Source organism: Trematomus bernacchii, unplaced genomic scaffold (assembly GCF_902827165.1).
Source record: "Trematomus bernacchii unplaced genomic scaffold, fTreBer1.1, whole genome shotgun sequence".
Lineage (NCBI taxonomy): Eukaryota > Metazoa > Chordata > Actinopteri > Perciformes > Nototheniidae > Trematomus > Trematomus bernacchii.
The window spans coordinates 31,074,689-31,137,188 of record NW_022987739.1 but is presented as its reverse complement, the minus strand read 5'-3'; the positions used below and the strand labels follow the sequence as shown (position 1 = coordinate 31,137,188).

At 40.7% G+C, this 62,500-nt stretch overlaps 2 protein-coding genes across 6 annotated transcripts in view; both read left to right on the top strand.

The window, feature by feature from the left end:
• Positions 1–7,782, top strand: part of dgkh (diacylglycerol kinase, eta) — an 86,556-nt gene extending 78,774 nt beyond the window's left edge. The window contains exons 28-29 of one of the 5 annotated variants that reach the window (XM_034147742.1): positions 2,787–2,917; positions 6,879–7,782. In XM_034147742.1, coding sequence (XP_034003633.1) covers positions 2,787–2,917; positions 6,879–6,965 — 218 coding nt within the window. In that variant the 3' untranslated portion in view covers positions 6,966–7,782. The remainder of the gene's footprint in view (positions 1–2,786; positions 2,918–6,878) is intronic. The other 4 variants (XM_034147736.1, XM_034147737.1, XM_034147739.1 and 1 more) reach the window with 4 other exon arrangements.
• Positions 7,783–17,721: 9,939 nt separating this feature from the next.
• akap11 (A kinase (PRKA) anchor protein 11) lies at positions 17,722–55,911 on the top strand. The gene is made up of 12 exons (XM_034146600.1): positions 17,722–17,805; positions 26,011–26,101; positions 26,873–26,983; positions 27,066–27,119; positions 28,462–28,593; positions 31,659–31,923; positions 32,217–36,591; positions 37,828–37,968; positions 43,913–43,999; positions 47,063–47,109; positions 48,881–49,083; positions 53,140–55,911. Exons 2-12 carry the CDS (start codon positions 26,039–26,041, stop codon positions 53,317–53,319), a joined length of 5,658 nt encoding a protein of 1,885 aa, XP_034002491.1. The 5' UTR covers positions 17,722–17,805; positions 26,011–26,038; the 3' UTR covers positions 53,320–55,911.
• Positions 55,912–62,500: the final 6,589 nt, after the last annotated feature.

The following is a 62,500-nucleotide window of genomic DNA, read 5'->3' as shown; positions in this document are numbered from 1 at the left end:
GTTACTTAATGTTACTTCATGTTAAGGCTAATACAAATGACAAGGCTGTAATGCTAACTAACGTGCTAGCTACTAGCTAGCTTGATCAAGCCACTCCTGGTCCTTTCATCAGACGGGAAACGAAAGAACGAGCAAGACCCATTGCTGGTATGATAACAACTTGGTACTAAGCACACAGGCATCTTGTTAAAGTTATCTTATAGATAGATTCTATCTATATGGCGCTGATCTTAGCTATCTCTTAGTGGAGGAAAACAATTGTGACATCACTTACGCGACTCTGGGATTTGTAGTCTTTCTAGTTGCGTATTTTTCATAGTCTTATATTTCAACAGTTTTACGACAAACTGTGACTTTTTTGACATGGAAATTATTTTTTAAGATTGACAAACATCATATGTGTAATTCATGGCACAATTCAAACGGGATCGAAAGATAAGTTTTCTCTCTCCATTGACTTCAATACATTATTTTTCCGAAATAAGGTCCCATGGACCGGAAGTAGATGGGCGGGACTTCGGCTCTCTATAGTAACTGAAGGAGAGAGTAATGTCAAATGACAGTACAATTGACCAATCATATCTTCCCTCTAAATAGGTGGGTTTTATTATCGGGCGGACTTTATGACAAGTTCTGCCCGCTGTGAAGCTTTTCTTGTTTCCATAGCGACAACAACTTCCTGTCAACAGCGTAAACTCACGTTCAAAATAAAAGCATGCCAAATTACGCTTAAGACATACAACTGCAACGAAAGTAACAAACACAATGCAATATCATTTCCAATGTCAAAGAACACAAATTGGGTTCACAGGTGTTGTTTTGTGTGGTAGAGGGTCGCTGTCATTGATGCGTTTTGCACCCTGGGCCGTTGTTTTGATATTCCGCTGAAGTATACGCTGTGACGTAGTAACTCTTTTTTTTTTTAGGGGGGGGGGGGGGGGGTCAGAGGGCCTAGGTATAAAAGTCACAGCTCGCCACTTTACTTGAGTACTTCTACTTTTTTAGAAGTATTTTTAAACACGAGTATCTGTACTTCTACTTGAGTGAAGGATGTGTTTACTTTTGCCCTCTCTGGACAGACTCTGCTCCATCTGCCGTCTCCGATTGTAACTCCCTGAACTTTTCTAAAATGGTTTCCCTCTCGCTCCAGAGGAGGAACATGACGTTTTTTTGTGTTGTTTATCTGTTTCCATGTAAGGGTTGTTTCAGTTGCATAGTTGGCAGGTCACAGTGACACAGCTAGAGCTGCTCAATTCATCTAAAATGTATTCAAATCGCAATATATTTTTCTTCCAAATCCTGCAGCCCTAGGCCTTAACATTGAATTCAAAATGATTTTATGTCACACAAATGTTAACCCCTTTATATTTTACTTAAAAGGAAGGTGTTCAATCAGAATCCACTGAGTGACAACGGGGAGGCTCAAATAACTTTCTAAGGAGGCAAAGCAAAATTGTATTTATCTTTGATTAGGTTTCATAGTATTGGCGTTGTTTTGGGCCCCGTAGCTGAGCAGCTACAACAATCATGTTAAACTTGTAATCACACTCAATATTTCAGTAACTAAATCCTGCTTTACATATTAAGGCATCACATGATTGCAATGCGATATTCTGAAGAGGCTGTTTCAGTACAGATATTGATTCTGATACTTTTGATCGCAGGACTTTCACTTCTAACAGAGTATGTTTACACTTTAGCATTAGCCCTTTTACCCGAGCACCTCGTCCACCACCTGTGGAAACTAGGACGATTATCTGGAAGTGCTACCATCCTCTGTTCAGTTATTGATACTAAAAACCTCTACCTACTTCATGAGGACACACACACGCACACACACACACACACACACACACACACACACACACACACACACACACACACACACACACACACACACACACACACACACACACACACACACACACACACACACACACACACACACACACACACACACACACACACACAAAGCTTTACTCCAACAGGTTCCCTCCCATCATGCCCCGCTCCATCATCAACACACACTCCATGCATCAAGTTATTATTTATTTCATCCACTGGTAGAAACACAAAGATGGGGTGTGTTTCAGGTGTTACTGTATATCACACAGTGTGACCCTCACCATCACCTCCCTCCATTCATGTTCTCATCTTCATGGCTTCAACAGGCGTAAAGTCAGAGCAGAACAAGGCTGCAGGGGTCAAAGGATATGTTGAAATATGTCTATGTCGATTAATTTGAACACAAACCAGCCGGAGATCAACACTTTTTGGTTGCATTTTAATATTTAAAGAGTAAAAAAAGTCAATACCATACATCCAGATGACCAAACACTAACTTGATGTTGCTGCACACTTACTGGGTAAATGTTTTCATACATAGAAAGGTTCAAAGGTCAGTGCAGGTCCTTTCAGCGCGGGCTGGTTATTTGGCTGTTTTTCTTGCAGTATTTTTGCACAGGCTGCCTTTTCCTCCTACTATTTCCTGTGTGTTCTCATTGGTCGGTGATGTGCATGCCTTGTTCTGCTCAACCTTTGACCTTTTGTCAAACTCCTCCCAGCTGCCGCCCTTTTCCCTTCCTCTCTGGCGCTTTTCCCTCCATCTTTCGATGACCCACCACACATTGTGTCCATCTGTGTGTGTGTGTTGACATATCCACATAAAGTGCTGTACGAGAGAATGGATGAAGTGTGGGAGTGTGTGGATACCAACGAGGCGCCCTGAGCCTCTCTCTGCTCTGCCCCGTGTGTGTGTGTGTATGTGTGTGTGTGTGTGTGTGTAGTGGAGAGGTGGGGTCCAGAGGAGGTGGGGGTCTGGTTGGAGCAGCTGAGTCTCGGGGAGTACAGAGACACCTTCATCCGACACGACATCCGCGGCTCGGAGCTGCTGCACCTGGAGAGGAGGGACCTGAAGGTACACACACACACACACACACACACACACACACACACACACACACACACACACACACACACACACACACACACACACACACACACACACACACACACACACACACACACACACACACACACACACACACACACACACCTTCCTCCCTGTCCTCTGTTCTTCTGACGCTCTTCTAGATGTCTCCCTGTTCTGCCTCCTCGCTGCATTGCTCTTGCTTGGCTGCTACTGTCTGACGTTGCTTGGTGAAAAAGTCGCTGTAACCCACTAACACTAACTGGGATGGGATGGGTGTGTGTGTGTGTGGGGGGGGGGGGGGGGGGTCCAAACTGGGGCTGGTTTCACAGGACAGGAAGTGCAAAGTCAGGCAGGAAGTGTAGCTGAGATATGCATAGAAGCTAATACATGTCATTTAGCTGATGCTTTTATCCAAAGAGACGTTCAAAGAGTGCAATAAACCATACAGATACCAAACTCAGAGTAAGAGGAATGCAGATATATTTGATTCAAATTCCTTAAAAGTGCTGGTGAATACGTGCATTAGGTCTCTGTCTTTTTTGTGTGTTAACCTTGTTGTCCTTGGCTCAAATTCGTCTCGTTTTTAAATGTTTTTGTATGTCTGATAAAGGGTTATGTCATCTAATTGGCCCAAAAATAATATGGACAGTTCTGTACATTCGCAAGAAGAATGTATGATTGTATTTACATTGAATTATGGATGTTTTATTCAAAAGTAAAGCATCTCTGGTCTTCAAAAGGTACATTTTCAATGAATATCTGACTTATACCAGTCTATGATTGTTGTTTTTATCCTCTGATCTCAACTTTAGTAACAAATATTCAACTTTTTTGCCTTTTTTTAACTCGAACATAAGATTTAATTTTGTGTAAAGTAGGTATATTGATTAAAAATTCCAAGTGTTCTGATCATAACTTTGCAATTAAGTTTTTTCTTAAAAGGTGATGATTTATACTATGTTTTATGAACATTCAAACCAGATTTGGTCAAGAAAAGATGCACCTTGATGTCAAGACAATACAAAGGTTAATGGCCAAGCGATACAACAAGGTACGGTGTGTTCAGTCTTCAATGGAAGATATGTAGACTTCTCGCCTTCTTGACATCAATAGGAAGTTTCTTGTTCCACCATTATGGGGCCAGGATAGCAAACAGGTGTGTTTTAGTTAAGGTGGTACCTGGGTCCACCTCTCAGTGAAGGAGCAGTGTGCCGATTGGCCGATACAGATTCAAGTACACATGCTGGAGTGTTTGGTTTGACCGTGTCCTGGATGTAGAAAGAACTGGATCAGCATCTCTCATGGAGATTGAAATGACTGTCATTTGTCTTTACACTGAAAAACAAGCATGCACACATTCACTTATTGTATTTCTGGTCTGTGGGACATTTGTTTGCTCCCTTCCTCCTCAAAATGTAAGTGTTAACCACCATCAGCTCTCCTGCTGTAACAAAGGAAGTAATGTTTTGTTGATAATTAATTCAACAGTAATCAAACAGGGATGTCGCTTTGTTTTGTTTGAACGTCACTCACCTATCACATCCATTTCCCCGAAGACACAAACTCAGCTAATCACTGAAAATGTTTTCTAATTTGCTGGTAAATACAATTTGAATTATAAGCAAGTCAAAAGTGATTAGAAATGTAAAAAGGAATAACAATAACAAAAAACAAAAGAAATATTATCATAGATACTATCACAGATTTTCTGTCTCCCAAACACCCGTCCTGCAGCTGTCACGTTTTCAGAGATCCCCCAAAAATGAACTGTTAGCTCGATCAAAATGTATTTATTTTGGGTTGCACGTTTTTCTGAGTGTTTTCAACCGATAACAAAAAGAAAGCGTTGTGCGTTGATATTGTGTTTGCTCAAAATAAAATAACAAACCTTTAACACATTCAACAAAGGCCTTACAATAGTCAAACAAATCAAACAAAAGAGGCAAAACTCAAATAAAATAATAAACAACTTAGGTAGACTTTCTTTCTTTTTTTAGGCTTGTATAACTTTAAAGGTGGGGTAGGTAAGTTTGAGAAACCGGCTCGAGATCGCTAGAATTTGAAAAAATACACAGCCGGAAGAAATCTGCTACTTCCTTCCAGAGCCCCTCCTCCAACACACACGAACGCGCACATGACCAATGAGGGCACGAGATAAGTTTGTGCACAGATGGAAGGCTGACAGGCAGGTAGGCCATCCAGTTATTTTAGCCGGGCCGGCTCAGATGATTGGTCGTGCTTTTTACAGTACTACGGCTTCCACAGATGATATTTCTTTATGGATTTTTTGTCAAAGCACTTCAGATATTCATTGCTATCGGGATGTTAAGAGCATTCCATGTAATATAACAACAAGTGTATCTCGAGCCGGTTTCTCAGACCCTACCTTTAATCTTATCTTAACGGTTAAAAACTGTGCCTCGACGGCGTCTTTCCGACAGGTTGCCCATAGAGAGGCGAAGTCCCGCCCCTTCTACTTCCGCCCCATGGGACCTTATTTCTGAAAAATTATGGATTGAAGTCAATGTTTGAATTGTGCCACGAATTACACACATGATGTTTGTCAATCTTAAAAAATAATTTCCATGTCAAAAAAGTCACAACTGTTGTTGAAATATAAGACTATGAAAAATACGCAACTAGAAATACTACAAATCCCAGAGTCGCGTAAGTGATGTCATTAACGTGACACATTACACTCGTGTTACTCACCGAAACCTTGTGAAGCCGGTCCCGCATGCTGGCTCTTACGGAACCGACTAACTCCCCTTGTGTGTATGCACAGCTCTCAACATGCCCAGACTTGGAGTGATTTTCACCTCTTTTAATACTTTTCGCCTCATTCTGAAAGAAAGAAGTGAAATGTGCCAACGTGACGGCCATCTTGGTGACGTGTGCGAGACCAGAGAAGTAGTTCATTGAGCGGTTTCACACAAACAAATGTGTTACTTCACAGTTTTACGACACTTTTTTATTTGTTTGACTTGCAAAATTATCTTTTAAATTGACAAACATCATATGTGTAATTCGTGGCACAATTCAAACGGGATCGAAAGATAATCTTTCTCTCTCCATTGACTTCAATACATACTTTTTCCGAAATAAGGTCCCATGGAGGTCCACCGGAAGGGGAGGGACTTCGCTTCTCTATCTCTGGGTGTTTCTCAATCGAGAGTACGCTTGCTTGGTAGCACATGTCTGCCAAGCATCTTGCTTCAGAAGCGAGGCAAGAATACTTCCTGCCATTCGGAAAACGAAGAGTGGAACAGGCGAGCAAGTGTGCAGGTGTGCGTCATATGAGAGGCCCCGCCTTACATCTTCCGCCACAGATTTGGGGAAATTGGTCCGTGCGCAAAGCATTGTGGGGATTTTAAGACCGCGGAGTCTACTCATGTGCAGCCTCGATATTTCTCCAAACGGAGTACGCCGGGCTCGGTAGATTTCCAAGTATGCTGGAGATTGGAACAGTCCTTCGGCGGCACTCGATGACGTAGTATGCTTGAAATAGTGGCTCTGAAGCAGCTTTACTCGCGATTGAGAAACACCCTTTGTCTCTTTAGAGGAGGCCTATTGGGAATTGTAGTCTTTTATACTGTGTTGACTACAGACGTCACGGTTAGGTGTTAGGTATTATGCTCACTGCTTGTAGCACTTCGGGATTTGAAATCAAATATGAAGTGCTTTATAAATGGAACCCATTATTATTATTATTATTAGGTGGCCTTTTGTATAAAAAAACAAATACTGGCTCTAACCGGTTGCCTGATTATAAAAATAGCAACAGAGCTCTGTATCTCTGGAAACCTCCAACACCTCCAGTAGTTGTTGAGATATTTCCACCTGAAGTAAATAAAGTCGCCCTTTATGCCGGTGTTTGGTCACCTGACTCAAGATAGACTTGTCTCTTTGTGTTTCTAATCTGTGTGTCTCCTTTCTTTCTCCTCAGGATCTGGGGATATCGAAAGTGGGTCATATGAAGAGAATTCTCCAGGGAACTAAGGACCTGGCCAAGGCCTCCATGGTTGACCTTTAACCCGGAAGCAGACGCTACCGAAGAGAAGGGGCGGGGCTTAATGATTCCCCTCACAGTGGAAGAGTTTGGCAGCAGCACCGTGGGCAGGGAAGGAGAAGAAAGGCCTTAAAGAGAGCTGTGTTGTCATCCAGAAACCGTTTGGTGCCAAATGGAGAGAGGGGATGGAAACAAGAAAAGGACGTCATGGATCTTCACAACAAAAAAAGAAGCCATTTCTAAGTTAATAACCATTCATAGCACACAATCAGGTATGCAAGTATCCATACTGACAGCTGAGTTGTAATTACAAATAGTAGCAGAACCAGGACTTCCATGAGTGTGGCTTTAGTTTCAGTTTGTAGACGTGGAGTTTGGGTTTCATTAGCACGACAGAACCGTGGGAACATCACAGTCTCTGGATTAAAACAGTGGGAAACTGTCGCATGCGATGCTTGCTCAACCTTAGATATGTTTAACTGCATGATTAGTGTCTTGATTATTTTGTGTGCAGAATAACACTTGAACAAGTTTTACATGACTTAAGTATTACGATGCCATTTGTTACTACTGAAAGCATCCTTAGTTCGGTCCTCAATCTTTCTTTTCTAGCTTTAATTTATTTCGTTTGCATGATGATGATGATGTGTCAAAGACTTGTGCCATACTTTCAGTCATTTAGTGTAAAACGTGCTTTATTGGTAGAAGTCATAATAGGTTTGTTTTTTTTAAAGCTGTTGGGGTATATCAACCCAGTCTCACGGCATTTCGTGTTATAGTCACGACATGTAATCTATTGATTCGTGTTCACCAACACGATTTCCCCATTTTTTTCGTGTCACACAGAACGATTTGAAAAGCAATGTATTTCTATTGGTAGTGTGTTTCGTGCCTGCACCACGTCTTTTGGTCCGGTCGGGTCCAGGTCGGGTCTTGGAAGACTGGAAGCTGTGTGGTTCATAAAAACATGTTCTTTTGGCGCGTTTCCACTACAGCGCGGAGCACGGTTTAAGAGGGCTGTGACGTCAGCGGCCCGTCTTTGGTTGCGTTTCCACTTGGCCTAGTACCGGCCGGCGGGTCCTAATTCACAGTTTTTCTGGCCTCATAAAATCGCGGGTCTAGGGCCAGAGACAACGAGGCTGAGTCGGGCTGAGTATGCTAAACTAGAGAGAGCATCGCTGGCAAGGGGACAACAACTACAACAAGATGGACATATTTGACCGTGATTTAATTGTAATACACGTTTCAAAATGATGCCGAAGTAACAACATACTGATACCGGTTAGTAAAAACCATGAATTAATGCTTTGACAAGTCTGCAGACAGACGGCAGAGGAAAAACCTTTTAAAATGCGTGTTTTCTAAATGGAGATTGGCTAAGCTAACGCAGTATATGCTCCGACCGTCCACACTCACAACAACGGCCTATACAGACATAAATAAAGCAGCGACTGTATTCACCATGACACAGGCAGTCTGTGGTTTGTACTTGTTTAACTTTTGTCTAGTTTCTGAACATATATGAGGAGCTGTGAGCTTGAGTGCTAACAGCTAACGGCTGTGTTGTTTTTCTGGGGTTCTCATTGAAGATGACGTCACGGCTCCGCCTACACTGCGTTACTATAGATACTACCCCAGTTCCTAAACTGTAATGGAAATGCGCCATAAAGTGAGCCAGTCCTAACGAGGCCCAGCCATACCGAGCGGGGCCGAGCGAGGCCGTGTAGTGGAAACGCGCCATTACTCAATATCAAGCCACAATTATTGTTTTTTATTTTAAATCGTATAATGTCGGACTTTGCCGTCAGTGAGGAAAATAAATGTTGTGACTATAACACGAAATGCCGTGAGACTGGGTTGGGTATATGGAGTTTAATATTTGTACGGTGACACGTTCTTAGTGGATATCAGTACCAAAGTGAATGTGGAAGAAGAAAACATCTGATCACTTAGTTTGCAGCTCTTAATTTAATAAGCAATTAGTTTGAATTCCATTTAAGGTGAGATGAAAATGCTCATTAGTCAGGAGAGGAAATTCATCGTATTAGCTGTAGGGTTATTTTTAAAGGAACTCTTAAAAAGGCACTTTTAACGTCTTGCTTTGTGCAAGTGCAAACACTCATATCATTACATAGCGTTAACGGTTCACCTCAACTTTGTAACTTTTGCCGATTAACACAGTATTTAACACTAACGAGGATAGCTTTTAAATAGAGCAGTTGATCTGCAGCCTGCATAGCGTTGTTCAAGTGCAGCTTTTTTTTTCTTCTTCTATTTACAAGTTGTTAGAAAACACTTATTTTAGTTTCTTCTAAGACTGGTGGCATTACAGGGTATATTTCTATATGTGATGCTAAGTTTTGTATATACATATATGCACTGTATATACAGTATGCCAGTGTATGCAAACAATGTTTGTAAGTGTTGTAGTCTAATAATGCATTTGTAGATTTTGCTGACATGGCATGCATTGTCAACAGCTTACACATTTGATTGTGTATATTACACCATAACAATTGTGTACGTTGTTCTGATCTCTTGATGATGCTGTTGTATTCTTATGATGGTGCAATATTTTATCTCTTGTTTTGATACTGTCTCTGCAGCTTTCCAACATGATGTTTCTCAGTGCGAAAAAAAAAAGTTTTTTGTACATCCTCGAGGTTTGGGGATTTAGATTTTAAAAAGTTAAAGCCCGCAGACAGACTGCTTTTTCTTATGGACTCCACACACAAAAATATTCTTCCAGCGGTTCACTAGTTTGTAGTTTTGCTCCTCTGTGCTTCCAGGGTGATACACTGAAGTAGGACTGTGTCAGTGAATGGCAGACATGACTGTTGTGTTCACATGTAATATGTACCACAATGCATCTGTGTGTGTTTGGGCTACTACAACAGTGGATAACTTATCAGCAATTGTATATTTACCATTGCCAACTTACTATATCATTTCAACTCTAGTTCCCCCTTTGGAGAATAATTAGTTGCCTTTATGTCCTCTAAGAGTTATATATATATGTTTGCTGTTAAGGATTTATTTAAAACCTTACTTTTTTAACTTAATATCGAGTGCCACATTTTCATCGTTCATCAAAGTATCCTTCAAAATAATAGAAATGACAGTGAAACTACCGTAATATCCCACCAGAGGGCGACTCTAAACAGAATATTTACTGTTTATCTGCCGACAATCAATTTAGTCAGGCTATTTATTTGCTATTTTCTGCAATATTGCTCATTGGCATGCAGGAATCAGTTCAATTCCAATCTAATATACGAGTTTTCATGCAAATCCTGCCTAAAAGAAGATATTTGTAGCTAAAGATGGACAGATTAACACATATTCTTCCGTATTTTATCGCACCGCAGCCTGACTGAAGATCATTTGTGGACAAAACTCTGCCTTTAATTCATTAGAATATCAAAATCATTGATACCTTTTATGACCTTTTGCTATAGAAACTCTATTTAAGTTTCAGTATGTGCTTTATATGGAGCAGTATCTGCTAAACGCTGCCTTGTTCCTGCAGTGCTCGTTAAGTCTGGCCTCAAATCCACATTTAATCTTCATCACTGATCCACTCTCACTGTTGCAGCTCCTCACCTGTTCTGTCTCTGTTCGTCCAAAGTGTCTGCTGGGTTTCTCTCAATCTCAAGTGTTTTGGCCCCAGACTTGAAGTAGCCACCTCTTAATCTCCCTCGCTGTGTTTTCCAGTAGTTTGTAAATAATGCTGCAAAACTGCCTGGTTTTCCCGAAAAACCAAACGAAACCCATGCAAGGATCTAAAAAAAAAAAAAGACGGGATGAACATATGGTTTTTGACGTGGTTCCTATGGGAGAAAAGTGAGTTTCATTTGTTTACATTATGTTTACAATGGCACAGTTTTAATTTTTAAGAATATATATGTAGGTATAAACAATATTTGCATATTTATTGCCTAAGGTTAACTGACATGATGTGTATTGTGTTTTCACATTTGGAATATAATGTTACAGTTGTCACCTGTATTACTATCTGGATGATTTTTGGTAAAGTAGTTGATCATTTGTATGACTACTAAGTGACTGTTTTCTGTGCCTTTTTATGGTTAGAATGCATGGTTAACTATTTATTACGATTTGGAGTCACTGAGATGTGTATTTTTGTATTCTGAATAAATAAATGGTTGAGCTTTTGTTGTACATTTGTAAGGTGCCTTAAAACAGGCTACCTATTCATATCTCTCTTCTTCAATAAAACCAAATACATATGCAGTTTCTGCCTCACTTTGTGTTGACTTCCCTTCAAGGAAATGAATCAGTGCTATATCTCAAGGGAATACAATGAGTTTAAGTTGAGTGTGCAAAGATTTAAAGCTATTTAGTGGCTTTTCAAATGAGAAAACCTTCTGTTTAAAGTTTCTCCATAGGACAAATTGATAGTTACGGCTGTAACTACGGTTCTATGAGTCCCTACTGACCGCCAGAGGCGGTGCTTTAGCACTGGATATATCCATCGCACGCATGCGCAGTTCGAGTACCAATAACAACAAAGTCACCTGTGACCCACGTGACACCGGCTACATAGGCCGGCGTCATCAGAGGATCTGTTCCCAGAATCTTCTCGCGAGCACACAATAATTCTGAGTGACAGGATACTCTGGCGGTCATCCGGGACTCATAGAACCGTAGTTACAGCCGTAACTATCGTTCTATTTCATCCCTACTGACCGCCAGAGGCGGTGCTTTAGCACTGGATGACTTATACCAACCATGTCATGAAGAATCCAAGCCCTTGCTCACTACTGGAAGCAGCGGAGCTCGCCCGCGACGCCGCAGCGCAGATGGTCTCCAGGGGCACCACTCTCAGGGCAGCCCAAGATGTTGAGATGCTCCTTGTAGAGTGGCATCTCAGCCCTGATGGCAGGGGGCGGCCACTGGCCCCGTAGGCATGTGAGATGGTATTGACAACCCAGTGGGGCAGCCGCTGGTTAGAGGGCACAACCTCCTTTAGTGCCGCCCTGGCAAACAAAGAGCTGCTCCGACTGCCGTATACAGGCAGTAGCCTCGATATACGCCCTTTGGGCACCCACAGGGCACCCACAGGGCACCCACAGGGCACCCACAGGGCACAGCAACTTCGACGTGCCGTTCTCCTGAATGTCAAAGCGTGCCAGCTGGGCAGGCTGATTAAAGTGGGTTTGTGGAAGCACCCTGGGCAGGAATGCCAAGGGCAACACCTGAGAGTCCCACCTCGGGCATGTATCGCTTACGGAGACGACATGCAACTCCCCAACTCGCTTCCCTGAGGCTATGGCAAAAAACGGGCAAAATATGGCACCCTGGGCTTTCCATACAAAGCTGCACGCGGCCAGCTGCATGCAGAGAAATCCCTCAGATCAAACGTTCAAACCTGAATGCTGTAGGCTACAAGAATGTAGCCGCGGTACTCTCGCACAGCGAGAAGATGAGAAGGAACAGATCCTCTGATGACGCCGGCCTATGTAGCCGGTGTCACGTAGGTCACAGGTGACTTTGTTGTTATTGGTACTCGAACTGCGCATGCGTGCGATGGATATATCCAGTGCTAAAGCACCGCCTCTGGCGGTCAGTAGGGACGAAATAGAACACTTATTAGTCTGTTTGCCAGCTCATAGAGTCCTGTTGTGAACCAAGAAATGTTGAGTACCCAAAGTTTATGTTAGAAATGTATAGTATGGGTCCCCAGCATATTGAAACTGCAGGATGCTAACTTGCATTTGTTGGCCAATTTGCTTTATTAGCATACATTTACTTAATTAGCATACGCAGACAATAGCAACAAAAGTTGCTTGGCTGATTTGGACCATTTTGGAGTGATTTGGGGGGTTTTGAGGAGGCAACATTACACACCATAACATGCATTTATTAACCTTTTGCTAATGTGAATAGGTCTGTTGAATGCAACATCCAGTCTGATGTATGACAGTCATTTTCAGCTAAATGTGTTCATGCAACCGATTGAAGGAGCAGAAATATAACACATTTAGCTGAAAATGACATTTCCAGATTCAAAATTCAAGGTTTTTATTGTCGTTTGTACATCGCTACAGTGTAGTTATGACAATGAACATCTCAGGCTCCTCCAACAGTGCAACACAATAAAACAGATAACAGTGCAAGTAAATAAAAATAAAATATAATATAATACCAAAATTGCTGATTTGGACCATTTTGGAGTGATTTGGGTTTTTTTGAGGATGCTGAGTACAGTTTCAGTATCAACAATGGCAGTATTAACCAGCAAATGCCAATATTTGTTTCGTTTGTACCTCTGTGTGCTGATTTTGATGAATATTTGATCGATTTTGAAGATTTAGGGGACTGGATCATTTGGATTTGACAGATTGCTCATTTATTTGAGAAAGACAAATATGACCACTTTATGGTTAAAACTGTCTTTTTTGTTCCTGAAAAGGTCAGATATGGATTCAGCTTCCTCAATAACCCCCAAAACCACTCCAAAATGGTCTAAATCGACCAAGAAATGTTAAAACTATTATCCACATGCCCATTCATTTTAGTTAACACAACTTATGCTAAGTTATACAAGTTAGCATCCCTGCAGTTTTCATGTGCTGGGGACCCGTACTATACATTTCTATTTGTAATTTGGGGGTACTCAACATTCCAGGGTCTTCACTATGCTGGCAAGTAGACTATTGGATAAATCAGTTGTGGAAAACTCATGTTTTTTCTCTTCATCTCTGGCGATCTCTGCCCATTCCTTTCCAGCTCGGTTTCACCACTTGTCAACAAGGAGTTACCTCAACTTGTGAAACATGGGGAGTTTGTCCAACTTCCATATGTTGTTGTTTCTCGTGATGTGACCGCAGTAAACTCAAGTTTCCAGGAGGTTTGGCTTGCATTTTCTCTGAGATGCATTGACAATCTACATGGAAATACAATAACATGTGGAGGAAATGGAAACATGTCGGGGAACTATTTCAACATTCAGTCATCAGGTTTGAGTTATTCAAGGACTGACTGATTATTTCTCAGTTCATTTATGCGTTAACAACAACAAGCAACACTTGGCACACATTCTTTTGATTATTGAGTTTTACCCTTGAGATGTTTTCCTTTAAGCAACCAGAGAAGGTGTGGTTTTAAAATCTGAAGTGATATCAAATTACTAGAAAATGAGGTCACACAGGTGCAGTTCAGTTCAGTCTCTTGGATGGATTTACAGTCAGGTGCACAAGCAGACACACAAATGGTTGAAAAAACAAATTATGGTCAATCTACAAATTGCTGCTTGGAAATAATTTACATTTTTTATGATATTCTTTATTTTAGAAACGCCCACTTTCGTTAAAATGGGCATATATAATATTTTGAATGTTACATCGTTTATTTGAAGGAGTGAACAGTGTGCAATGTAACTAATTAACAATGTATTGACTACGTGGAATAAATAAACACCAATACATGTCAATAGAGCATAGCATCAGCTGCACATTTAGTGATACAGCTGTATCCCTTACGCAAAGAAAATATATTTCCCCATAGATTAACTGTCAATATATTACATTATTTAGTGTTCTGATTTACTGGTTAATTGAAAAGATTTAATAAAGTAAATCTTGCTGTTGGCTGCACCAACTGATACGGATTAATAATCAACAGGAACAAAATATATATTCATATCAACAAAATATATTGAAGATATATAGAATAATATATTGTGTTAATATATTACAATATATGGGATAATATATCAGTAATTGCCGCTTTTCATATATTGAGTAATATATGTAAATGTATATAATATATTGGTTGTGTATGTGAACATACATTTACTATATATTCAGATTTATATGGGGACATGTATATCAGGGATGGGCAAATGGCGGCCCGGGGGTCGCATGCGGCCCGCACCTCCTCTTTTTGCGGCCCTCAGATTAATTTATAAACAACGTAATTAATTTAAAAAATATATATATTTTTTTTACTTTTAGTACTGATACCGTCCACTAGACTCATAGTTACGTCGCGAGCTGCGTACATGATTTCGTTCGGCAGCCAAATACCGCGAAATGATGCATCTGTAACAGTTCTGTTTAAAACTTTTAAAAATGTAATTGCATTCATCTTTAAAAGACTACTTTTATTGAATGAGAGTTTTACCTAGCACAATGAGCCTGGGGTGGTGGGAATGGAGAACTGGGCCTCGGCATCGGCAGGAGTTATAGTCGCCTATGAGTATTAGAATTTAGATGAACAAACAAAGGCATAGAAAAACCCTGAAATATGTACTGACACAAAGCTACAACCCTCGATGTTGTAAGTAGCAGTAGTAAATACATACGTATATACAATATACAACAATACACATAGTGCAATTAGCAGTACCAGTAATAAAATAACTGAATAAATAACTAAGCTGAATAGTGAATAAAGTGATATGTGAAAAGTAAAATTACAGTGAAATGAAATGACAGTGCGTTCCTCACCACTGCGATCTGGCTCCTCTGACCTCTTGACTTGTGGTTCTGCAGGCTTAGTTCGACCTAGGAATTTCAACGATGCTCCTGTAAAATATACAGTTATAGTATTATGTGTCAACATTAAAATAACATACATTGGAGAGCAACATGTGAAATTCCATTGACTGTAGGCTACATATTATCCACACAATTGTCAGCAGGGGCAATAACAACTAAAATGTGAACTAACTCAGCCACTGTCAGCGCATTCGATTACTGTTTGGGCTTACTGCCGTGGATGGGCTGCGTTCCACTCCAAATAGCTGGTCGGCCGTAACCAGAATCCAAACGCCAGCTGTTTTATGGATTCTCATTTAATTTCCAAGAATATCTCAGTACAAATAGAAATAAGAAGTAAGTATATTATAGTATATTCAAGAATGAAAAAATATGTGCATATTTATACATATATATGTGCATATATATATGTGCATATATGCGTGCATATTTGCATATATGTGTGTGTCTGTATATATTTATAAACTGTATATTATTTTCCATCATTCAATGGACAATGGAGTATTTGTACTTTTTTAATATATACCATCAAACATATGTTCATATATAAAGTGGGTAACTATACAAAACGAAGTGAGATAACTGTTTATTAATATCTGTTCAACTTTATGTAAACTTGTGTAACTCATGAAAGATAAATGAGTGTTTCAATAAAACTATTACATATACAAATGTATAGTGCAGTTTTTGTTTTCATTGCAATATTATTTTTTTATATGTATCAATATATAGCCATACATGGTCCATGCATATATTGCAATATATAAAAAAATATAAGGACTACTTTCCCATATATGGAAATGTATGATCCAGTATATTGTATTATATTTACCAATATATTACAATATATTTTTGTTTCATAAGGGTATTTACAAATGTTAAGCAGCCATTTGCGAGTGCTTTGTATCCGTTACAAGCAGCTAGAGAAAGGGTGCTTTAGAAATAGCAAAACGGTATATAATGTAGGCTACCATAAAAAATGTGTCTGCAGGGAGATTTAAATACATGCAAAATGCAATATTTGAATAAATTCAATGACACATGTTGGCATTTCACTTCTTTCAACAGGGGTAGTTTGTGTGTTTATATATCTTTATCCACTGTGGCATAAAATCATATTCTATGAAACATAAATGCTGTTAAAAAACGTGACTAAACCATGTTCAAAACACACTGCAGTTTGATTGCTCTGTGATCGACAGCGCCAGTGCGACACACATCGTTTTCTCGTGGTTCGATTGATGATGCCTCGGTCTTGTTTTCATGGGAAGAAGGTGATGCGCCGGAAATGGGGAGTTCGGTTCATTTTGGAGAATCGGTGAAAATGACTCGTTAGAGGGTAAAATGAATTGTTATTATTTTTAGCTTATTTAATATTTAAATAGTAATTTCTCAGAGTTAAATGCTGAAAATATGAGTTGAGCTACCGTCCTGACTCCCAACAAATAATACTGTATTTGTACAAGTGTACATTACAAGTAATATTCTATTGAGTTTTGAAAAGGGACTGGAATACTGCATCGATATGTTCGAAACGTTTTTTTTCAAAATGTAAAGAAAATGTCTAAAATTATAAATAGTGAAAAATCAAATATAAAATATTTCTAGTGTGAACCAAAATATAATACTAAATATTATACAAGTGATTTTTCTTAACCAAAACGACAACAATGGCAAAAAAAGACACATATTATTCTAATACGGGTCCTTTTTTAACCCATTATTGGAAGAGTGTAGGGTCCAGTCACTCGTGCATCTAAGGGTACACTTTTGAGGTACTTTATACTTTACTACATTTTGGAGGCAATTTTGTACTTTTTACTCCACTACTATTTATTTTACAAATGTTGTTACCAGCTACTTTGCAGGTATGAATTTAAAATACAGAATATAAATCAACCAAAAAAATCATGATTTGTTCTAATGATTATTAGAGGTTAAGCAACCCAGCAGTGTATCAAGTAATTTAAATAACCCCCACCTTTACCAAGTGAAGATTGACATGAATGCAATAATAATTATAATACTATGTAATATTTTTTAATCTGATGTGGGCCATACCGGAAAATGTGTACTTTTTGTACTTGAAGTGTATTGAGATACCAATACTTTTGCACTTTGACTTTACAATTGTGTAGTACTTCTTCCACCTCTGATACAATTGTAAAACTGGAGTAAGGAAAGCATGAGTGAAGTTGCTTCCCTTTAGTTACGTTGGTTACGTAATTTATGTCAGTTACGTTAGCAAGAACCGTTCCTAACTGACGGATCGTTGACGGTTCGCGCATGAAACCCAGCGGCTGTCGTCAACGCTGCTGGAGACCCACCGACACTGAGGGGTGAGGAAATATCACTCAATAACGTCTAATAGTCATGTTAATACAACACTGTAAAGACAACATAATGCTGTTTGTTGTTGTGTAGTTAAATCTAATGTTGTCGTTAGCTTCGTGGCTAGCTAACGACAATACGGTGACGTCACAGACCGCGGCCTACTAGCCTCTGTGATGTCAGCTTGTCAACTAACAAGGTGGTTTTATGAAGCTCTGTGTGACTGTCATTACCTGTGGTTTTAAAAATGGTTTGTTTTGAGCTGAAATGGCTTCATACTGGCGTGTGTGTTGACTGTGTTGTGTTAGCATAGAGCAGTTAGCGGTGGTGAGTCAACATCAGCATCCACAGAGAGAGGCTCCTCTTCGGCCTGCTGCTGCGGAGGAGGACCAGCCCCACAAACTGCAACATTACACAGCTATTCCTCCACCATAACATGCCTTTATTAACCTTTCGCTAACGTTAAGAGGTGTGTTACATGCATAGGTGTTGAATGCAACATCCAGTCTGATGTGTGACAGTCATTTTCAGCTAAATGTGTTATATTTCTGCTCCTTGAATCGGTTGCATGAACACATTTAGCTGAAAATGACATTTCAAGATTCAAAATTCAAGGCTTTTATTGTCATTTGTACATGGCTACAGTGTAGTTATGACAATGAAAATATTAGGTCACAAGCTCCTCCAACAATGCAACCCAATAAAACAGATAAAGTATAACATACATTTTGTAGACACAGTATTTAGTGAACACATCATCTCTTACTTGCAAAATAACAAATGTAGCTCTCTTTCCTTGAGAATATGTGTATGACATGCGTAGGTGTAGCATGCATCACCTAGTCTGATGTATGAACGTTGTTTATAAGTCATTTTCAGCTAAATGTGTTCATGCGACCCATTCAAGCTGCAATGATGATGCACTTGACAATATAATATACATTTGGTGCACGCAATGGTTAGTGAAAACATGATTTCTTAAATGACTCTCTTTCTCTGAAGGAGGAAGGTGTTGTTTTCAAGACACCCAGAGGTGACACTTAAGAGCTTAAAATAGAAATTGCATTGTGCTGTTCAAGTGGAACTGAACACTAATGTAAATACTTGAATGTGTGCCATCAATAGAAGAACATTGGAGCTGCAATGAGTAGTTGATCGACAGAAAGTAATCGCCTTTTTAATCATTCTTCTTGCAAAAATGGCAACAAATGCTGTTATCATCTTCTCAATTCTGCTTTTCTCTGTTTTATTTCACATTGTTCTGGATATCTGTGGGCCTTGGACTAGAAAAACAAGACTTTTAAGGGAATAACTTAGACTTTGAAAAACTGGCTGCTGTATTCTGATATTTTAAGGACAAGTTGATTAGTAAAGAAAATGATTAATTGATAGTTGCATTTTAGTTTTGAGACAGTACATCATTATTGTGTCTCAGGAGTTTTTCTCTTTAGAGTAGGGCTGCATCTTATTCTTCTAATTATTGATTAATAGAATAGAATCGGAGGGATGACACCCCTCTTTAATGGTCACACATGCAGAGCCCCCAGCACACACAGTGACATGTGTTTAACCCATCCTAGTACCAGGAGTCTAGTACTAGGAGCAGTGGGCAGCTATTGTACAGCGCCCGGGGAGCAATGGGAGTGGGGGGGGGGAAGGTGGTTGTCCGGTGCCTTGCTCAAGGGCCCAGGAGGTGAACTGTGACCTCTCCAAGTAGCAGTCCACACTCATATACACATATTTAAGTCTGTTCGGGGACTTGAACCGGCGACCCTACGGCTCACAGTCCAAGCCCCTACTGACTGAGCCACTGCCGGACATTAACCTTGTATATAAATGTTGTGTTCATAAATGTTGGATGTGACGGGACTACGGATGGAAACTAGCTCAAAGCTCAAATCCGGCTCATTTACATCTAAAAGCATTATTTTGTTTAAAATGTTCATTAATGTGCACTGTCCCGGTTCAAATAAATGATTAAACCTCTCAATGGCCCTCAAAATGTCATAAAAGTGATTGTTTGAAACCCAAAGACATTTAATTCCTCTCACATTTGACAAAGAAAATCAGTAAATCAAGGTGTGTGTATATAATACAAATGAATGGCAGTTTCCCTCACTTACCTGTTTTAGTTTCAGAGTCCTGGTTTCTCTCATTGTCTCCATGTCACACCGTACTGGGACCCGTGTATAGAACAGTGGCATCGTTAAGGTTTATTAGTAGCACCTGTGAACTCGGCAGTGTATGGCGCTTTTGCATGAGAAATTGAATTAATCATCATTTAAAATAGCTGTAGATAATTGATTTGGCGAATTATCATTTTAACTGCACTACGGAGCATCTGCAGCTCCAACATATGTCTCTATATGCCACAGCCAAGTTCAGTGCAAGGCTTTATTGGGCACAGTAGCTACAGTGTAGATATGACAAAGAAAAACTTAAGTCACAGGCTCCTCCAACTGTGCAACATGAATATATATTGGACATAAAACAATAAAATAGTTGAGATGTGCAAGTAAATACAAATAAAATAGAATAGAAATAACCACTACATTATTATGTGTACAGTATGTTTGTCAACTTAAGAGAATAAAAGTTCACATTTGTAAGACATTAGTAATGAAGACACTCTTAAAATACGTTTTCTTATTAATGTCATAATCTCATATCTTTTCTCCACTGATATCACCGGAGCAGAAGGTCACCTGTGCCTCGTTACAGAGCAGCGTTTGTTTTCTCACTCTTGACTTCTTCTCACGTCTCGCAGTCTGTTCTCAGTTTTCTGTTTATCCCTCCTTCCGGCCACCCACACTTCGTTCTCAAAATCTTGGCCCACATCAGCTCCGAAGCAAACAGAATTTTAGATTTTAGACTACACAGTTCCTGCCCTTGACAGGTTGTTTTTCTGTCTCCTCTCCAAGAAGATCACAAACACCCCCTCAGAATCCTTTTGGCGGCGGGATCTGCTTAGCTTCATTCCATTTTTGTGATGATAATTTGTTTGATGAGTCATTGTTTTTAAGCCTAAACTAGTCTCTCTTAATTACAGTTTATCCATGACAGGGAAAATACCAAATCGTTTAGCTGTAATTGGACCACATTGGTTGCACGATGTGGTGACGTAGGTTAGTTTTCATCGTGTATCACTGAATACTAGAGCTGTGATCTGAACATAAAGACATCTCAGGCTAATAAAAGCAGATAGTCAGAGCCATAACAGAAGTCATGTGCGTCACTTTGTTTGAAAAAGTGGTTGAGACACTTAAAAAAACACTGCATAAAGCGCCCCGTAAACATTAAATACATATATACGTACTTTTTTTGACAACTAGTGCAACTAGTTACTATGCTACGCTGCTGGGAGCAACAATAGCTTTCCTATTCTTTCCTCAATTATTACTAATATTAAACTTGTCGCAGGTCCACTTGGGTCGCCAGAAATACCCCCAGAAAGTGTGAACAGTCCTCCAGATTGTATACGTTCTCTTAATAATAATAATAATAATAATAATACAATGCTCAAAGACGCTCATGTGCAAATAAACCTTCCTCAAAGTGTACAATTCTTTGTGCACGCTATTTTCAGAACAGTTTTAAACAAATGATCCTATTGCAAAGTGGTGGGGACAAAACATGCCCATTTCTAAAAGTGGTGGAGGACATATTCCCAGCGTCCCCGGTATAAATGACGTCTTTGACAGACGTCACTGTGCCGGCTTGCGTTGTGATTGAATTTGCTGCATAGTTGAGGTTTATGTAGCAGCAGCAGCTGGTCGTGTTGTTTTTGCACACTGCCCACCAAGGCACCCACGAGAAGCTAGGAGGTCCTGGATCAGTGGAGGAAACCTGTGCTCTTGTTCTTGTTCTTTATTAGGATCCCCATTAGCACTAGCATGAGCATTGGCTATTCTTCGGGTCTTCACACTTTTTTGTATCTGATTTGAATGTAAAACAATAATTCAACAAAAAAATAAAATGAAATGAAACATGAGAATTATTATACTATACAAACTTAAAGGGGACCTATCATGCAAAATGCACTTTTGCACGTCTTGTATACATGAATATGTGTCCCCGGTGTTCCAGGGAACTCACCAAGTGTCAGAAAACACAACCCTCTCTATTTTCCTCCATACCCAAATCTCTAAAAAAGGGGCTGCAACGGATCTGATAAAAACTGATCCAGATTTGAACACTGTCCTGACGTCAGGACAGTGGCGCTACGGCTATTGGGCCAACTCCACCAATCAGGAGGAGACAGCCACGGCCATTGCCGTTCGAAAGCGCTGGAGACGCTGTAGTACATATGCCAGGCCAGTAGATGGTGCTGTTCTCACTGAATCAGCCCTTGCTAAAACAGCTAGAAATGTCAAATTGAGCAAAATGAGGCATGGCTAAAATGCATGATCTGTTTGGTATTTTGAAAAAAAAAAAGTATAAATATGCCTTATATAGGTATGGTCCTACACTATATTATTCAAATATAGCATGATAGGTCCACTTTAAGCAGTGTCAAATTGATAAACAAAAATATTACTGACTCTAAATTATATATAAACAAATGATCTACACTCACTGTCAAACATAAACAGCTCATCATTTCATGCAATTTAATTACAATGCTATATGAAGTGAAAACTAAAATGGTCATCCAATTTTAGCCGTCATAAGGCCAAACAGAAAATACAAATATTAGTACATAATAATTAGGGATGGGAATCACCCCACGATACGATCGCGATATTAAGCCACGATACGATAGTATTGCGATTCTACGATATGCTAAGCATTGCGATACCATCTTTGTTTTGACTAACTTCCTGCCAATCCCACTGACTTTTCCCATGACAGCACAAGAAAAAGCTCAGCGCCATCTAGTGGATTGAAAAAGCAATTGTTACCAACAACTTTAATTTGGATTTGCTATTATGAATAGTTTATATAATAAAATATCGATACTTGGCGCCCGTGTATCGATACAATATCACCACGCAAAGTAGCGCGAAAGAGAGCCTAAGTCCCGCCCTTCTACTTCCGACCCATGGGACCTTATTTCGGAAAAAATATGTATTGAAGTAAATGGCGAGAGAGAAATTATCTTTCGATCCCGTTTGAATTGTGCCATGAATTACACATATGATGTTTGTCAATTTAAAAGATAATTTTGCAAGTCAATAAAAAAAAAGTTGGTCGTAAAACTGTGAAGTAACACTTGGTTTTGTTTGAAACCGCTCAATGAACTACATCTCTGGTCTCGCACAACACACGTCACCAACACCAAGATGGCCGTCACCTTGGCACATTTCACCTCTTTCTTTCAGAATGAGGTGAAAAGTATTAAACGATGTGAAAATCATTAAACGTCTGGGCATGTTGAGAGCTGCTATTACACAAAACGGGAGTTAGTCGGTTCCGTGAGAGCCAGCATGCGGACCGGCTGTACAAGGTTTCGGTGAGTGGTAAACGAGTGTGTGTCTTTCAAGTTGCATATTTTCATAGTTCAAGGTTCAAGGCTCTTATTGGTCATACGTACAGAGATAGTGTAGTTATGACGATGAAAATATTAGGTCACAGGCTCCTCCAACAGTGCAACACAATAAAACTGAAAAAAATAGTGCAAGTAAATAGTAAATACAAAAAGAAAAAAAATGAAATGGTGAAATGTGCAATAAGAGTCTTTATACAAGTTATTCGAATATGATATATTAGATAAATAATTTCTAAGTAGCAGCCAGATTAATGTTATGGATGTTATTTCAAAGAGATAGTCTTATATTTCAACAGTTTTACGACAAACTGTGACTTTCTTGACTTGGAAATTATTTTTTTAAATTGACAAACATCATATGTGTGTAATTCATGGCACAATTCAAACGGGGACAACAAATAATTTCTCTCTCGCCATTGACTTCCATACATATTTTTTCCGAAATAAGGTCCCATGTTGGTCCACCGGACTATGCTGTATTGATTATTTCCCCCACCCCTAATAATAATACATACAGAGCCCTCTGGTTCTCAGGATGAAGGACCGCCTGCATGTGTCTAGACTCAGCTTTGGACCGTACCTCAAAGGAGAGGCTTGGATTTCTTGGGAAACTTTTCCTTCTTGTACACTGTAAATATTTTGCCTCCTTTACCCGCTGCTTACCGAGCGTGTTTCCCCGGCTCTGATCACACACCCCTGTCCTCTGAGCCTCGCTGTTTGATCTTTGATGTGGGCCTGAGTGTTTAAAGAATATCAAAGAAGCAGAGGCCTTCTGCAGATTATCCTCCGCAGCAGCAGGACAAGTCTAGGCCTCCTTTAACCTTTCTGTTGTCTTCCTGGCAACTGGGCAACCTTTGTCCTGGTGTTTATAAAACATATAGTATACATGGTTACCCACATTTTGGTTACACCTTTTAAGCCAACTTAAACCCAAGTCATTACTTATCTTTTTTTTTTTAAATGTAGTGTCAAAAAAATGAACTTTCACTACCTAAAACCGATTTTAAAGGGGACCTATCATGCAAAATTATGTCTTTTATACATAAATATGTGTCCCCGGTGTGTCAGGGAACTCACGCAGCGTCAGAAAATAAAACCCTCTCTCTTTTCCTCCGTACCCAAATCTCTAAAAACGGGGCTACAACGGAGCTGATCCAGATTTGCGTCCGATATGACGTAATATCTGAAATGTGGACCCACGGCCCTATCAGAAAAGTTGCTATCAGAAACAATGCCCGACTGTTTTGGACGTAATATGGTCGGTGTTTACATTAGCATCGCTAACACTCAGAGCTAACCTGTACTGGAGAGCATGTGTGTGAAGAAGCAGGAAATAAAAAGGAACTCACCTTGTGGTATAACCGGCAAGAGAGAAAGCCTTTGAGCTCCATACTGTTTCAGAAACAATCCTTGATAATCCATGATATGGCGTTTCATCACGGCAGCATTTAGTTTAGACAGTAGCTGCCGGGTCCCGCATGAGCTCAGCCCCCTCCTTTTTGATTCTTATCTATTTTTTAAATTTTTTTAAGCTTTATACCCAAATCAGCACTTTTGAAACAGGAAGTGAAATAGCGGGATATGAGGCATGGCTAGAATGGGTGATCTGTTTGGTATTTTGAGCAAAACACTTCATAGACATGTTTTTTATATATTTTTATATATCTGAGACCTATGCTATTGCCTAAAAATAGCATGACAGGTGACCTTTAAAATAGAAACATTTGATGGATTAATGTCCTATATTTTCCGTCCAAGTGTATTTCCTTTAGTCAAATATCATCTTTAAATGTTTTTAACAATATTATTTCTAAGAAGCACCTTTCATATTTACGTACACACTCTAACTTTTCCAAACCATTTAATATTTATAATCTTTCTGTCCAAATATCATGTCCTGTTTTGACTGCTTTTTGGAAAACTAATATAAAAATACCTTAAATGTGAGACAATTAGTGTTCCGACTTATTTGGCATACTGTTTTAAATGTTATTGTAGTCCTTAAGAACATTACAAAGTGTTGTTTTAATATTTAAATCATACAGAGACAACATTGAACAAAAATGAAAGCTCACTTTTAACAGAATCTTTTAATAAATACTTATAATACTTTGTTTCTAAACACTTAAAATGACTTGCAGTTTGTGAAAAAGTAAGTTTGCATATAAGTTGTGATCATGATGTTATCTGTGTGGCAATTAGATGACAAATCCCATTGTTCTGACACAACAGGAAGCTTAAGTAATTGATTATTTGTTATTTTTTTTACATGGGTTTGAGATTCTCTGTGTTGTGCCTCTTGTGTTGAACTGTGTTTTAATCTTGAGTTCATTGCTAACCGTTGGTTCAGTAAATCACCTGTGAATAAACCAGTTACTTCCTTATTTTGGCACATAGTGTGCAACAGCAGATAGAGACACAGTGTGATATCTCTGTGTTTACTAATAGCTCAGATACTGTCATGGCTTCATCATGTGATGCTGTGGTTCAGAGACAGCTGAGGAGCATGAGAGAGAGTTCACTTTGAACATTTCTGTTTTCTTATACTTGCTGAGGGTTGTTGATAGAACTGGAGAGACTACATACGCCACAGGGCTCAGCTGTGGAAAGAGATGATATAACTCTGAATCATTTCTATGCTCTCTTATATTGACCTTATTGTCTAAACTCTTTTTGCCATGTCGCTAACTCCATTTCTTCTCCTGTGGCACCTTTCTACTCGCAGGTGAGCGGCCGGTCAGCTCTCCGTCACTATGGACGCCTGTGCTCGTATTAGAGGAGTCCCGATAAGATCCAGGGCCACAGTCCGGAAAGAGGTCGGTTTACAGAGTTACAGCATCTTATTCTGCTTCTATCTGTTGTGTTTTGTGTCTTTTGAAATTACATGTCAAGCCCCACCCTCCAGTCTTTGTTTATGGATGCCATTCAGTGTTGGAAATTAGCACTAGCATTAGCCAAAAGCTGGTAAAATATGGTAAAAGTGGTTTCTAGATTTGCTTCACTCTCCAACCCAAAAACTATTGTAATGTATTGAGTAGCTTGCAAGTCATTTAGTCAATTTGCTACGAGGGCAGGTAGACAAAACATTTATGTATTTGACTTGCTCTTATGTAATGATGTATGATATGTTAGGTGTACGTGTTTTTAAAATGTCTATTTGAATATAATCTGATTAGCCAGGATAATTGTCCTGTGTAAAAGCAGCCAGATGCATAACAGAAGATTCACTAAATAGTCATGTTTTATGCACGCTACATTAATTGTAAAATACAGAGACGTTGTGTATTTATTTCTCAAAAGTAATTGGAACATCATTTTCTACAGGCCTATAGGAGATTTATATAAAAAGATTACACATGTAGGGTAAATAAGTAAGTCAAATAGCAAAGACATATAATGAAAAAAATACCATATTTATTAGTTCTAGTTATACTTATTACATCTTTAAGTTACAGTTATGATCTGTTGGGGTCATTTTGTTTAACATGTGTCTAAGCATCAGTATCCTTAAATCTATACATTGGTTTCTCATAAATGTTCTATTGGGTAACCATTCACTAACTCAAAGTATGTATATGTGTTTGAAGACTGTGCGTGATGTCGGGCCGCAGAGTGTGAAGAGCATCCTTAGGAATAAAAAGGAGCTTTGCAGCGTTGGCCTGGAGCTTCCAAATAGAGACTCCACGAGACTGACGGAGGTTTGTCACATAAACACCAGCAAACATATCATATTCAAACATAAAAACACATCAACAGTGACCCTAAACTGTGCTCTTTCAGATTCATTTTGTGTGTCTGCCTGAGCAATGTGAAGGAGAAGATGCCACCCAACAGGTATGTTTTCATTCATAATAACGAAACACTTGTCAGGGGTTAGGTTAGGTTAAAGGTCACCTATTATACTCTTTTTCAACAATATATTGCAGGTCTCAGATGTATACAAAACATGTCTCTGAAGTGTTTGTCTGAAACACCAACCAGATCATTGCAGCATCCCATAATCCCCTCTGTTTCAGCCCTGTTTCCAAAGTGCTGATTCTCTGTCTGTTACTTTAGATGACAATAAGGAGCCCCTCCCCACGCCCCTCTGAGAGACATTTGGTTAAAAAGAACTCAATAGGCGCGTTCACACCGCAGTACTTTTCCCACTTTAGTTCCGATATAGTTCCGAAATGTTGCGTTCACACCAAAAAAATCAGGAACTAAAATGAGTTCATGAGAACCTTTTTTACCCCCTTTTCCGTCAGTTTTCCGTCCCTGCTAGAGAGCAGGGACTTTCGTGGGAGAAAAAGGTTCCTATGTCTGATTGGCTGGGCGGATTGCAAACCACGCCCCGTAAAACTCCCAAAAAGTGTTGTGAAGCCGCCATTTTATTATCCTCGCATTAGCATTATTAGCATTAGCATTAGCCCAGCGCACAAACGCAGAGAGACTAACTTATGGCAACACAAAAGAAAACATGGGAGCGGTGGAGATCAGGAGGTGTCGGCGTTCTGGCGATTTACTCGGAAGGCCCCAACTCCGGGGACTTCCGGCCGGGGACTTCGGGTGGCAGTATACGCCGTGAAGTTGTTTGCGGCCTGCCAGTAAACCCAAAGCAGAAGAAGAAGAAGTGACGTCAGCGGCTTCATTTGCCTAATCCTCCCCCAGGGACTTATTCCGGTGTGAACGCGATCAGTACTTAGTTCATGAGAACTAAAGAGTTCTCATGAACTAAGTACTCATGAACCTTTGTGGGAAAAGTACTGCGGTGTGAAAGCGCCTAATGGTGCTCTAGGAGGAGATTCAGGTGATAAGGTGGGGGGGTTACCTTGGTTGGTGATTGGCTAATGTTTACACAAGCCAAAAAAATCGTTATGACATCATAAAGTGGCCAAAATCCGATCAGCTCATTTTCAGGTCATACAGGTTTTTATAGAAATGGATCGGGACAAAAAGAGAGAATATTTTTTCCTGAAACTTTCAGAATCTCTTTACACAGAGGGGACACATGTTGATGTAGAAGAGACATGAAGAAGAGGGGACACATGTTGATGTAGAAGAGACATGAAGAAGAGGGGACACATGTTGATGTAGAAGAGACGTGAACAAGTGGATTTTGTATAATAGGTGACCTTTAAGGATGGCTGCTAAGATAATTCACCTCTGTGTCTCCTTCTCCTTCTTCTTCCCCAAGGCCATGTTATCTTTGCCAGGAGGGCTGTGTGAGCTTCTCAGGTCGCTCCACGTTCACAGCCTGAAGAACGACGAGGTCCTGCTGCTCAAAGACTCCCGCAGGCTGACGGAGCACAAAGACGCCGGGCCTCACGTACGTCACAGATCTTACGTATTGTGCTCAGTCAGCACCTTTTTAAAGTAAAGTGGAAGTGAGCATAAAGGCAGGGAAGTGAAGGGGAGACAATAAAGGGAAGTGAGAATGAGATCATGTGCTCAAGTTGTATTTGGTTTAAATCAGAATCAGAAACAGAAACAGGTTTATTGCCAAGTAGTTGAACACATACGAGGAAGGTGGAATTGGTGCATACATAAACACTTTTTAAATAAATTGACCATAAAATAAAACTATAATAACATTAAAACATAGCAATGTTTATATTACATTTCATTTAGCTGACGCTGTTATCCAAAGAGACTTACAATAAGTGCATTCGACCAAGAAGATACAAACTTGAAGATAACAGAATCATATAAGTACATTAGGTTTCATAGAGCCTAAACATTTCAAGTGCTACTCAACTAGCTTTAGATAAGCCAGTCCTTAGTTAGTATATAAGTGCTTAGTTAGTATGTAAGTGCTTAGTTAGTATATAAGTGCTTTGTTAGTATATAAGTGCTTTGTTAGAATATAAGTGCTTAGTTAGTATATAAGTGCTTTGTTAGTATATAAGTGCTTAGTTAGTATCTAAGTGCTTAGTTAGTGTATAAGTGCTTTGTTAGTATATAAGTGCTTTGTTAATATATAAGTGCTTAGTTAGTATGTAAGTGCTTAGTTAGTGTATAAGTGCTTTGTTAATATATAAGTGCTTAGTTAGTATGTAAGTGCTTAGTTAGAATATAAGTGCTTAGTTAGTATATAAGTGCTTAGTTAGTATGTAAGTGCTTAGTTAGTATATAAGTGCTTAGTTAGTATGTAAGTGCTTAGTTAGTATATAAGTGCTTTGTTAGTATATAAGTGCTTAGTTAGTATCTAAGTGCTTAGTTAGTGTATAAGTGCTTAGTTAGTATATAAGTGCTTAGTTAGTATGTAAGTGCTTTGTTAGTATATAAGTGCTTTGTTAGTATATAAGTGCTTAGTTAGTATATAAGTGCTTTGTTAGTATATAAGTGCTTAGTTAGTATCTAAGTGCTTAGTTAGTGTATAAGTGCTTTGTTAGTATATAAGTGCTTAGTTAGTATATAAGTGCTTTGTTAGTATATAAGTGCTTAGTTAGTATCTAAGTGCTTAGTTAGTGTATAAGTGCTTTGTTAGTATATAAGTGCTTTGTTAATATATAAGTGCTTAGTTAGTGTATAAGTGCTTTGTTAATATATAAGTGCTTAGTTAGTGTATAAGTGCTTAGTTAGTATATAAGTGCTTAGTTAGTATATAAGTGCTTAGTTAGTATCTAAGTGCTTAGTTAGTGTATAAGTGCTTTGTTAGTATATAAGTGCTTTGTTAATATATAAGTGCTTAGTTAGTGTATAAGTGCTTAGTTAGTGTATAAGTGCTTTGTTAATATATAAGTGCTTAGTTAGTGTATAAGTGCTTAGTTAGTATCTAAGTGCTTAGTTAGTGTATAAGTGCTTTGTTAGTATATAAGTGCTTAGTTAGTATGTAAGTGCTTAGTTAGTGTATAAGTGCTTAGTTAGTATATAAGTGCTTTGTTAATATATAAGTGCTTAGTTAGTGTATAAGTGCTTAGTTAGTATATAAGTGCTTTGTTAGTGTATAAGTGCTTAGTTAGTATATAAGTGCTTTGTTAATATATAAGTGCTTAGTTAGTGTATAAGTGCTTAGTTAGTATCTAAGTGCTTAGTTAGTATATAAGTGCTTAGTTAGTATCTAAGTGCTTAGTTAGTATATAAGTGCTTAGTTAGTATATAAGTGCTTAGTTAGTATATAAGTGCTTAGTTAGTATCTAAGTGCTTTGTTAGTATGTAAGTGCTTTGTTAGTATGCAAGTGCTTTGTTAGTATATAAGTGCTTAGTTAGTATATAAGTGCTTAGTTAGTATCTAAGTGCTTTGTTAGTATGTAAGTGCTTTGTTAGTATGCAAGTGCTTTGTTAGTATATAAGTGCTTAGTTAGTATATAAGTGCTTAGTTAGTATATAAGTGCTTTGTTAGTATATAAGTGCTTAGTTAGTATATAAGTGCTTAGTTAGTATATAAATGCTTAGTTAGTATATAAGTGCTTAGTTAGTATCTAAGTGCTTAGTTAGTATATAAGTGCTTAGTTAGTATATAAGTGCTTAGTTAGTATATAAGTGCTTAGTTAGTATATAAGTGCTTAGTTAGTATCTAAGTGCTTAGTTAGTGTATAAGTGCTTTGTTAGTATGTGAGTGCTTAGTTAATATCTAAGTGCTTAGTTAGTATATAAGTGCTTAGTTAGTGTATAAGTGCTTAGTTAGTATGTAAGTGCTTAGTTAGTGTGTAAGTGCTTAGTTAGTGTATAAGTGCTTAGTTAGTGTATAAGTGCTTAGTTAGTATCTAAGTGCTTAGTTAGTGTATAAGTGCTTTGTTAGTATGTGAGTGCTTAGTTAGTATAACAACTTCAAAGTATGCACATTTGATTACTTTATTGACAGATATCTGACCATCTTGTCTGATTTCTCATATTTTAAGTTTGACAATTATTTCGTAATTTTTTGTAGCTTTTGAAATGTAACATCTTTGTTCCTAAAAAGCTTGACTGAACGGTTTCCTAATCTTATGGCTTCGTCTGCCTCTTCATGGAAGCAGCCCAAGTCTTTTTCACGCTTTTGAAGAAGTGCAGGTTTGGACGGACAGACACAGATGTTGTTTTTTCAGCCCACGATCGCACTCTTTTGCTTCCTGGTCCTGTGTTCTGCCCGTCCTGTTTGGGTACACTCTGCCCTGCTGCTCACTCTGTGGTTTTGACGGGCATTTCCGACAGTGAGACCTCCCACCTATCTCCAGCACAGAGTGATTCTGCACATGCTACAGATCAAATCTCAATCAGACATCGTGTACAGACATAACAATACAAAAGATCTTTCACACTATCAGCAGATTGTGGAGTTTATAGACTCCATCTGCTTGTTGGTTACAAATAATGTCATTTTAATCTAAATGAGCGGAATACACCAGGCCTAACTGTGAGCTTTTCTCTCTTTCCCTCCCTTTCTTTTTCTCTTTCTCTCACATCCTTTAGTGCTGGTTAAAGACTGTGTGTGTGCTGAGACATAACCCCAGCACTAGCTTCTACCCTCAGGCCAGCGTAGCTTCTCTGGCCGGTTTGCTAGGATGCTACATGGCAGGCGTTCGCTATGCGTTGGAGATCCAGGCTCTCCAGAGGGGCTCAGCTGAGTCCTGCCAGGCTGAGGAAGATGACACTAACCAGTCGGTCTCATCAATCGAGGATGACTTTGTCACAGCCCTGGAGCATCTGGAGGAGGATGACACAGGAGCCAATCCCTGTACGTTTAACATCTAATGCTTAGTGGCATGTTGTAGCCTGTGGTCTCTTTAAGTAGAACATCTTGTGATCCAATCAACTGAATATAGATACTCCTGCTAACCAATCTGTTTTTTATACCATTATGAATCACATATATGGCACAGCTAGTTTGGATGTTCCTCTCTTTTATATAACCAAGGCACAATGAATACACAGCTTTTGTTTGCTTTTATGGATAAATATTCCTCATCTTGAATCCCCTCTTTGTATGTTCCGTATATAACCAGTTTCTTTCCCTTTCCATCTCCACAGCTGCAGGCCCCTATCGCCATTTGAAAAAGCGTGACGTGGCATCACAGACAATCCCAGCTCACAGAAGAAAAAAGGAATTGGCAGGCTCCCGTATCATCATATGCTCATCGTCGAAGAGAATTGCAGCCAAACAGAGTCCTGGTCCGGATGTTTCTGTCACAGTGCAGAGGTCATCGGGCCTTGAATCCCAGTGGACTTACTGCAGCCCCGGAGCTCGTGTGCCCTCCCCTGTGATCCATGTCAGTGAATCTGAAGACTCTGACGGCTCAAGCCCCAGCCCAATCATATTCCTAGATGAAGTGGGCTACCAGAAGAGCATGCGGGCCAAACTGGACATCCCCCAGGTGCCAGGGGGTCCCAGAGAGCGCGTTGAAGACTCCGACTCTGAAGTCAGTGAGTTCTTTGACAGCTTTGACCAGTTTGATGACCTGGATGAGTTGAGCTCAGATAACTGCACTCTCGCACTGCCTCTGGATGCGATCAGTGCCTCGACGTCACAGAGCAGTGGGTCAGTATCCAAATATGTGTCCAGGGGTTGCTCAACCAAGGGAATGAACCCTCACCGATTTGACCACCCAACTCTCCCAGCCAATGTGAAAAAACCCACTCCTCTGAAACCAGGCTCGCCCTACTCGCTTCACTCTGAGGTGCCTGACTCCCCTCGACTAATGCAGACCCCATCGGACGAGAACGGTGGCCCACTCTTCAGTCCTGTGAGCTCCTCGGCCTTCAGCCCCTTGGTTGACTCTAGTGGACCTCTTGAGTACTTCTGGAAGGCAGAAGAAGATGGACAGGACATCTTAGAGCTACGTAAACCCCAGGATCTCTGCTCTCTGTATAAAACCTACTCAGACTTTGCCAGCAGTCTTTCCAAAGAGATTCTGGGATCTGTGTGTGGCTACCAGTCTGCCGTTGACATCAGTGACAACAAGAATCTCAGCTGTGTCTGCCACAAGGAATTCGAGAACCCTTCAGGATACCTGATGAAGCTCTCAGAAATACAAGAGACGGTAACAGTGGACGCTCTGCAGAAGAAGTCCCAGTCTCTGAAGGACGGCATTCAGAGGTTTGCCACTGACCTGGTGGAGATGAGCTTGGGCAGCGCGTTGCGAGACCTCCAAAAAGGTGTATCCTCCTGTACCACCACCTTGTGTCACCTGGCTGCCAGGCTCACCTCCTCAGTGTTCCAGATGGCTTTCCAGGAGATCGGTATGCGCCACGGCTACGTGTTGAAAAAACGGGCAATCAATGGATTGGCTGGCTTCCTGGTTGGAGAGGCTGTATCCGGGGCGCTGAAAGACTTCCTGACAGTGAAGAAGCAGATTTTCCACAGCACAGTGTCACAGTTCGCTGCTGAACTGGCTGAAGAGCTGGTGTTTGAAGGCATTATGGAAGTGTGTCAGTTCTCTTACCCCTCAACCCCTCGCACCCCTAGTGATTGGTCCTTTGGCCAAGGGAAAGAGGAGGAGGAGGAGGAGGAGGAGGTGGTTTGCTCTTATGCTTCTGACTTGTCTGAGTCTGTTATCCAAGAGGCCTTCATAGAGCTTTCTCAGGCTGATGTGTCCTTCACTAGCCAAGCAGCTATAAGTGTGTCTCTGGACAACATCTGTTATGTCAGTTCAGAGACCACTGGTGCTCAAACCTGCAGTACCTTTGCTAACCAGCAGGTTCTTAGTTCCAGCTCTGCTGCAGCAGCCCCAGGGCCCTCTGGAGAAGATGCTTCCTGTACGGTGAAGAAAGCCCTGTTCACTGTATCAGGCATGGCCAGCTGTATTCCTGTGCCCAAAGCAGGCCAAGCCCTCACACACATCCATGATTCTGAGGAGACCTGTCAGTATGAGTCTAGCTTGTCAGATATCCAACAAAACAGCCCCAAAAGACTAAATGTGTCTGCCACTGACACACAAACTCACCTTCACAGTCATGGAACTCAGACCCCAACACCTGGAGAAGACCACTCTCAAGGAAAGTCCTCTTTCCAAAACTTCTCTGGCAACATGGTGGATATGATAGTAACTGAAGCGTGTGAGCTAATAACTGCTTCTAAGGTGAAGAAGAGTTTTGGTGACTGTGCTGAATTCTTTACAAAGACTATCGGCAGCAGAAGGGATTCTTCTTCTCAGCAGGAAACTGAAAATGACGAGGCTCCAGATTCCCCTTCAAAGCAGGGCGCTTGCTTCAGATATGTCTGTAGAGATCCTGGATATGTTAGAAACATCATCCCTGTTGAGCAACCAACACCCCCAAGCATTCCTCACATTTCCTTTCAGACAAGCCAAAATAGAGCCAGCTGTGAGTTAGACCCCAAGAACAAAGGTGTGGCTGAAACACATCCTGTGATGATGCATACCCTTGATGTACCGGGCACCGAGATGGGTGGACAAAGGAGGACATCTGTTCCGGGGGATGACTCGGCTCAAAGCTCTGGACAAAAGTCTGGTGGGACTCCCGGCCCTCCTCCTTCTACCCCTCAGCAGCCCAGCGAGGTGTCCAAAGAGAAACAGATTAAACAGTTCTCAAAGAAGCTGAAAAGCAAGCTAGCCAAGGAATTTTCCCCCGCTACCCCACCTCCCACTCCTCACTATCAGCCTGAGCCGGGCCCTGGGCCAAAAGACATCTCCCCCGAGGCAGACAAGGCTGAATTCATGCTTAAGTTGATGAGGTCTCTCTCTGAGGAGGCGGATGGCAATGAGGATGAAGAGGTTGAAGAATTGGCAGAAGAGGGTGGAGTCGATGGCACTAACAAATGTCCAGAGACAGGAAGTGGCCGACGGGATTCAAACCAGATGTCCGCTCGCAGAATGTCCCACAAGGAAGCTTTACATTATGCCGAGAGGTTGGCTTGCCATATAGTCTCAATGGCAACAGAGATGGACACTCTGGGAGTAGCGGAGGAAGAAGGAGAGATGAGCAAAGGCAGTGGAAGAAGGAGAGACAGTGTGGCTCAGTTCTCAGAGCAAACCCTAAACACCTTGTGGGTTTATGCCGGGGAGGTGGCCGGAGAAGTCATCAATGACGTGAAGAGGATGGTGAGCTCTGCACAGCAATGTCCATATCACAAAGATCTCAGAAGAAGGAGCTTTGAGAGATCTAGCTCTGAATCGTTGCATCACCAGTCACCTCCTGGTGCAGAGCAGAACAAAGACTGGAGGGTAGGGCGGCTGGCTGAGCAGTGGTCTAATGATCTGATAGCCTCGGTCTTCCGGTCTCCTCCCTCCACTTCAAGCACGATGTCAAGCTCCAGCTCTGGCCTGTCCTCTGAGTATCCTAGCTGTGAGAGTGTGACGGACGAATACGCTGGCTACCTCATTAGGGTTCTGAAAAAGGAGGGAGGCAACAGGGAGTTAGTGCTAGACCAGTATGCGAGTCGTTTGGCCTACCGCTCCATAAAACTGGGCTTGGCTCATGCCAGTCGCAAGATTAAGAAGAGATCCTCTAGCACCCGGCTTCACTCTTCCAGGTCGCTGCCCGATGAATGGAAAGTGTCTGGAAGTGAGGCCTCGACACCCAAGAACAGAGATGAGTCGGTGGTTAGTCCTTCAAGTGACGCAGCTCAGTGTTGTTGCAGTGACTCTGAAGAGCAGAGTCAAAGGGAGTACATGGATCTGCTCAACTTTGCAGAGTCGTTAGCGTACAACATCACCTGCGATGTCACCCGCAAGCTGCATCTTTCCTCTGCACGACTTCCCAAGTCTCTCACTGACTCCTGTCTTTATAAGAAGTCCAAACTTGAAGACATGGCAGAGAACCTCATCAGGAACTCCTTCTCCTGCCCCCTGTTGTCCAAGGAGGCGAAGAGCAAGCAGTACCACAGTACAGGAAGCTTGTATGACGGTGGCTACAGGGGTCAGGTGATGCAGGTTATTGAGCATTATGCCAGGAAAATAGTTGATGACACTCTGAAGATGAGCATGGCTTCAGTTGGACAGTCATCCCGGGAGCACCAGAGGAACCAAGGCCACGAGAGACACGCTCACACCCAGAGGTTGTCTGAAGGCCAATCGCTGGGCCATGCTCTTGGCGAGAGGACATGCCGTTATTGTCAGGTCCAGGAGTGCCCATACTGCACCAAACCTGGCAGGCACCACCACCAGCCTGTACTTCAGAGGAGGAGAAGGAGGGAAGACGGTCAGGCAAGAGCTGAGCGTCTCCCCAGCCTGGAGATTCCCAAGATCCACATCGACCTGGACCACAGGGCAATGTTTGCAGAGGAGATGGTGTCGATGGCAATGGAGACAGCTAAACGTGAGCTGAGCAACACCAGCCTGAACGCAGACAGTGGCATCGGGCATGATGGAGCCAGCTATGCTGAGAGTCTCACTGCTGAGATCATGACGTCGGCCATATCCAACATCTGCCTGCCCGGCAACATCAGGTAACCAACCGTGATTCAGTCTAGTGGTTGTTTTCGTTTGTTTTTCCATATCAATATGTTTTTGTTTTGATGGCTAGAGCCACGCGTACCTACTGTAGCATTTAAAGGTCCCCTATCTAAGGTATTTCGAGCAAAACACGTCATAGACATGTTTTTTATATATCTGAGACCTATAATATATGCTTACAAATAGTATAATAGGAGACATTTAAGGTGCTTTGTATATGTATTGTGAATCATGTTGCGTATATATATGCAAAAGTACATCGCCTTCAAATGTAAGTTTTTTTTACTAGCCTATTTATTCACCCTTTCACCAACTTTTGTTTCTTCCTTAAAACTCCTGACAAATCCTTGGTGGGGGTAAATACTGTGCTTTAAAGCTGCTTCTAGATGTTTAGTATATTTATATGTTTTTCATATTTATATGTTACCTTACTTTACCTATAGGCGCTTTCACACCAAGTACTTTGCCGTACTTAGTTCCCAGTACTTAGTTCATCCGAACTCTTTAGTTCTGATGAACTAAAGAGCAGATCGCGTTCACACCGGAATAAGTTCCCTGAGGAAGGATTACGCAAATGAAGCCGCTGACGTCACTTCTTCTTCTTCTGCTTTGGGTTTACTGGCAGGCCGCAAACAACTTCACGGCGTATACTGCCACCCGAAGTCCCCGGCCGGAAGTCCCCGGAGTTGGGGAAGGCTTCAGTAGAAGCTGCTGGGACTCCCAGCAGCTTCTACTGAAGCCTTCCGAGTAAATCGCCAGAAGCGCCGACACCTCCTCATCACTCCACCGCTCCCATGTTTTCTTTTGTGTTGCCATAAGTTATTCTCTCTCCGTTGGTGCGCGATGCTAATGCTAATAATGCTAATGCCAGCAAATAAAATGGCGGCTTCACAAAACTTTTCAGAGTTTTACGGGGCGTGGTTTGCAATCCGCCCAGCCAATCAGAAGTTGGAACCTTTTTCTCCCCAGGAAAGTCCCTGCTCTCTAGCAGGCACTAAAAAGGGGGGAAAAGGTTCGCAAAAAAAAGTTCTAGTTCCAGATCTTTTTGGTGTGAACGCAAAATCTGGGAAAAGTACTCCGGTGTGAAAGCGCCTATTGTAATGCATTCAGAGAATTGTCATCCTTAATTCCGTTTTTGTTTTTAAAAACAAGTCTTCTTTCATTTTTTGGTGTACAATTCCCATGTTTTTAAAAGCTGTTCCTCTTCTTCCATCCCTCTGTGTGTTTAGCTTCCCCTGTAGGGAAGTTGCTGAGTCGTCCGTGTCCCAGCAGCTGAGTGTGGGAGACGACAGTCTGGGAAGCTGGTCCAACCTGAGCTTTGAAGACGAGCATCAGGACGATAACAGCAGCTTCCTGCACCTCAGCGACAGGTAGACAACCACTACCTTTCTCATACATAACATATCAAATACCCAGTTTCCTTGCTGGGTACCTGTAGCAGATTTACACTAATACCCTTAATCTATTCAAAAAAATATATATATTAATGTTTGGATCTGGCCAATGTTGTAGTATATGTATTAACACACATCTGGTTTTACTATTGTTGTGATATTATGAATAATAATCTTTATTTGTATAGCACCTTTCATACAATAATCAGTAGTTCAAGGTGCTTCACATAGACATTTCACAGACAATTGACATCACACAGAATCAGTGGCGAGCCGTGAGCTTTATACCTAGGCCCTCTGACCCCCACCAATTCCCTCGAAAAAAAGAGTTATTACGTCACAGCGTATACTTCAGCGGAATATCAAAACAACGGCCCAGGGTGCAAAACGCATCAATGACAGCGACCCTCTACCACACAAAACAACACCTGAGAACCCCATTTGTGTTCTTTGACATTGAAAATGATATTGCATTGTGTTTGTTACTTTCGTTGCAGTTGTATGTCTTAAGTGTAATTTGGCATGCTTTTATTTTGAAGGCGAGTTCACGCTGTTGACAGGAAGTTGTTGTTGCTATGGAAACAAGAAAAGTTTCACAGCGGGCGGAACTTGTCATAAAGTCCGCGATAATAAAACCCACCCATTTAGAGGGAAGATATGATTGGTCAATTGTACTGTCATTTGACATTACTCCATCCTTCAGTTACTATAGCGGGCCCTCTGTGAATCGCAGAGAGGGCCAGACGAGCTTCTTTCATGAAACCCTTCACATTCAACAGAGACTGAACAGGCAGATTCGAAGGATTTATTTCTTTGGAAATGTTATTTTATTAAATCAAGTTTTTTTTCGGTAAAACTAATGAAAAATATAACAAAAATAATATTAAAAAAATATATATTTTAAAAAAATATTTTTTTTTTTAATGTTTTTAAATATTTTTTTTTGGAATATCTTAGAGGGCCCTGACGGCTCGCCACTGCACAGAATACAGTTAGCAGTTAAAAACTAAAAATAGCATAGAGTAGACTACATTTAGTAGGATAAATGCAAATCCAACACACAATCAGATGACGGGTTAAAATGCATCGCAATGCATTGAGAAAGTGCAGCAGAGAGCAGGAGTTTGCGGCTCAATTGTACAGATGTGTTTTGAGTTGTTTTTTTAAAGACTTCCACAGAATACTTACTTACTTTATATCATGAGGTGGCTATCTGCTGGTAATGGCTTGCTAGCTCTTCCAGTCTTTTCTTATTCTGCTTTTTTTTAGGTGACAATAAACTATGTTTGTGCTGATAAGTAAGCATATTTAAAAACACAGATTATTTTTAGTGGGATTTATGCTCATGTTACTGGCCATCTTTCAATGTTCTACCAGTAGCAGTATACCGGTTACAGTTTTGTCTTCCCAGAGTTTCCCAGAAAGTATGCAGCGATAATTTCTTTGATATGATGACAGCTGCTGCTGCTTTAATCTCACAGGAGGTAGAGTTGCTTTTCCTAACAGCGTGGCAACAACAGGTGGCACATTATTCCATCTCTCTCCCACATACTGTATGTGCCCGCTGTGTTTGAACAATCTAGTCAGCAGGTCTTCAAAATATTTCAAAGATAAGATACAGGAAGATAAAATAATCTAGGATATAAGGGAATATACTAGGGCTGTGCGATTATGGCAAAAATCTTAATCACGATTATTTTGGTCAATAATTGATATCACGATTATTAAATACGATTATTCATTGACTTTGAAAACATCCATTTATTGAACTTTAAAACAAATACAAATAATAATTTGAACAGTGTCTTTTTAACTGTTGATTACCCTGAACGTATAATTCAACTGAAAAACCAATACAAAAATAAATGATATCAAAATAATAAATACCAATAAACAAGATCAACAAATATTTTGGAGCGCACTTCCACAAGCTACTAAACATATATAAATATGATAAATAAAAATAAATTAGACTAAAATAAATTAGATCAAATATGTCACAACCTAGCAAAGCAAAATAATCGTTGTTTTCGATTATGTTGTTTTCGTAATTGTGGCAGGCCAAAATCGTAATTGCGATTAAAATACGATTAATTGCACAGCCCTAGAATATACATTTTCTCGGGTCAGTTCAGTTAAAGACAGTAGAATTTATTTCTGTGTAGTTATGGACTCAGTACTTAAAGGAAAACTATCACCGCAAAATGATCATTTCATATATTCTTTTAAACTTACAAACTTTTACACAACTCATGCAGTATAAACCAACTCTCATGTATCCAGTAGTATGTCCACTACCCCCCAAATGTATGCATTTCTTTAATAAAGCCTTGCTATTTAAAAAACGTTGGTATTAAAGGTAGGGTAGGTAAGAATGGAGAAACCAGCTCGAGTGCGCTAGAATTTGAAAGTACACAACCGGAACAAATCTGCCACTTCCTTCAGACTTCCTCACAGAGCCCCTCCTCCAACACACACGAACGCGCACATGACCAATGAGGGCACGAGATAAGTTTGTGCACGAGATGGAAGGCTGACAGGCAGGTAGGCCATCCAGTTATTTTAGCCGGGCTGGCTCAGATGATTGGTCGTGCTTTTTACAGCGCCACAGCTTCCACAGATGACATTTTTTTATGTATTTATTGTCAAAGCATTTCATGTATTCATTGCTATCGGGATGTTAAGAGCATTCCATGGAATATAACAACAAGTGTATCTGAAGTTAATTACCTACCCCACCTTTAACAGTATTCAAAGTAACACAGGGCGAGTAAATGACACACAAATAGTCATTTTGGAGATGAAGTATTCCTTTAAAAAATGTGGTTATTACATGTGAATCTGTGCTGTCCATTTCCTCAGACCCAGAAGAATAGAGGAACATTTTGTATTGCTAGTGTTAGACATTGTTTAGCAGGAGTCTCCTGTGGTTGCAGTGTGAGGCTTCCCAAGGTCAGCGCAGGGCACAGTGTATTGTTTGGGATTCTCATTTAGACTTCACTGCTAAAACGCAATTTTGAAACACACCACAGGGATAAGCACCAAGTAGTAGTTGTGACAGAACTGGCCCTTCTGTTCTTGGATGGACATCAGTGCGGTCTGCTGCCTCTGGGAATATCGCGGTTGAGATTTCTGGCAGAAGTGGATATCTCCATGGATGCAAAACTGACAACATTTGCATTTCTTTCCCAGGAAACACAATGTGTTAGCATGTAGTTATTTTGCCATCAGGGCCAAGTTAATGTACCAAAATATTGTCGAAAGGTGTGTCTTTGAGGGCTCTTTTCACTTCGGGCGGTGAGTCAAAAGGATCAAAGTCCAGCATGTGTAACTCTTTTGTCTCTCTTCAAATTCCCACTGAAACCAAAACACAATCCCACTGAAACTTGGCAGATGAAATAACGGGAAGATGAAACAAAAACACCTTGAAGGGTTTAGTAAGACACTGATGATATAAATGAAGCAGCTCTCACCATGTGTCAGTCTCTCTCACCGCAGAGAGAAAGCTATGTGAGGTAATGCAGATTAACAGAACTATTTTTAGGTGTCAGAAATGTCCCGTGAGCGCTGCAGGCCACAGTCTGCAGGTTCCAGCCAGCAGGCTAATCATTGACTAATTGCAGAGTGTGCGTTGTTGTGCTTTTGTTGTCAGCTGGTTGTCTTGGTGGAACCCGCAGGATTTACCGGATTATGTAAAGACAAGAATGCCATGATCTCACGTTTTGAGCCTTTAAGCAACAAATGGTTTCCATCAACATTTACAGATGATTCAGTGACGGTGGAAAAACCTGCATCATTTGGAGAATCCTCCATTTGATTTAACGGGACACAATCTCAAATATTTCCTCTTACCTGTAGCCTCCTTTATTAATATAACATATTGTGCCTTAGTTGCCCAGTGTTGGTGATTTTGTCCGTAAAGATGTCGACCTTTTCTTGAATATAATTCCCAACAATCATGACTGATATCATGAAATCTAGAAACATATATTTATTTGTTCTCAGCACTTTTTGTGCCATTTATTTCCATTATATTGGAGAGGAGACAAAGCTCTCTATGCCCAATGTCTGCAACACTTCTCTCACCTATATTGCAGTTTGATTACAGGTTACAGGAACAATACCACATTAGATAAGATTACATTTTATTGTCATTGCACAGAGTACAAGAACTGGGACAATGAAATGCAGTTAGCATCTAATCTAATTGCCGTGTCATTTAGATATGACAGATATAAAAACCTCAAGTATATCAACTGTATTAAAAGATACAAACACTAGCAGTGGTATACATGTTGAATACCATAAAGATAGTACAAACATAGACAGTATAATATAGACAGTCGTATAAATATGGATACGATATTGACCAGTTTAAAACACTTTGTATATATAATATGAATAAATATGACTACGCTATAGACCAGGGGTGTCAAACTCAAGGCCCGGGGGCCAAATCCGGCCCGTGACTTCATTTCATGCGGCCCCACAAGAGCTTGCAAAGATTATAATATGTTTACTATACGGTTACATTGTGATTTACAGAAGCACGTTGCCCATAAACTACATGTCCCATAATGCATCTCAAAATATGCCTTTTTTCCTTAGAATTTGACTTTTTTTCTCAAAATTTCACTTTTTTTTTAAAATGTCATTTCTTTTTTTTTCTTTTGACTTTTTCTCCAAAATGTTGCTTTTCTTTTTAAATCATTTTGTGACATTCTCACTGAAGAGACTTGCAATTATTTGCCCCAGACTTCTGCTTTCAGACATAGTTATTTATGAAGTTATTACCCTATCCGATAACAATCCAATGCAGAGGCATAATGTAACATAATACATTATTTTATATATATCAAATATTTATATATGTATTTTTATATAGTCTTATATATAAAACTGGCCCTTTGAGTGCAACCATAATGCTGATGTGGCCCGAGATGAAATTGAGTTTGGGATCACTAAAGTACCTCTTATCTTATCTTACAGCCAATAGGATAAGTCAACTGTGAACATTCATAAACACACCTCCGCTCCTCAAAGACTGCAACCACTACTATTTAGAAATATGTATGGCTATTTCACTTGCATCCTTTGGTTACTAAAACCCTTTATGAACACACAGTTAGAAACACACTACATTTATTGTACATTTAATGTTTTTAGACTGCAAGTGTAAATATGCACATTGACATTGAATGTTATCTCGTTGCACTGTCATCGCTACTACCTCTGCTTTTACCACTCTTATTTATTCATTTATTTGTGTCTATGTTTTACTGTAGTGAGAGTTGCCAAAGAAATGTCGTTGTACTTTGTATGATGACAATAAATATATATTCTATTCCAGGGTGTCCGCGGGGTCTTAAAAAGTATTAAAAGTTGATAAATCAATTTAGCGAAATGTAAGGCTATTAAAAAGTATGAAATGGCATTTTCCAAGGTATTACATTTTGTAGCTTGTTCTCAATAAGTATATAAATTGTCCAAAGAGGTTGTATTCTACAGTTTGCCTGAATGTAATCATTGCGTAGGTGTGCAGTGTGATTCTGTGTAGTTTATTTATGGCATCCCGTTGGATTTGACGTCATCTGAACAGGACATCACACGCTCACTGCTTGATAGCGCGCGAAGGCCCGTTTACGCCGGTTGCTAAACAACATCGTTATGTGGAAATGCAAGTCTGCGTCCAAATGGTTGGAAGATAAGGAGGAAGGACAATCAATACTGTATATAGTCAATGTGAGGTAAAGTGTGTCGCCAATGTAACCGGTTAGAACTCGAAGTGGCGATGAGGTCTTAAAATGTATGGAAAGGGTCTTAAAAAAGGTCTTAAAAGGGATTACGTCTGACTTCAGGATTCCTGCTTATACCCTGTATTCTATTCTATAGTGGTGCATAACTTCCCTTCTCTCTCCAGCAGCAATGGGAACAGCAGCAGTTGGAGCAGTCTGGGTCTGGAGGGGGAGGCGTGTGAGGAGCGCATGTCCTTCTCCCCTTCTGACAGGTTGGTCAAACACCCGTTACACATGGGGGGGTCAGAAAGAAAACTGTCCAGTCATTGAGTTTACTATGAAGCCAAAAAGAAAGCATGTCAAACATCCACCAGTGGAAAATCTCAGCAGGAAATTGGAGACAGGGAATTGCTTCATCATATATTTCATTTAGATTTATACTTCGTCTCATACTAGGAACCACCAGTCCCTTGCATGACCACACAACGCTCCAAACATAAATAGTCCTGACATATGCTTGTTGATGTCTGTGTGTGATGTATTGCTCAAGATGTGCTGTTTCTGCACTGCTTTTATGTGATATTGTTGCTTATTAGGACCATTTATGATATGGTTATATGTCAGGGGTCTTTCTCTAAATGCATGTATGCTATTTGACAGTTTAGACCTACTAATAGATTGTAATTTAATTTGTGTAGGTGCAAATTCATGAAAAAACCCTGAGATTTAATCAGCATTAACACAGTGAACCTGTACTGCAAGCCATTTATAAACATGCCGTTGTCTTTCAGAATGGTGGATGTGTTTTTGCATGTGTAGCAGTGCAGAAATATCAATCACCATGATCATCAACATGTGCTTGTAGGAAGCCGCAGTACCATCAGAGACTCTTACCACTGAACAGCAATCGTTTCAATGCAAAACCCTGCCACATTTTTTTTTAACTACTTCCATGTTTTCTGGGTTTTATTTACCATCAACGACAGGGTGTCCGCGGGGTCTTAAAAAGTATTAAAAGTTGATAAATCAATTTTGCGAAAATGAAGGCTATTAAAAAGTATTAAACGGCATTTTCCAAGGTATTACATTTTGTAGCTTGTTTTCAATAAGTATATAAATTGTCCAAAGAGGTTGTATTCTACAGTCTGCCTGAATGTAATCATTGCGTAGGTGTGTAGTGTGATTCTGTGTAGTTTATTTATGGCATCCCGTTGGGTTTGACGTCATCTGAACAGGACATCGCACGCTCACTGCTTGATAGCGCGCGAAGGTCCGTTTACGCCGGTTGTTAAACAACATCGTTATGGGGAAATGCAAGTCTGCGTCCAAATGGTTGGAAGATAAGGAGGAAGGACAATCAATACTGTATATAGTCAATGTGAGGTAAAGTGTGTCGCCAATGTAACCGGTTAGAACTGGAAGTGGCGATGAGGTCTTAAAATGTATGGAAAGGGTCTTAAAAAAGGTCTTAAAAGGTTTTACATTGGACTTCAGGATTCCTGCATATACCCTGAACGAGCTTCCCGCAGACATCTGAAGGCAACAACAAGACTATCAGTGCCTTACATGCATGATCAGTGATGAGTAACATTGACAAAATATGTATGGTGATGTTCTAACATCAATTGAAACCAGTGGCAAATCTGCTACAGATTTTCAGAATCTTAAAAGAGCTAAACTTGCAAAACAATTATTGCATTGCAACCCTTAACTGACAATGGGGAAACAATGCCAATCCACATCTCTGTTAAGCCTGCAGGGGACTGGACTTTTTTTTTTGCCTGTACCTTGGCGTCTAAAAAGTACAAAACTATAGGATGCGATGATGTGTTTCAGTGATGACAAATTAAACTAGGTTAACCCAGATGTTAGCATTGCAACTGGATTTTGGGTTATTGCAGAAAATAGGTCCAGCAGGATAATCTCCGCATAGTAACACCACTTTATTTTTAAATTGTCAATGCAATCTCCAGAAGAAAAAAGCTAACGGTAGGCTGTAAGGGAACTACAGCACGGTCACATGACTTCACATCACCACCGCTAAGCTAAAGGTGGCTAATGTTGGGCTATAAAGGAACTACAGCACGGTCACATGACTTCACGTAACCACCGCTGAGCTAAAGGTGGCTAATGTTGGGCTATAAAGGAACTACAGCACGGTCACATGACTTCACGTCACCACCGCTAAGCTAAAGGTGGCTAATGTTGGGCTATAAAGGAACTACAGCACGGTCACATGACTTCACGTCACCACCGCTAAGCTAAAGGTGGCTAATGTTGGGCTATAAAGGAACTACAGCACGGTCACATGACTTCACGTCACCACCGCTAAGCTAAAGGTGGCTAATGTTGGGCTATAAAGGAACTACAGCACGGTCACATGACTTCACGTCACCACCGCTAAGCTAAAGGTGGCTAATGTTGGGCTATAAAGGAACTACAGCACGGTCACATGACTTCACGTCACCACCGCTAAGCTAAAGGTGGCTAATGTTAGGCTATAAAGGAACTACAGCACGGTCACATGACTTCACGTCACCACCGCTAAGCTAAAGGCGGCTAATGTTCATCGTTATGCCGTTCAGTAGTCTCATTTAGAAACCACAAGAGACATCATTTAGGTATTTGGATAACAGTCAAAATTAGTGCCTTTCAGTATGTGGCAAAATGTGCTACTTTTTGCCAATTGCAGCAAATACACTGCTGGGTTCCAGCTCTTCATGCACTGCCATTAATACAAAAAATGAAGTAACATTGGTGTTGTTTTTGGTGATTGTTGCTGCCCTGCAGTCTTAGTTCTTAGTCCTCCTCACTTCTGTTTTGACAATGTCATTACTGCTTCATTATCCTCTTCATAAAGACTGTGAAAGCCTTCTTAGAGAGTGATATGCTTATGATATCATATTGAACAGAGTCTAAGTGTCTGTAGCCGCGGGTGTGTCAACAACAGGGTGATTAACATTCTTATGAAGCAGAGAAATTACTGTTTACCTGTTGGCACGTCACACAGCGAATAGTTGAACTATTGACAGAATGGATACAGGGTAGATTTCAGAATGGAGAAAATAAACATTCGCACTTATTGATATGTACTCTTAGTCACCGGGTCTTAACTGACAAAAGACATTAAAGCAAGAAACTACATTTACAGGAATAAAGACAAAAGCATTGACGGGAAATATGCAGGTTTCTTTTGTTCGCAGTGCATGTGGCTTTTGATATGCTCATACCAAAGGCTGTTAGCTTTAGCTTTAGCATGCTTATTGTCGTCTTTCATGAAGCTCCCGGACATTTCTCCCCTCTCTCTAACCTGTGTGACATTTCTCATCCAACAGTGACAACACAGAGGACAAGGAGACGGAGGTCAAAGAGGAATCCAGCGGTAAGCATGTTTCACATTAACCCTAATGTGTGTGACCATACAAAATCTTGTATATATCTTTTTTTGATGTCCTTTTCGGCCTTTAGGTGCCTTATTATTGAGATTTGATTTGGCCTTTGACTTCTTGTTGTGTAAGAACGTCCATGAATTTAACTCAGTTGTTCCTCCTGGCAATGAAAAGTAACAATAGAGGATTTATTTGTCTCGAATTGTGCCTAAATTGAGTGGATATGTAGTCGACATTAAATAGTGTGTAAGGAATTTATCTGCAATGCCATAACAGGAAATATTATTTCATGTTTCTACGCTACAATTCATTTGATTTTCTGCACATGGAATTGTGTAAGAACAACTATGAACTACTGAATGTCTGTTTTTGTCACAATGTGGAATAAAGACACATGGTGATAACCCAAAAACATAATTTTGCTGGCTACAACTTCACCTGTGAGAGCAGGGTTAATGCTGGGTTTTCTATTTCAATAAAAGCTTTTCAGAACAAGAAAATACCCGTTTTTGGCACAAGAAAAAATCTGAATGTCTCGCATAGCACTTTTTTAGACAGCAGAGGAAATTGGGGAAAGATAGAAAACCCCCCATCTTGCTCTTTCCTCTCTTTGGGATTCAGAACAGTTGGCCTTGATTTTGGGATGTGCGTGTGTACGTCTGCCTGTCTGCAGCCGGGGATTTCACCACCCCCGTATTCAGCCACACTGATGCTCATTCAGCCACTCCACTCCCTCCACTGTGTGTGTGTGTGTGTGTGTGTGTGTGTGTGTGTGTGTGTGTGTGTGTGTGTGTGTGTGTGTGTGTGTGTGTGTGTGTGTGTGTGTGTGTGTGTGTGTGTGTGTGTGTGTGTGTGTGTGTGTGTGTGTGTGTGTGTGTGTGTGTGTGTGTGTGTGTGTGTGTGTGTGTGTGTGTGTGTGTGTGTGTGTGTGTGTGTGTGTGTGTGTGTGTGTGTGTGTGTGTGGTGTGTGTGTGTGTGTGTGTGTGTGTGTGTGTGTGTGTGTGTGTGTGTGTGTGTGTGTGTGTGTGTGTGTGTGTGTGTGTGTGTGTGTGTGTGGCCCCCATCATTGGGTCTGTTGTACTGTGGGAGCGTGGGAACCGGGCACTGAGCAGAACAGGAAGTGGGACTGCTACGTATGTGCAATTATTGTATTTGTCTGTCTTTAGGATGCACTGAAGACAACAACACACTAATGTACAAACCCACGTATGTGACTGATTACTGTATGAATCCACTCTGAATGACTGGGCTTGTTATTCATAGTTTGCTTCACTGACGTTTTTCTCTGGAGTTAAACGCCGGTGAAATGACTCCTCACTTTTAAATTAACATGTAAAGCACGTTGGGCTGCGTCAAGCATCAGAATCAAAATCAGAATACCTTTATTCGTCCCACAGAGGGGACATTTACATTGTTACAGCAGAAAAGAGCCAAAGACAGCTTAATGTTACCTAAGAAGCATGCATAAAAAAATGTTTAAAAGGTAAAACAATATATAATAAAAAGGTTACACAATTTACAAAAAACACATCCTGTAACAGTTCTGAGGATTTAGCAGCCAGGTATATATTGCAGTTATTAACGGCATTTATATATATATTCACATATTGCACATAGTTGGTATTTAAGGAGTGACCTAAGATTTTCATCGTCATAACTACACTGTAGCTATGTACGTATGATTAATAAAAACCTTGAACCTTGTTATAGACACATGACAGATGCTATATAAATAAAGTTTATTATAATTATTATGTGCTGCAGGGACCCTCTGTGTGGACCGGACCCAGCTGCAGGCCCCCCCCCGCACGGCGCTGCTTGTGGTGAACTCGGACATCAGGGAGCTGGGCCGCGGCCCCCAGCAGGCAACCCTTGACCCCCAGCTCAGGAGCATGCTGCAGTGGGTCGCAGCCTCCATGGCCGACGCCCCTCAGATCCAGATGAGTCCTGACAGAGAGCTGCAGCAGGTGAGACCTCCTCTCAACATCTGCACTACCAGCACAATGGTTTTATTACTAAACTTTCCTTAAAGGTCACCTATTATGCAAAATCCACTTGTTCACGTCTCTCCTACATCAACATGTGTTCCCTCTTCTTCATGTCTCTTCTACATCAACATGTGTTCCCTCTTCTTCATGTCTCTTCTACATCAACATGTGTTCCCTCTTCTTCATGTCTCTTCTACATCAACATGTGTCCCCTCTTCTTCATGTCTCTTCTACATCAACATGTATCCCCTCTTCTTCATGTCTCTTCTACATCAACATGTGTCCCCTCTTCTTCATGTCTCTTCTACATCAACATGTATCCCCTCTTCTTCATGTCTCTTCTACATCAACATGTGTCCCCTCTTCTTCATGTCTCTTCTACATCAACATGTGTCCCCTCTTCTTCATGTCTCTTCTACATCAACATGTGTCCCCTCTTCTTCATGTCTCTTCTACATCAACATGTATCCCCTCTTCTTCATGTCTCTTCTACATCAACATGTGTCCCCTCTTCTTCATGTCTCTTCTACATCAACATGTATCCCCTCTTCTTCATGTCTCTTCTACATCAACATGTATCCCCTCTTCTTCATGTCTCTTCTACATCAACATGTGTCCCCTCTTCTTCATGTCTCTTCTTCATCAACATGTGTCCCCTCTTCTTCATGTCTCTTCTACATCAACATGTATCCCCTCTTCTTCATGTCTCTTCTACATCAACATGTGTCCCCTCTTCTTCATGTCTCTTCTACATCAACATGTGTCCCCTCTTCCTCATGTCTCTTCTACATCAACATGTGTCCCCTCTTCTTCATGTCTCTTCTACATCAACATGTATCCCCTCTTCTTCATGTCTCTTCTACATCAACATGTGTCCCCTCTTCTTCATGTCTCTTCTTCATCAACATGTGTCCCCTCTTCCTCATGTCTCTTCTACATCAACATGTGTCCCCTCTTCTCCATGTCTCTTCTTCATCAACATGTGTCCCCTCTTCTTCATGTCTCTTCTACATCAACATGTGTCCCCTCTTCTTCATGTCTCTTCTACATCAACATGTATCCCCTCTTCTTCATGTCTCTTCTACATCAACATGTGTCCCCTCTTCTTCATGTCTCTTCTTCATCAACATGTGTCCCCTCTTCCTCATGTCTCTTCTACATCAACATGTATCCCCTCTTCTTCATGTCTCTTCTACATCAACATGTGTCCCCTCTTCTTCATGTCTCTTCTTCATCAACATGTGTCCCCTCTTCTTCATGTCTCCTCTACATCAACATGTGTCCCCTCTTCTTCATGTCTCTTCTACATCAACATGTGTCCCCTCTTCTTCATGTCTCTTCTACATCAACATGTGTCCCCCTCTTCTTCATGTCTCTTCTACATCAACATGTGTCCCCTCTGTGTAAAGAGACTCTGAAAGTTTCAGGAACAAAGATTCTCTCTCTTTTTGTCCTGATCCATTTTTATAAAAACCTGTCTGAAAATGAGCTGATCAGATTTGGGCCACTTTATGATGTCATAACGATGTTTTGTCTTGTGTAACCATTAGCCAATCAGCAACCAAGGTAACCCCCCCCTCCCCCCCCCCCATTATCACCTGAATCTCCTCCTAGAGCACCATTGAGTTCTTTGTAACCAAATCTCTCTCAGAGGGGCGTGGGGAGGGGCTCCTTATTTTCATCTAAAGTAACAGACAGAGAATCAGCACTTTTGAAACAGGGCTGAAACAGAGGGGATTATGGGATGCTGCAATGATCTGTTTGGTGTTTCAGCCAATCAGAGACAGGTTTAAACTTAAAACTTAAATGGAAGAAGTCATTCTTTCCGTTTCTGATGTTTGTTTGAAAGGTTAGCGCTCTTGAGTTGTGGTCTCCTGGTTTCTACTACACTTAGTTTTGCTGTGGAGACAAACCTCTGGAAAACCACAGCTCATGCAACAATTAAGTAAAACAGGTGGTAAAATATATTCATATATAAGTGCAGTAGTTATAATCCTTTTTCCAAAATCAATAAAAAGTCCTTGTATTCAAACTAGTTGTGGTGTACGTCCTGGAAACTGCTTCCCTTGTTAGAAGTGTGTCTCTTTAAAAACGAAATGGACCTCCCTGTGGAATAGATCAGTTTCTCTTACCTGCTACAAATCAATTTAACATCTCTGTCTTCACCTGTAATTACGGATTTGCCAAATGATGACTTACAGCTCCAGAGTCATATTTCAAAACAGTCAATTCACTCAACGAAAGTTACTTTAAATTTATGATTGACACACCTTGTTCCTGCTTTGACTATACTTCCTGCCAGGTCATAAATCTGCTCGTTAAAGTGCCAACTCATCAACATAAATCCTTCACACAACCAAAACAAATCCTCCAAACATTTCTCAAGTCACTGAACATGGGGCAATGAACATTACGTGAATCTTCAATGCAGAGATCCCCAACAAGCACAGACTCTGCACTTTTAATTATATGTATAAATAAGTCAAATGTATTTATTTAGCGCGTCACAAAGTGCTTTTCATGAGCCCTTTTTATGAAGCACAAAGGGAACTCTGCCCTTCTTATGAATGACATTTAATTGATGTTTCTAGGTAGTAATCTTCATAGTTTTCCTATCTTTGTTTTATCCTAAAACCTCGTCCTTCTATTGACTCTTGTGGATCTTCAGACATCTTTAGTTTTTGATCGACTATATATCACTGCAGATTGTTTGTGAAAGTGAAAAGTAAATGTCAGAAAGAGAAAATCTTGTGGAAACTGCTCTGGACAAATACATATTTTTGGCTCGATCCAAGTCCCCAAAGATCATTAAGGTCCGCCCATCCTCCACATCTGCACTATTTCCTGTCTTTGATTCATGATATTTCCCGTCTTCGACATCATAAATAAGATAAGATAAGAAGTTCTTTATTGAGAAATGTCTGCGTTGCAGCAGCATCAAAAGACAAGGCATTGTACATAAGAGAAATGAAAAAAGTAAAAAATATACATTTGTGGAAATACAAATTTACAGTAACAAAATATAAGCAGGATATTATATATACATGAATTGTGCAAGGAATGGATTATTAAATATTAGATTGAATATCAATGTAAAATGTACACTGGGAGTTTAAGTCCAGTTATCCAGTAGGCAGGAATGTTGAAATGAGATCATGAGAAATGAGAAACCCCTAAACATTGCCCCAGATATAATACGTTTTAATAACAATGAATAAACCTCAGGTGGCCTCCTTTGTGCTTGTGTAAGTGCAGAAATGGCAAAAGTACACACTTCCTTTACTCAAGTAGAAGTACAGATACTCGTGTTTAAAAATACTCTGGTGAAAGTAGAAGTACTGACTAAACTTCTTTACTCAAGTCAAAGTAAAGAGGGCTTTGAAATGTACTTCAGTAAAAAGTACCCATAACTAGCAGCTGTTTTAAAGAGTACCTGACCTCCCTTTATATTAATAGAACAATAATGTCATTGTTAGCTAATGAATGTTTCCATGCTGAACAACGGCAACATGACAACGTTTTCATTGGTCCCTCTTCTTTAGAGAAGACCAGGAAATGATGGATACACGGATCGTGTTCAAATCAATAGGCACGCAATGACTCTAAATAATAATGATCACGCCACCAAACACACATTCAAACTAAAGGAACCAGCCTGTTTGGGAAATGTGAGAAGTAGAAAGTACAGGTATTTGTGTTCAACATGTGAGAAGTAGAAAGTACAGGTATTTGTGTTCAACATGTAAGAAGTAGAAAGTACAGGTATTTGGGTTCAAAATGTAAGAAGTAGAAAGTACAGGTATTTGGGTTCAACATGTAAGAAGTAGAAAGTACAGGTATTTGTGTTCAACATGTAAGAAGTAGAAAGTACAGGTATTTGTGTTCAAAATGTAAAAAAAGTGGTCAGAAAAATAAGTAGTGGAGTAAAGTACTAATACCAGAAAAATGTACTTAAGTAAAGTAACAAAGTATTTGTACTCCACTACTTCCCACCTTCTTATTAAAGTGTCTAACACCTTGTTGTGTCTCCTCCAGCTCCCCTTGGTGGTGCAGCGTCTGAAGGAGAGGAGGTGGAGAGTGGGGGAGCTGCTCCACACCCTGCTGCGCTACTGTGAGGAGGCTCAGACTCACATCCTGCCCAGAGACGAGGCTCCGCAGGCGGGCAGAGACACGCAGCGCACCCCCCTCTTCCAGTGGCTCCTGGAGCACGCCTAGGAATCCTCATCAACTCTCTTGTTTCCTTAACTCCTTAACTCACCTCTCTTGTTTCCTTAACTCCTTAACTCACCTCTCTTGTTTCCATCCCCTCTCCTTTCTTCTCACTCCTCGTTTCCTCTCATCTGCCCTTATTTCATCGTCTTCTCCTCTTGACTTCTCACCTCAACTCTCTTGTTTCCTCTCTCCCTCATCTTTCCTTTCCTCGTTTATCCCCTTTTACACTCTCCTTCTCCTACTTGTGTCCTGTTATTTACATTCCTCTTCAGTCTGTTTTCCCTTCATCTCCTCTTCTCTCTTCACACTCCTTTCCCTTCTTGTTTCCTCTCCTTGTCTCCTTTTATCTGCCCTTGTTTCCTCTACTTTTCTTTCCTTTCTTCTCTTGTCTCCCCTTTTTCACTCTCCTCTCCTCATTTCCTATCCGGGCTTTGCAAACCCCTTCCTCTAGAGGGCGCCAAACACACCCTCTGATTCTCTGAGAACTAATGTTGGATTTCATTTGTATTTCCCACCTTCTGTTTGTTTCTGTTCGTGCAGTTTTCCTACTTATCGGGCTGCATACTATCATGTGTTTATTCAGTGAGCTGTCTCTCCCTCACACCTACACTGTTTCTGAATTAAAGCCCTCACACCTCGCCGCCATTGTGCTTAAACTACAGACAGAGAGAGAGAGAGAGAAAGACCCATCCCATGTGATCCAGACGAGAAATGTTTTTAGGGAATCCCCATGATGTCATCACACCTCTGTGGTGTTTCCACATGTTCAGAGACCAACCACACACACACACACACACACACGCGCACACACACACACACACACACACACACACACACACACACACGCACACGCCCTTGTATTATCAGAGGGAATCCACTTCACTGACACCCCATCAACGTCTGACACCACTATCCCCCACAGAGTATTCCATTACTGTATTAATCCTCTCTGAATGACTGGGCTTGTTATTCACAGTTTGCTTCACTGACGTTTTTTTCTCTGGAGCTCTGATGAGTTAGATGCCGGTGAAATCACTTTTAAATTAACATGTTGCCATAGATACAGGTTGACCATAGACACTTTTAAAGAGGCCCTATTGTGGCAGTAGGATGACGGTTGCATGTATTCCTGTTTCATCTGCTAGCCACGACCTCCTGGTTTGTCAAAACTTAGTAAAAATACTTGACGATGTTTACTAGGGTATTACAAAAAAAAAAGTCTATTTTTGAAGGTAGAGTACAGTATGTGTAATCAATCATGAAATGCTGCTCAAAGCTACGAGAGAAGCCATGATATTGGATTAATGTTGCCAAAAGTGTCTCATCAGCTGACTCCCCATCCCCCCCATCACACACACACACACACACACACACACACACACACACACACACACACACACACACACACACACACACACACACACACACACGTCAGTAAGTGTGTGATCCATCCATTCGGGGAAGATCCAGTGACGCAGATACTGGATCTTTTACTAATTAAAGACACCTCTAAAACCACAGCGTAGCTCAAACATGGACTCACACACTCTGCCACAGTCACCTTGTGGAATGACAAGCTTCCACACACACACTCATGTTACTCACCAGCCCCCCCTGACAGTGTGTGTGTGTGTGTGTATACTGGCACAGCACTACCAGCCACTTGCTGAGATGCACTTTTTTCTTTTTGATTTGTCCGAGGGGAGAACGGACATTTCCTGAATTTCCTGCAGAATGCACGTAAATGCAAATCACCCCACAGGGAAAAAAAATCATTGGGGATACATTTGTATTTATTATTTTCTAACCCATTCTATCAGGACTCTTAAGTTTAAAACACTGTATTATACCACAACCTCACATCTATTACTCTAAACTAAGTGTTGCTCGGTGGTGCTCACCTGCATGGCTGAATCTTCTTCACTAACGAGCTGCAGTGATTTGTGTCGTCACTGCCTCACGTTACGCTTCATCTATAGGCTGCCAAACGATAGACATGTAATCTTAAAGGTGTTCGTACTGTATGATTTGTTTACAATAACAAAAAAAATGAATATATCACGAAATATATACTATTTTTAAAAAAACTCTAAAGTGAAGTATTAACCTGAGAGCGTGCATATCTTGGTTTACAGTGAAGGAATGTATAATGAAATATGAAGACGGCATCACAGTGTACAGATCCTCTCATCGTGTCATCGTTACGTTTTGGAAGTGATATTTCCCCGGGTATTTCCCATCTCCCAGCCCCCTCTGTTTCCTTTTTCTTTACATTCCTATATCTCTCTAATCGTTGTCTGTGAAGCTGAGTGTTCCTGCAGAGATTAAATAACACACACTGTACATTTGTTTTCCCGCTGTGTTTCCCAGTGTTACTTTCTGCCTCTGACAGACGGGGAAATAAAAGAGAGAGCTGTACCTCACCTCCACTCACTTGTGTATTTCTCCTGCTTCCTTGTGAAACCCTGCCAAATGAAGATATTTAATAAATTATGTAAGTTATATAATAACCTGTTCTCCCCAGTGCTGAAAACTCTAACGATGTTTGTGTTGAAGCTCGGTGTGATAATAAAGCTTTTTCATGTGCTCTTGAAACTGTGTGTTGTTTCACTTTGTCTATATCTATTCATTTTATAAGTGTAATACATTTTTCCTTAAAGAAACTAACTATTTTGTCCGATAATAGATATTTTATATCGACTAATTTGTGTTAATTGATACAACAGGAAGACATTTAATCAGCCATTAATCAATTAGTCACAAATGGCAAATATTTCCCAGTTCTAGCTTGTAAGAAAATTGAATTTGACATGTTTATATTCAGTAGTTTTGATAAAAATAGGCTTTTTGAAGACATCCTAGGCTCTGGGAAATGTGTTATAGTCATTTCAATATATTCCTCATCCCTGAAAAAAACAACACAATTTCCTTCACTCAGGTTTATTAATATTATAAATTCATAATAATTATAAAACATATTAATCATTTTAATTAATTTATAAAAAAGTAAACAACATAGTGCTGATATTATTTCTTTAAAGGTCACCTATCATGCTATTTTTAGGCAATAGCATAGGTCTCAGATATATAAAAATATATAAAAAACATGTCTATGAAGTGTTTTGCTCAAAATACCAAACAGATCACCCATTCTAGCCATGCCTCATATCCCTCTATTTCACTTCCTGTTTCAAAAGTGCTGATTTGGTCTGAGCTCATGCGGGACCCGGCAGCTACTGTCTAAACTAAATGCTGCCGTGATGAAACGCCATATCATGGATTATGAAGGATTCTTTCTGAAACAGTATGGAGCTCAAAGGCTTTCTCTCTTGCCGGTTATACCACAAGGTGAGTTCCTTTTTATTTCCTGCTTCTTCACACACATGCTCTCCAGTACAGGTTAGCTCTGAGTGTTAGCGATGCTAATGTAAACACCGACCATATTACGTCCAAAACAGTCGGGCATTGTTTCTGATAGCAACGTTTCTGATAGGGCCGTGGGTCCACATTTCAGATATTACGTCATATCGGACGCAAATCTGGATCAGCTCCGTTGTTCCCCCGTTTTTAGAGATTTGGGAACGGAGGAAAAGAGAGAGGGTTTTATTTTCTGACGCTGCGTGAGTTCCCCGACACACTGGGGACACATCTTTATGTAGAAAAAAGTGCATTTTGCATGATAGGTCCCCTTTAAATTAAACTATGAATGCAGGGTTCAACCTTTATTTCTACACTTTCTTAAAAACGACCCTTAAAGGTGGGGTAGGTAATTCACTTCAGAGACACTTTTTGTTATATTCCATGGAATGCTCTTAACATCCCGATAGCAATGAATACATTAAATGCTTTGACAATAAATACATAAAAAAATATCATCTGTGGAAGCCGTGGCGCTGTAAAAAGCACGACCAATCATTTTAGCCGGCCTGGCTAAAATAACTGGATGGCCTACCTGCCTGTCAGCCTTCCATCTGTGCACAAACTTATCTCGTGCCCTCATTGGTCATGTGCGCGTTCGTGTGTGTTGGAGGAGGGGCTCTGTAAGGAAGTCTGAAGGAAGGGGCAGATTATTTTCGGCTGCGTATTTTCAAATTCTAGCGCACTCGAGCTGGTTTCTCCATTCTTACCTACCCTACCTTTAAGGATCCAAATTCTTCTTCCTTTAATTATATCCTTAAACTTCATTAGCTAAATGTCATTTTGTCCAACAAATATAAATGTAGTAATATTATAAATTATAATAATAACAAAAATAAAAATAATAATAATCATAACAAATATTAATAATAAAATATATATTAAAGGACATTGTTTTTTATTAATTGTTTATAAAAATTAAGGATATTTTGCTGATGTTTTTCCTAATTTAAAACCTATAATTAACAACCTTTAACCCTTAAGGATCCAAATACAGTTCTTCTTCCTTTAAGTTCATTAGCTAAGTGTCATTTAGACCAACTAAAATTATTCAGGAATTAAATTAATCATTACTTGCAGCTTTAATGCTGATTCAGAAACTAACATCAAAGTCTTTACTGTCAGTGAACGCCTCATCACTTTTACGTCTGCTTCTAATCCATGATCTTATACACTTATTATGGGATGGGTTTCCCAGTGATAGCAGCTCATTGTTAGCTACAGACTTTCCTCCACACCTCCTTTACCTGTGCTGCAGCTGCCAAAGGAAACAGGGGGGGGGTGACGTCTCAATAACAGAACAGCTCTTATTCCTGGATACAGCCGCACAACACAGCCTTTGTTGCTGTGTGATTACTTACAACATACCACACATGTATAATGAATGCTCAGTACCTGTCAGAGAGCGGAGGATGAATGGATGAGTCCGAGAGAGAAGAGAAGAACCAGAGGGAGGGGGGGTAATTGTAGGCTGGGTGGTGATACAGCAGCGGAGGAATGTGTCTGACAAGCACATCTCAGATCTGTCTGTGTGTGTGTGTGTGTGTGTGTGTGTGTGTGTGTGTGTGTGTGTGTGTGTGTGTGTGTGTGTGTGTGTGTGTGTGTGTGTGTGTGTGTGTGTGTGTGTGTGTGTGTGTGTGTGTGGAAGCTGACAGACAATGAGAGGCCAAACAAGGATATGATGCTCAGCGTGGGGGTGACCCAGTGAAGTCATTTCCAGCAGGCCGACAATTAGGGGAGACGTGGGGGTGTGTGGAGATCTCAATCTGTGCAAATCGTCCCCTCTTGGTGAGAAAGAAGAGAGGGAGAAGTGGGGGAAATGGCAAGATTGACATTTCCAACGTTCCTGAGCAACACGACAAATCTGTATCACAAACACAGGCAGCTTTCAGCAAAGTTAAAGATTATAGCGGAGGAGGTCGTCTCAAAGTTTTGATCACAGAAAGCACCTGGAAGACAGAAAAATCAATTATTAAAGCATGAGTGTGTAATGGCAGGGGATATGACTTGAACCGTTAAATATTTATAGTTTTTTTAAGCACATTTTTAACTATTTGTTATCAATTATATCAGTGTGTCCCCACCCAGGGAGGAAGCACACAAAGAAAAACTAAATTGGGAAAGTCCCGTTACTAACTGATCAACTCCAAAAACATTTCAGCATGTACATTTCTACTGTTTTTGATTGCTTTATACATAGATATATCATATATGCTACAAATGTGAGGGATTTCAATGTGTTGTTCACTTCTTCTGTGCTGCAGAGAAAGAAGTGAACTGTGAAGAAGAAATAAATCCCAGATAATCTTCATTTTTCATGGATTTAAGGGTTTCTTATCCACTTCATTCTGCACTTTAAACAAACTTATTTGGACGGGAAATGTCCACTTACTGTCTTTTTCGAAGTGCTTTCCGTGCACTGGTTCTGTCATTGTTCTTTTTGTACATGTCTGTACAGTTTTGGACAGTTATGGTTCAAAAGTCTGAATTTAAAAATGATAATAATATTGGGATTATTTGTGGCTCTGATAATCAGTGTCATGGCATCCCTGAACACATGGATGAAAACATAAATATATAAATATTCCTAAGGTTAATCAAATTCATTACCAAAGTCATGAAGGGCTGTCTCCGTTCAACGCTGATTTATTTTTGGGTAAAATTATTATTTTTTCTGTCACATATGTTTACAGTGTGTGTCCTGGATATCATCACAGAGCACGGGTGTGTATCAGAGGTGGAGTGACACACAGAGACACCACAGGAACACACACACACACACACACACACACACACACACACACACACACACACACACACACACACACACACACACACACACACATACGCACACACACACACACACACACTGTGAGTTACTGACATCACTCTCCTCCCAACAGCAACAAACGGCGGGTTGTTGGGAGAGTCCACTGCAGGAGGGGGGGGGGGGGGGGTGTGTGTGTGTGTGGGGGGGGGGTGTTTGAGTCAAGCCCCTGGAATGATGATAAACTGAACCGGGCTTTGTGTCGGAGGGGAAAACCAGCGACATCATCTCTCTTTTGTTTCCTCTGAAGAACATGTCTCTGTTTTCATGATCTCTGTTTCATCACCATGAACCAGAAGGGGAGATGGGTGAGTCAGTGAGGGGGGGGGGGGGGGGGGGGGGTGTGACCTACTGTACTGCAGCATGGTGAGAATTGAGGCCTTTCCAAAATGTTTTACGACATGAGAGCTAATTTAGAACTTAATTTCCTCCTGGAAGCTTCCCTGAGGTTTCCTCCTGCCGTCCAAACACGGGGCGATCCAACAGTAATTGAGAAAAGTTTATGGAGTGGAAAATATAATCGTTACATCTTTTCACATGTTTTTTTACACGCACTTTTATCCAAAAAGCTTAGTTGAAAGCTCTGGATCCCCCTCCCTCCTGAAACATTGCACCACACACACATGAGATTGTTTTAAAGCTGTACAAGATGAGCCCTACGAGGAGCTATAAGGATCTTTTGGGCAGTGCATGCTGTGAGGCTGAGGTGTTGTTTGCTATGAATATGTACTCTCTGAAATGTTGACGTTTAAACACACAAAGTAACACACACACATTGTTGTTTTCTATAGTTATTTGTGTGTGTTTTATTTTGTAACGGGACACCTGTTCATCTTAATATACTGGATTTGGTTTGTCTGTTTGTTTTAATCCTGCAGCCTGAGTCCTGCATCCTAAGTCCTGGATCCTGAGTCCTGGATCCTGAGTCCTGGATCCTGAGTCCTGGATTTCGAGTGGTGGCTGTGCATGTTGCTGTGGTCCTGGATCCTGAGTCCTGAGTCCTGGATCCTGAGTCCTGGATTCTGAGTCCTGGATCCTGAGTCCTGGATCCTGAGTCCTGGATTCTGAGTCCTGGATCCTGAGTCCTGGATCCTGAGTCCTGGATCCTGAGTCGTGGCTGTGCCTGTTGCTGTGGTCCTGGATCCTGAGTCCTGAGTCCTGGATCCTGAGTCCTGGATTCTGAGTCCTGGATCCTGAGTCCTGGATCCTGAGTCCTGGATCCTGAGTCGTGGCTGTGCCTGTTGCTGTGGTCCTGGATCCTGAGTCCTGAGTCCTGGATCCTGAGTCCTGGATCCTGAGTCCTGGATCCTGAGTCCTGGATCCTGAGTCCTGGATCCTGGATCCTGAGTCCTGGATCCTGAGTCCTGGATCCTGGATCCTGAGTCCTGGATCCTGAGTCGTGGCTGTGCCTGTTGCTGTGGTCCTGGATCCTGAGTCCTGGATCCTGAGTCCTGAGTCCTGGATCCTGAGTCCTGGATCCTGAGTCCTGGATCCTGAGTCCTGGATCCTGAGTCCTGGATCCTGAGTCGTGGCTGTGCCTGTTGCTGTGGTCCTGGATCCTGAGTCCTGGATCCTGAGTCCTGAGTCCTGGATCCTGAGTCCTGGATCCTGAGTCCTGGATCCTGAGTCCTGGATCCTGAGTCCTGGATCCTGAGTCGTGGCTGTGCCTGTTGCTGTGGTCCTGGATCCTGAGTCCTGAGTCCTGGATCCTGAGTCCTGGATCCTGAGTCCTGGATCCTGAGTCCTGGATCCTGAGTCGTGGCTGTGCCTGTTGCTGTGGTCCTGGATCCTGAGTCCTGGATCCTGAGTCCTGAGTCCTGGATCCTGAGTCCTGGATCCTGAGTCCTGGATCCTGAGTCCTGGATCCTGAGTCGTGGCTGTGCCTGTTGCTGTGGTCCTGGATCCTGAGTCCTGGATCCTGGATCCTGAGTCCTGGATCCTGAGTCCTGGATCCTGAATCCTGAGTCCTGGATCCTGAGTCCTGGATCCTGGATCCTGAGTCCTGGATCCTGGATCCTGAGTCCTGAGTCCTGATCTGAGTCCTGGACTTCGAGTCGTGGCTGAACCTGTCTCTGCGGTCCTGCCTGACTCTCATCATGCTACTTCCCTGATGGCTCCCACAGGACTGTTGACATCCTCGTGGATTCATCTTCTTATTATAGACACATGCATTTCCAAACATTTGGTCTACCTACGCTGTAAATGTATTATCTCTTAAATTTACACACGGCATCTATTGCACGTGTGTCCGTCCTGGGAGAGGGATCCCTCCTCTGTTGCTCTCCCTGAGGTTTCTCCCATGTTTCCCTTTAAACTGTGGGGTTTTTCTCTGGAAGTGTTTCCTTGTACGATGTGAGGGTCTAAGGACAGAGGGTGTCGTATTGTCATACTGATATTCTGTACAAACTATGAAGTCCACTGAGACAAATGTAACATGTGTGATATTGGGCTATATAAATAAACATTGATTGATTCATAAAATAAGTCGTTAAATGTTTATTTTAAAACTTGATAATGTATTTCAAAAAGTGGGGGGAAAACTGCATTTTTTTTCAACTTAGTATTTCACTTTCCCGATTGGATAAATGAAAGATCACCACATTTGTTGGTAAGAATATACAGTAATTTCACATTTTATATGTACTGCATTACCTCAGGCCTCAGTTTGGAGCTTCGTGCTCTCCTTTAAAAATGACTTTGATTTCTTGCTTATATATTATATTGGAACAGCAATGATATTATTTGACTAAAAGTTCTTATCCTGCCATATGCGACAGGCCACATATTGAGAAAAGGTCGAAGTTATTAGAGTTGGTAAAAACTGTCCAACAATTTGGTGTTTCACTCAAACTCTCTATTTGAAATATGTATCCTTTACTTTTCCCTTTATCTTAACATACTAGTTTTAATCCTTACTGTGCATACTCACTTCTATTTTGG

What these genes read in the sequence shown, in the direction of transcription:
- akap11 (XM_034146600.1), top strand. Translation starts at nt 26,039, where the DNA reads ATGGACGCCTGTGCTCGTATTAGAGGAGTCCCGATAAGATCCAGGGCC. An exon ending in ACTCCACGAGACTGACGGAG is followed by an intron (nt 26,984 to 27,065) that starts GTTTGTCACATA and finishes GTGCTCTTTCAG; the next exon opens with ATTCATTTTGTGTGTCTGCC. An exon ending in CTGACAGAGAGCTGCAGCAG is followed by an intron (nt 49,084 to 53,139) that starts GTGAGACCTCCT and finishes TGTCTCCTCCAG; the next exon opens with CTCCCCTTGGTGGTGCAGCG.